General features: G+C 46.5%; 1 protein-coding gene and 1 pseudogene across 1 annotated transcript; one reads left to right on the top strand and one right to left on the bottom strand.

Annotated features, from left to right (window-relative positions):
• Positions 1 to 13,123: 13,123 nt before the first annotated feature.
• On the bottom strand, positions 13,124 to 44,810 carry NOX5 (NADPH oxidase 5). The gene is given in 14 exon segments (XM_027123774.1): positions 13,124 to 13,506; positions 14,538 to 14,704; positions 21,455 to 21,551; positions 22,187 to 22,219; positions 22,221 to 22,275; positions 22,553 to 22,677; positions 23,072 to 23,116; positions 24,453 to 24,487; positions 26,849 to 26,956; positions 30,245 to 30,377; positions 32,063 to 32,079; positions 32,082 to 32,229; positions 33,558 to 33,627; positions 44,800 to 44,810. Coding segments are annotated over 14 exon segments (1,176 nt in total). The 3' UTR covers positions 13,124 to 13,374.
• A 15,549-nt stretch (positions 44,811 to 60,359) lies between these two features.
• LOC113629327 (60S acidic ribosomal protein P1 pseudogene) lies at positions 60,360 to 60,766 on the top strand (annotated as a pseudogene).
• Positions 60,767 to 65,104: the final 4,338 nt, after the last annotated feature.

Here is a 65,104-nt window from a genome sequence, read left to right as displayed (position 1 = left end):
AGAGAGAGAGAGAGAGAGAGAGAGAGAGAGAGAGAGAGAGAGAGAGAGGGGCCCAGCGGTCCCAACTGAGGCCAGCCTTCCAGCCACCCCTCTGTCGACTTAAAACATAGGCACAACCTAAAAGTTGAGAGTTATGTTTTACTTGGAGGAAATCCTTAGGCCTTCGAGCCACGTAGGCAGCATCTGCAGTAACCCTGAGAGAACTGAGGTGAGGGGGGAACAAAGTTATATAGGAGTTTTGCAACAAAAGGCAGGTAGTCTGAATATCAAAAGATTATTGTTAATTAAAGAAAACCAGATATCTCAAGTTAAGAAATTCAGCACTTTTCTATGCATGGGAAAATGCAAGAGTCTGGGCTCACTGAAATCATTCCTTTGATATGCACCTCAGCTCTCTGGGGCCAGTGTCCTGTGTTTTCATATCCTGAGTTTCCTCAAGGCTCCCCATGGGGAGTGACTGCAGTTTGATGGCTGCGAGAGGGCAGGTATCCTTTGTTTTCTTCCTGAGTTCCCTCAGGGCTCACAAGCTCACGCAATCTCTGATGACTGTGACATCCTTTTTTTACTGATGCGGCAGGCAATATTCCATTTCTGACCTCCAAGGCACCAGCCACGTGAGTGACCCATCTTGGATGCCCCAGCCCAGTCCAGCCCCGAGATGGCTGCAGTCCCAGCCGATATCATATGCAACAGAACTACCCTGCCATCCCAATCAGCCTACAAACTCATGAGACAATAAAATGGTTGTCTAAGCCATTAACTTCTGGAGCGGCGAATTACACAGCAATAGATAATTGAAGCAATCAGCGATATTTTTGAACTTTCACTATGTACTACGCCATGGTGTCTCACTATGAGAGATACAGAGAAATCACCCTCAGGAACTTCGTTTGGGCAAGAAGATGGTGCATAGGCGAGTATAAAGATTTGAAGCATTTACTAATCCACACTCAAATGTGTGCTTAGAAACATGATGCAGACTATTTGGTGATAGGGTTGGGAGGCCGAGGAAGGTAATATTTCTGAGAGAAAAATATTTGAGCTGGATTTTGCAAGAAAGGGCAGATGACATTAGATGACATTACAGAGAATGGGGGGAGAGCGGGGCATTGATAGCAACGTGGCAAGAAAATAAATTGGGAGCCCCAGGAGGAGAAGTAGAGAAGCTTAAAGTTTGATATTAGCTGTGAAACTGCATGACTCAGATTGCGACTTGAACCCACCGTCTTTTAATTGAGATCACACACCTGGTCTCAGGACTTAATGAAGCTCAGCTTCCTGATGTCTCATCTCAGAAAGAATTCAGTGAGAGACAAAGCAAAAGGTAAGAAGTGGATTTATTTAGAGAGAAACACACTCCACCGACAGAGTGTGGCAAGATGCCCTGAAATAAGGGGTGGTTAGTATTTATGGGCAGGGTAATTTCTTAGGCTAACGAGTGGGAGGATTATTCCAACTATTTTTTTGGGGGGGGTGGATTTCCAAGAATTGGGCCACTGCCCACCTTTTGACCTTTTATGGTTGGCCTCAGAACTGTCACGGCGCTGGTGGGTGTGTTGTTTAGCATATGCTGATGTATTACAATGAGGGTATAATGAGGCTCAAGGTCTACTGGAAGTCGAATATTCTGCCATCTTCGACCTAGTTGGCTCGAACCAGTTTTTGTTGTGTCCTATGCCTGTGTCAGTCCTTTAAAGGTTGTGCCCTGCCCCCTTCCCTCCTGTTTCAGCTGGGTATAAAAATAATGGGGCTATTACAAAGTCAGGTTTTAGGTCTGCAGTGAGGACCTCAGAAAAGCTGGTCATCTCATGATCTTTACTTTTTCCTACCCATTTGGTAGAAATACAACTCGCTTACCTGCTGACTTATAAATGCTCGTGATTGTGGAGTCTCCTGGGGGAAGTTCTCTTCAGCACCCATTGGAGTGGGTGCAGGAGGATGTTCAGAACCTGTCCGCCGAGGGCACTTTTAGGTGCCCCCCAAGGACAGCTTATGGGGGGTGGGAATTGAGGTTGTCAGGGCCCTTTGTGTACTGAGGAGGAGCAAGGCTTAAAAGACTGTGGAAGCAGCAACCTCACCAGAGCTAATTGGTTGGTAATTAGCAGGTTAATGGCTCACGTGGGGGATAATGCAAGGCTAGAGCCATGGGGCAGGAAATGACTTTAAAGTCTCCCCCCAGCCCCGGCTTTGCTCCCCTCCCCTCTAATGTTTGGTGGGGCTTTGGGGTCTCCTACCTGGGAAGGGCTGGGTCCTGTTTGCCTCCTCGGCTCTGGGGGTCAGGACAAGGCCAGAAGGTGATGTGTAGCACCAAAACACTGACCCACAAAAAAATGAGTGACTGCCCTTCCCTTGAAGAAAAGGAGGGGTGCAAGTGCAGGTTGGAGGGGGGAGAGGGGTAAGTGGTCCCCACTCTAGGCAGAGAAAGGTTGAGGGCCAGGGAGCCAGCTGGCTCATCACAGCATCTTTTTTCAAATTTTAGGGTGCCACCTGAGATTGTGGGTCCACCCAGCCTACTCCATTAATCTTAGCATACACAGATTTTTATAGATACTGAATCAGTTAGGAATATGTTTAGTTGTAAGTAACACAACCCCTAACAGTGGCCTTAAAAATAAAGGCATTCCCTCAATCCACAGAGAACTATTGAGAGGTGACCTCATGCCCAGCACTGTTCTAGGAGTTGGGGACACAGCAGAGAAAAGCAAACTTCCTGTCCTAGAGCAAGAAGGTACCGGGTGAGGGCAGAGGCTTGACACTGCCTGGAGTGCCCAGGGCTCTCTACCTTTGCCCTCCATTCACCCTGTGTATTGGTTTCTGCCTCCTGGTCATAGGATCCCTCGGATGTCCAGGAATCTCGGCCAAGACAGGAAGCAGGAGATAGAGGGGGCACCAGCCTCTCCTGTTCCTTTTGTCAGGAAAATGAAAACTCTCCCAAAACCCCCAGCAGATTCTCACCATCACTGGGGAGAACAGGCACATGGCTACATGAATTCTCAGGACTAATTAATCTGGTCATTATTTTCACCTGGGGTTGCCCAGAACACCATCAGGGGTCAGTTTGCAGAGACGAGGGAAGGATGTCGCGGTCAGGTTGTTCACTGGCCTCGCTGTTCACAGGGCGAGGCCCTGACAAAGGGACAAATATCCTATTGCAAATCTTAAGTAAATAGTAAAAGAATTAAAAATGACATTGGATGCAATCCAAGATCAGGCAAAAAGTCTTTACTTACTGCTGTTTACTAAGCTCTTTTCCAAGTGCTCTGTAGGAAATGTGAGCGGTGGGAGAGAAAGGATCCAGCCTCAGGGAGCTTTCAGGCTAGCTGAAGATGACAGCCACACAGACGAAACAACCTGGGACCGAGAGAGAGTGAAAAGGCTTTGGTTGGGTCTGAATGCACAGTATCGAATAGAGGCACAAGTAAATGCCGTCATGGTAGGAAGCAGGATCACTGCCTGCCCTGCCCACACCCCTTCTGGGGAACCTGTCACAGCTCCTAACCGTGAAGTCCTATGACGTCCAGGCCCCTCCCCAATCCCAGCCATGGCTGATGGGACCAGACGTGGACCCTGAGCCCAAGGCAGCCAATCCACTGCCTGGAAGCAGGGACACGTGAGCTGAGTCACTCAGATGTTCCCTCTTGAGAATCTGAAGTAAGAGATGCAGAGACTACTGCCCAGGGTGAGAAGTCCTGACACCCTGCAGGACATGTCAAGAGAACACAAAGGACCTCAAGAAGGGAAGGGCAGGGACTTCCCTGGCGGTCCAGTGGTTAAGACTTCACCTTCCAATGCAGTGGGTGTGGGTTTGATCCCTGGTCGGGGGGCTAAGATCCCACATGCCTCGTGACCAAAACATAAAACAGAAGCAATATTGTAACAAATTCAATAAAGACTTTTAAAAAATGCTTCACGTCAAAAAAAGTTAAAAAAAAAACAGGAAAGGGCAGCCTCACTCCTGACTTGGGTCCATCCTGAACTGGAGTTGGTGTTGCCCATTCCATCCTGACCATCAACATTCCTTTTACCAGGGCTGCTTTGAACAGGTTTTGTGTCTCGGCTTGAATGGTACGGTGTGGGAAGGCTTTGTCCTCACCCCTCATCCCTGCATCCCCCTCCTACCCATTCCCCAATCCATCCCCCGCCTCTGCCTTAATCCAGGTGCTCTTCCACCAGCTGCTCCCCCTGCATTTGCTCTCCCCTTCATTTCATTGTCCACACTGTGGACAGTGGTCTTTCCAACATGACCCTGCCACGCCCTTGCTTTACGTCTGTGGCTCCTCATAGCTCAGCCTCCAGGCCTGTCTCCACCGTGCACTCCCTCCCTGGCTGGGTTCCTGACCTGCCCTCCAGCCACCCTGAGAGTAGACAGTCACACCTCTGTGCCTTTGCACATGTCCAGACTTGTGCGTACAAATACACCCTCCACCCCTGCTCCCCAAGTCTCCTCCAAGATCAAGGTCAGGGGACATCTCACCCCCACCCTGACCTTGGTTCCCCTCTCCTTTGGCCATGACAGCAGTTCATGAGGCCCTGTGCTGGCATCTACTTCATTGTGTTAGCACCACGCTTTGTGTCCTTGTCACCTGGCACTGTGCTTGTGGGGTGGATGAATGAATGAATGAATGAGTGATTCTCTAATAATAAACCTCAGCTGACTTGATAGGATTTTGTTGGGAGATTTGGGTGTGAGGAGGGGGCTTTCCTTCCTGGGAGATTAGCCTCGGTCTAGCTTGGACGGGGGAGTCAGGTTGTTTTTTGAGGCCCTCCTGCCTCCTGCCCTTAAAGACCATCCCACCTGCCTGCTCCCCTGGTGACGTGGGGACAGCCTCACTGAAACTGGCCTTCTTGTCCTCAACACTGAACAGAAATTCCCCAGGAGCACTTCTCTGTTTTCCTCTTCTGGACAAGAGGCACACAGACAGAGCCAGAGCGGAGGGCAACGAAGCACTCAGATTTGAGAAACAGGCAGGAGATTCCAGAAGCAATCAGGGGAGAAAAGAACCTACATTATCCCCCGAATTCACAATGCAGCCCTCACAAGCTGGAGCGCCTGTGATTGGATCTTCCCATCTTCCCGTGTCTCCTGCAGCCCAGGATTAGCCAGTTTGGGAAAGGACTCAGTGATGCCCACACAGCTAGCCAGGGCTTCCCCGGGGACGTGTGAGGGCGATGTCTGGGGACTCCTGGGAGCCAGGTGGTCCTTCCTGGGAGGGGAGGGCATTTATCAGGCCCCCAAATATGTCTGGTCACAAAGGACCTGAAGACAGAAGGCTGCAGACCCCTTCTGATGGCAGAGGGGCAACTTGGAAGAGATTCCTCACCAGAACCCGACCACACTGGCCCCCTGATCTCAGACTGCAGCCTCCTGAACTGTGAGAAATGAATCCTGTTGATTATGAGCCCCCCGTTCTATGGTATCATGCTATAGTAGTCCCAACGGACCAAGACAGAAATAACCAGCACCTGTTAAAACTTACTACCTGCCGAGCACTGTCTTAAGCACCTCATGCACATTTATTTATTTAATCATTTTACCATTTCTCTAATAGGTACCATTATTCTTGTTGTCCCCATTTTACAGATGAGGAAACTGAGAGCAGGGACTTTGACTCTTTTGTCCACTGTTCAACTCCAGCACCCAAAATGGCAGGAATTCAACAAACTCATCCACTGAACAGCACCAAAATTGCTCTAATGTGGAGCCTGGGGGCCAACAATCTCCCAGATGATGATGTAGTGGGACCTTGGAGATGCACAGAGGCTCTGATGCCATTCAAGAGGCTCTGCCCCTCCCTCCTGCCCTCTTTCCTTCCATACTTATTTTTCAAGGGCTTCCTATATGTAGAACTTGTGCACAGAGAGGAATCAGATTTCCCTTCTGCCCCCGAGTGGGTTATAATTACAGTGTAATAAGCAGCAGTAACCTATGCAGAAAAATTCCAGTAAAGTAATAAAAAACACAAAGAGAAGCAAACCATGTGCTGTAACAAGTTCGCCATCCATCCATCCATTCACTCATCCAAGGAGCATGCATTGAGCTAAGCCCTGGGATGCAGGGATGAATGGGATGTAGGTCCCCCTTCTGGTGGGTGAGGCCGTGGCTGCCTCCCTCAGGGAAGCAAAGGCTTGGGGAGAGCAGGCTCCAGGCTTGAGGTCTGCCCCCTCCATCTACCTCTGCTCTGCTCCAAGGGGCGCTTTCCCCAGAGCTGGCCCAGCCCAGAGTGCAGGCTCCAGGGCTATGGCCTGTTGAGAAAAGCAGGTCAGTAAGGCTTGTCCCCAGGCTTTGGGCTGACTGTCCTCTTTCAGTGTCCCTCTGGCCTCCCTCCCTCCCTCCCTCCCTGTGGTGCCTGGCAGAGGGCCTCGGGCTCCCGGCTGAGCCGCTCACCCACGCACTGAGCCATCCGCACAGAGAGCGGCCATCTCCCCCCGCCGGCCCCCAGAGCTCTGCGGGGTGATTGATGGGGCTACTCTGTTCCTGGTCCCAGAGAGCTCCTTTGAACAATAACTTGGCAAAATTACTCTCTCTTTTTTTTTTCTTTCCCTATTTTCTGATTCATTGGCTCTAAGTCATTCATCTCTTTTGAGTTAGAGGAAGAAAGAAGAATGAGGAAGAGGAGAAGGACGTGTCCCAGAGGTACAAGGGACCCTGAGCCCCACCTCCTTATTCTACAGGTGGAGCTGGAGGTGGAGCCCACCTCTGCCGTTAGGATTTCTATATTAATCCTGACCTCCGCTTGTAGAAGAGAAGCAAGTGTGGGAGGGATGGGAGGTGGGGGAGGCAGGGATCTTTCTAGGGCCCCTGAAGTTGCACCTTGAAGGCAGCTGCCCACTCAATCCACATGTAAGGCTGGTCCAGTCTGCCTGCAGGGATATTGCAGTTTGCTCATCCTTGAGGGGTCACAGGCAGAGCAGGTAGGGAAAGGAAGGAGACACGGGGGTTCGTTCAAGTGAGTTATGTCAGCTCATCAACACCAACACTTGATCACCTACTATGTGCTAGGCACGGGGGAGACAAAGATGCATAAACCCTGTTTCTGCTCTCAAGGAGTTCACAGACATGCATAGGTAAAGCCAGTGCCTGTGACAGATGCTCTCGTGGAAGTAGGTCCCACGCAATCACACCGAGGAGGCTGTTCTTCTGCGCTGAGAGGGACCAGCAAGGAAGTCTTCATAAATGAGCTGATAAGGTGTTCTGAGATCTCAATCTGAAGGCGGGGAAGCGTGCTGCAAATGTTAGGCACCGCAGAAGCAAAGGCTGGAAGGTGTGAAATTTCATGGTGGTCGGGGAAACTCTGAGTTATATGGTGTTTTTAGAGTATGAAGGTGAGATTGATGTTGGCAAGACACAGGAGGAAGGGCCAGTAATGATACCGGCTGCAGATCTTAATCGAGTGCTCATGTGGGGAGGCCTGTGTGCCGGTCTCAGGAGTTCGATGACTGCGATAGGACAGTTATCCAACAGGAAGGGGTGTAATCAGATCTACAACAGTGTGGAGGATGGATCAGACCCGGAGAGACTAGAGAAAGGAAGACAGCCAGGAGGTGGATGTAATTAGTCCAGGCAAGAGGCGATTGAAGGACTGAACCAAGGCCGGGCCGATGCAGGAGGGAACGGATTTGACAAACGTGTTGACATGCTTGGTGGTTGGCTGAAGGCTGAGGATGGGGAGATAGAAGAGTCAAGGGTACCTCATGGGCCACCAGCTGAAACAGGGATCATAGCACAGAAACATTCACGAACAACTGCCAGGCACCTATTAGATGGTAGCGCTATTCCCAGCACAGAGACAAATAATTCATGTCCCTTGGACGTACTTCACGGTTTCTTTAAGACAAGCTTAATCTGTATACACAGACATCCAACCAAGTTTGGGGGAATCTCAGAACTTTTTCCTTTTACCAGAAAAATAATGCACCCTTTCCCCTCCACCACACTGAAACTCCCTTCCTATTTTATTTTGTTTCCTCCAGGAGGTGACACTCACACAGCTGGGACGATTCCAGGTGGCCCCACTTGTCCCGGGGTAGGATCAGGGCAGCTCATTGGGGGCCACTGCCACGTGGCTGAGGTTGGGAGCGGGAAGCTTCCTTGAGAGTCGAGTCTTTCTCTAGCCATCTCTGCCTTTCAGCTGGAGTCTCCTTCCCCCTGGGATGGATTTCCCCATAAAATAAATGTCTTGTCTGAATTAATCTGATTTTTAAAAGGAGAAAGTCATCATATTGTAAAGACAGATCATAAAAAGACGCGTCAGTCTGTCAGGAAGACTGGTTAATATGAATATTTCTTTAGCAGAGACAGTGCACCCGAGGCAGCCTTTCTGGACCAGCCCTGGGCCTGGAAGGGGCCTTTCATTTGCATACTTAGAGCATCTAGGGCTGGCAGCTTTGCATTCTGAATACGGGCACTGTAGCAGCGACACTCTGCAGAAGAGGCCGGGAGAGGCCCCCCAGCTGGAGGGATGGCTCCCTCAGTCCCAGCCATGCCCCAAACCCTTCCATTCGAGAACTAATCAATATGAGGGATCTTTAGAAGACACCTCAGACAACCTCTCCATTTTGTTTCATTCTTTAAAAAATGACATAGGCCATCACATAAGTATGTAGATAAAAAACGAGTAGTATATGAAGTACATGGTATAAAAATTCTATGCTGTGAAACATTACACGGGTAACACATAAACACACGAAACAGAACAGAGAAAACCACAAAAGTGCGTTTGCCTTTTGCACAGTTGACCACTGTGGACTGTTTGGTGTGCATCTTTCTCAACGTCTTCCGATACATTTCTATCTGTCTCCTGCATGATACACATACACTGTTTGGTTTTTGTTAGATGGAATAGAAACATCAAAACTTGGTACTGGAATTTTTTTTTAATTAACATTCTACTTTGGGTTTCTTTTTAAAAATAAAGCTATAAAACAAATACATGTTTATCACAGAAACTTCAAAATCGATAGAGGGGTAGAAAATGCAAAGTAAGAAAGAACGCTAAAACCCCAAAAAGAAAATCTTTTCCTTCCTTTCTCTTCATTCCCACTCCCCAGAGCAGATAAAATATATTTTTGTGTATCTTTTTGGAAACGACTATGCACGTACAGGCATTTAAACACTCACATCCTCCATCTGTTCATTGAGGAAGTGAGAGCTCGGAGAGGTCACAGGGCAGATCCAAGGTCACACAGCTGACTGGGGCAGAAGCAAATGCAGAGCCGGGCGCCCCAACTTCAGAGGGCAAAGGCCTTTCCGCGGCACATTTCCAGGGAGTTTGCCCAGAGCCAGTCTCAGCTGGTGTGGCTAATCCTAACCTCCACCTCGTCTGCCAGGCGGTGACACTTCTCCATACCGCCCACGTCCCCCCGCCCCGTTCCCCCAACACTGCTGCCTCGCAGTGTGTTAACGGAATGCACTTGTGCGGCTTGCTCGGGGCGGGGGCCTGACGGTTTGTTTCACTAACACTGCTGTCTCTGCCAGAGCTGTCGTCACGGCAGAACAGCGTCGTGGAGCCTCCTGGCAAAGCAATTCGTTCAGTGAGCTTGTGCCTGCGCTTTTGTTCCCCAGATTACAAGTGACAGTTACAGGCAGAAGACCCTTCCCGAGGATGATTCCATTTAAGTAATCCCTTGCCCTGGTGGGAGCTGGTATCCAGTTAGGGCTCTTGCCCCTCCCTCTACAGGAGGCTATGGGGCCACAGGCCTGCCCCCCAGGAGCTCACAGCTTGATGGAGGAGGGCAGCACACACCCTGATACACCCACTGCTGATCTGCAGGTCGCCTGTGTTCCCTCTCTGTTCTGTGTGTGTGTGTGTCGACCTTGGCCATCTTGGCCCCAGATGTGCCTACAGCATTGCCAACATCTGGGTGGAAGGAGAAAAGTCAGCCAGCCATCGGGATGTATTTGTTTCTGGTTGACGGCAGGATGGCCCCCATCTGGGCATCTAGGAAACATCTAGACGGACAGCCCGAGTAATCTGTATACCCACATATTTGATCCTGCCACCTATGACAATGTGAGGTGGCAGAGCCTGGACCAACGAACCCCATCCCTCCAGCCAAGCCAGGCCTGTTCTGACCTTGCAGACAGAAAAGAGGGAAGCCCAGAACCCGCACACTGGTACAGGGATGGGAGGGGTGTGTGTGTGTGTGTGTGTGTGTGTGTGTGTGTGTGTGTGTGTGTGTGTGTGTGTGTGTGTGGGCGGGGGGTTGGGAGGGGAGGGTTGTGCATGCATTTATGTGTTGCGGTAAGGGGCTGGCAGCTAGAGAAACTCTGATCTAGAAAATGAAGTCTCTGGACTTCACGGTTCTGCTCGAGTCTGGGGCTGCAGGTGTGGGCCAGGGCCGGGAGCTTTGGGGTGGGGCACGGTCTTCCCTGGCTCTTCCTGATTCACTACCATTCAGCAACCAGTGTCCCTCCCAGCAAAACAAAACCTCCCGAGATCGCTGGTTCCGCAGTGCCCTCCAGTGGGCAAGCAGAATATGTCTGGAGAGAACGCCTTCGCCACACGTGGTCACAAGTCACACGTGTGGACCCTTCAGGCATTTTAGAATCGAGGTTCAAGTTCCTCCACCTGCTTCCATGCCCTTTGGAAGATAAGGTTCTAAATGAACAGTTGGCTGTTTGTATAGAGGAGTGGGAGACCGGTAGAAGTCTGTAAAGAGAGAGCAAGGGACTGAGGACTGGGGCACCAGTGTTTTAGGGCATTGTGGACAGAGACTGGATGAAATGTAAAACAATGGTGACGTGTATGTGTGTGTGTGTGTGTGTGTGTGTGTGAAGTCCTGTGCTAAACAGACTCTGCCCTGCCAACTCCCCCCGTGACTTTGCTATATCCTCTTTAGATACCCCAGCGCATCAGGACCTCCTAGCTTACCTCTCTCTACCCTCCGTAGAGTGACAGTTGTTTCTTGTTTTTGTTTTTTTTTGCGGTACGCGGGCCTCTCACTGCTGTGGCCTCTCCCGTTGCGGAGCACAGGCTCCGGACGCGCAGGCTCAGCGGCCATGGCTCACGGGCCCAGCCGCTCCGCGGCATGTGGAATCTTCCCGGACTGGGGCACGAACCCGTGTCCGCTGCATCGGCAGGCGGACTCTCAACCACTGCGCCACCAGGGAAGCCCGACAGTTGTTTTTTGTTCTTGTTCTTGTTCTTGTTTTTGTTTTTGCTTTTCCAAGCCTTCCCAAGTCTGATTACGAGGGGAAAACACAGACTCAGCAGGAGGAAATGGGTTCCAAGAGTGTTGCCAGTTAAGCTGGTAACAACTTCTCTTGGTCTGAGTTTCTCCACGTGAGTTGGGCGCCTATCCCAGGCTTGTTGGAAATTAAAGACGATCATGCACAAGTGCCCCAACACGAGGCCTCCCAGATATGCTGGCTCCCAGCCCCAGGAGAGGCTCCTTGAGCCCAGTCCCCCGTCTTCCTGCCCTCCATACGGCACGTGGTTGCCTCCTTCACCACAGAGCTGACGGCTGGGTCCCGCTCTTCCTCTTGTATTCTTCCTCCAGCTCCTCCCACATCTTGAATATGATGTCCTGTGTCCCGTCTTTCCTCTGTCTCAGTCCTCACTCTGCGTTGCACCCTCTGCCCCAAGATGCACATCAACGTCCTCATCCACCATCCCCTTTTCTTGCTGCTTCTTTTTGAAAAGAAATTCCCACCGACTTTGTTTTCATTGTCATCCGCAAGATGACTCCAAGGGTCCTCTCTGCTCGTCCTCTGCACTCCCCTCACTGGCTGCATCCAGCCACCCTCCCCCTTTGATGCCCAGCCCTTTATAACGGGTGTCACCATCATGGTTGTCACCAGCTTCTTTACCTGTTCTACGCCAAGTACTTCCTACCCACAGAAAAGAAAGGTACAATCGACAATCCCATTGAAAAGTGCCTGATTCCAACCCGCTGAAGGCAGCTTTGGGGAGGAGAGTTTAGGCTGCAAGGCCTAAACCAGCTGCAAGGCAGAGGATGCCCGGGAACAGTGGCGTCACCAGGGGCTTGCAGTGTGGGGCAGAGAGAAGATGCCCAGCTCGGATCCGACAGGTGAGGCTAGCCCTCCTGCGCCTGCCTGCCACCTAGGACCCCTCCTCCCCCAAGAGTCTCCTAGGGGGGCTTTTGTATTTTCTGTCCTTGCCATCCACTCCTACCCGGACAGTGACAGATGCAGACAGAGGCTGGAACACAGACCAGAGGGAGCTAGGGTGCAGAGAGAAGATGCAGAGACTCAGATGCCTGGAGCAATAAAGAGCCACCCAGGGACGGAGGATGAACGTCCTGGGCACGAATGGTGGTATATCATCTCACCCTCAGCAACTGTGATCAGGGAGGACGGGGCACCGGGCCCATACTCCAGATGAAGAAACAGGCTCAGAGGGGTTGCCAGGGCCACGTCACTGGGGCATGGCTGAACTGAGCGTCAAGTCACAACCTGCTAGATTCCTGGGCACAAGGCCTTTCTGTGACCACCATGGAGAGACACACACAGAGACGCTGTCTCCATTACTGCTTCTCTAATGACTCAGTGTGTGCAGAGAAGGGAAAACCGTCATGCAGAGCAAGGGAGGGACACACACAGTGGGGAGACACAGGGAGAAAGGCAGACAGAGATAAATAGGGAGAAAAGGGACACAGATGAATAGGGAGACGGGAAGACAACGACATAAGGAGAAGGGAAAAGTAGCTGCTTCTCTCTCCCTATGGGAATGGATTTGGGATAAAATACACATTCTGCGTCTCACCCCCTGATCTTCAGAATCGGAATTTCTGGGAGTGGGACCCAGGAATCTACATTTAAAGAAAGCTCCTCGGAGTAGCAAAGTGTGCTTTGAAATGCATCAGATAAATGGGATAGATTTGTGGATGGCTAGAGGGAGGGATAGATGGAAAATTCCCAGTAAAGCAAATACAGCAAAATGTTAACCGAGGAATCTAGAAAGTGGGTAACACTGTCCACTGCACAATTGTTTTAACTTTCTGTATGTTTGAAAACTTTCATAATAACATGCTGAGTGTGTGGAAGTTCCTGAATGATCCTGATGATTAGGCAGGTCTGGGACCACTGTAGTAGGAGGGAAGGCATCCTCAGAGGACTTCTAGAGAAGCTGTTGCCCTGAGAAGGCCCCCTGCACTCCCCAGCCATGTCATCTCCATCCCCCGTCCCCAGTCTGACCAGTCCCACAGCAATCCCAGAACTCACAGCAGCACCGCACAAGGCCCTGCCCTTCTCCCTGGGCTCTGAAGGAAGTCCATCGGTCCCCTAGGGCCTCCTGTTCTGCACGGTGAGCAGGATTTTCTGGGTCGTCTGAGGCTGGTCTCTGCAGGGCCCTGGTAGCAATCCGATCCGGCTGGCGGGCAGTGCGGGTTTGGGCAGAGCTTGGAGAGGCAGGGCTAGAAGTTCCCTTGGAAAAACTTGAAGCCGAACTGCTTACAATGGTCCTTGAGCACCTTGGCCAGAGCTGGGAAGCCACAGAAGAAGACCTGCACCTTGCCCTTCTTCTCAGTGGCTAACTTCTGGAACACCTGGACTGCACAGGGCTTGGGGAGAGCAGAGGGAGAAGAGGGGGGACCGTGGACCCGCCCAGTGACACACCCAGTGGAGCCGAAGACGTAAGGGGCCAGGATGGCTGTCCTCCCCATGAGGAGCCCCAGGGCACAGCTGCTTGGCTTCAGCCATTAGTTTAGGAGCCGTTTGCTCAGTGAGTAACCTGACTCCGACCCCAGGGAGGGGCTGGACCAGAAAGAAATAAGATCCAGGCCCTCGGTTCAAGGAGCTGCATCCATGGGGGAGATGTGCACTAAACCAGCTGCAGTGCTGTAGCCGATGGCAGAGCCCAGAGGGTACACTGACCTCCAAAGCCCCAACCTAGCCCACGGGCCTCCATCAAAATGCCGCTTTCCTGAAGTCAGGCTTTCTCCCCCGGCGAGGACCCTTTTCCACCCCAAGTTCTGCTTAAGAAGTGCCTTTGCCTAAAGTTCTCTTGGTGCTGAAGCCCCGCCGGCATCCCGTTCCCCCCAGGCTCTCACTATCTAAACATGGATCATCTATAGCAGTTTGAAAAGCAATACCTTCTAGTCACTTCAGGCAAACTCTGCACCCCAACTGGTAAGTGCTCAGGGAGGAAAAATAATAATAAAACCAATCTGAGGAACAAAGTAGAAAGACTGCAAACTATTCTGTGGCTCTGGGCCTCAGTTTCTCTGTTTGTACCAGGAAGGGATAAGCCGATGCCTCCCCGGGACTCTGTCCACTGGGGTCTTCAGACTCTGGTTTGCAGGGGGTCAGGGCTGGGAGAGGCCTTGGAGGTTATATGGTTATAACCTCCTCTGTGATCAGATGGGGAAACGGAGGCTAGGGGTAGAACAAACGGTGCTAGTGATGGAGCCAGGATGTAGGTCCCCTGCCTCCCGTTCCAGCCCTGAGATCCTGGCTGGACTCGGATGCTGGCCTCAACCTTTGCCCCTGCTTGCTTGGCCCTAATCTCCCCAGTCACTGCCTCAGACTCTCAGACCCACTAGTCCCTGCAGGCTTCAGGGCTCCAGGTGGCCTTTACCTCGTTCCAATCTGGCCGCCCAGGCTGGCTGCGAGTCTGGAGGCCCGTGATGGAATCCTTCTTCTCCTTCTTGGCCTGGAGATCGAGGGCCATCTGCAAACCAATGGCCTTCATGTCATTCTTGCCCAGCACGGAGGTCATATACATGCGCAGCTCCAGGAAACGGCCTACGTGGGGGAGGAGAGGGCAGGATTGAGGGGCCAGCACCCATGATGGGGACAGGGCAGGATGCCAGCCACCTTGTCCTGGGGCTTGAAGGAGGACTCACACTGTCGGCCAACCATATTCACCCAGTACCTCCATTTGACCAGTGCTGTAGAGAGGAAAGATGGCTCTCTTGAGCTGCTCGAGCACAGATGAGTTATCATATAGCCATTGTCTAATGTAAGTCTCACAACCACCCCAGGAGCTGGACCTTATATTTACAGAAGGTAAATGAATCCCAGGGCAGCGTGGCTGTCCTTGGTCTCTGAACTCATGCCCTTCTGTGCCTCATGGTGTCTGCTCAGCCTAGCTGGGGACACAAGCTATGCACACATGGAAAGACCGCTGAGACCAGAGAGTCAAGGGTTGAGTGAGTGGATCAGATGGCAAATGCTACTGATATACAGGGCAGGCTGAAGCACACGCAGCCGCTTCCTGGGACGGTGGGGACTGGGCGAGGTCTTGGAAGAGGGCTGAGACTCAAAGGGGAGGTGAAGGAAGCACCCTAAGAAGGGAGTAGCATGAGACAAAGGTGGGAGGCTGGAGTTTGTGGGGCATGATGTGACTGCCCGGCTGGAGCAGAGCATCCTTGAATGGGTGCAACAGCGGGTAGGACTGGATACACAGTGAGGCCAGAATGTGAAGAATCTGGAATGCCCAGCTAGGGAATGGGGGCAGGGAGAGGGTACTGGAGCAGGGCATGATGAGATGAAAAGAGCATTTCAGGGAGGGGAGTCAGAGGACTGAAGGGACAGGGCAGAGACTGGCATCTAGGAGACCCATTAGGCCTGAGCGTCCACAGCTCTGTGTCTGCAATGGGACAGGTTTGTGAGATACTGATCCCACCAGCTCTAGGGCAATCGGTACATCCAGGTGGGCACCTCTGTGCTCAGGCAGTTTCCTCCATTCTCCCAGAGGTGGCAAACAAATGTTGTCATTTTCCCAGTGTGCCATGATGGGGAGAAGACTGGCCAGGGCTGCCCCACACCCCCGCCACAATGCAGGCCAGAAACGGCGGGGCCTGATCTACCACGTTGGATTCATGAGCTGACAATCCTTTATCCTTAAAGGATTCTCTCTCCCTAAAGGATTCAGGCCAGCCCAGCTTGTTCTCTATTGTTTCATACTCCACGATTAGCCCACTTTTCCTTTGGCTCAAGATCTCAGCCATTGTTAAAATGCAAATGGCCCTAGGAGGGACACCACATTTCATTTCACACATCACTGAACTTGAGTAGTGTGGTGGTGCAGGAGGGAAGAAGACGTACCGTAAGGGATGCCCACCTGAGACAGCCCTGGCCCTTCTTCCTCAGAGTCACTGCCCCCCCATTCCCCCACACAGGGGTAAGAAAGGAGAGAATGAGACATCAGAGCGGGAGGGAGAAGGAGGCGCTGTGGAGGTTTTCGCTCTCTCCAAGACAGCGTGTTCCAGACAGTCCTCCCATTTCTGGGACACTCTCTTAAGGAAATCATCCAAAGGAAGGGGAAAACAAAACTATGTGCTCATGCATATTAATTGCAGCTTTATTTATGATAGCGGAGAATTAGGAATAAACAAAATGTCCAGTAGTAGGGGCATGGTTAAATAATTTACGGCAAACCACCGTATCCTTCATTACATAGCCATTAAATACTACTAGTACTGGTACTACTCTTACTACTAAATTTATGGAGCAATTCCTACTACTACTATTACTACTTCTGCTACTACTATTAAATTTATTGAGCAGTTACTACTACTACCATTACTACCACCTCTACTACTATTAGTACGACTTCTACTACTGGTGAATTGACTGAGCAGTTATTAAACTCCAGCCCTTATTCTAAGTGCTGTACAGATGATCTCTCACCCAATCCTCACAACAATCCCATGAGGTAGGTACTTAGTAGTATCCATATTTTTCAGATGAGGAGATAGAGGCAAAGCAATGTGCCCAAGGTTCTATAGCTATTATGGGATAGAGTAAAAGACTCAACTCAAACAGCACAATTGAAGCTTAAGCTATAGAAATTAAAAATTATAAACCACAAATTCTTTGACTCAGCCCTCGGTATATGATTAAAGTTGAAATCAGAGGCCGTGTGCTTCAGCTGCAATGAGAAACCTTGGAAGAAATTTGAGGTAACAAAGTTGTTGACTCAAGTGGCTTTGAGAATGCAAAGCAGTGGGTTAGCTGTTACCCTTTGCTTACACAGATTAGGAAGAAGCAAACAGCAAATATTTATATACCAGTAACTAGAAAACTTTAATTAAATCTAAACTTCTCCCTTAGGCTGTCATCATAAAAGCAAGTTTCTTATGAATTAATATACTTAAAAGCATTTAGAACAAAGTCAATGCTATATAAATATTTGCTTTAATTGTTATTTACAAGAAAGGGCAAGAAGCTTTACTACAATATTCTAGGGTTTATTTGTTCTCTTCCAAAGACTGTTGACTGGTGCCTTAAGGCTTTGGATGTTTCTTACAGTAAACTATATGTGTTTGAATGTTTTTTGTAGAAAACTGTGTCTGATTACTTGAACTTATAAACTATGTTTAGCATAGGAATTTGAATTTATTCATGGCAACCTTGTGATAATTAACCAGCCAAATAAGATCTAGTTCCAGTGGACTCAACACTGTAAAAAAACTCACCAATTCTCTTGAAGTTAGAAACATATCTAGAGATATTCCTCCTTATCTAAGATCTTCTGTAAGTAAAACATAACAAAACAAAATAATGACTAACAGATTAACTTTAAACATAGTACAAAACCTCAGTATTCCACAAAGATGTCCCATGAGGACTATTAAATAACCCAGAGAAACATGTTATCATGCAATGCTTAGTAAAAAATGTAGGATACAACACTTGCTGGGCGGGGAGGGGAGACTGCAGGGACTGGGGAGAGGACATTTAAACATTCCAATTTAATGAACGCATAAAAGAAGGGACCAAAAGAATTCGTACAAATTCGTACAAATCAGCAAAAGAATTCGTACATGCCAAGCTGTATAATTTTTATCTTAGACCATTTTCTAAACTTTTTGATTGCTACCTCATCAGGAAACATATTGAGCACACACCCCCATAACACCCCCAAACATAAATATATGTTTGTTCACATGTTCATTTCTACTTACAGTTTACGTCTATTAAAAATTTTATGCTTGAGTAAAAGGAATCATATTACTCTCTCACCTTGAACAACTAGAAAAATAAGCAAGATATATAAAACAATGGTTTCCAGACATTGGTCAACAGGTCATGTAGGACTGTCATTACTGAGGGAGGAAACACTGAAGTGAGCCTTACAATTACCTGGTGTTGGCCTCACTGAATTGAGGAGACAGAAATTGGAGATCAGGGAGCCAGGACAGCTAGAATGTGCCAGGCACAAAACTAGAATAAGGGCAACTGCAGAGAGGAAGAGAGACCGAAGGAAGAAGAGAAAGAGGAAGGGAGGATGAGGGCTCACTAGCTCTGGAAATCTGCATAAAGTTCCCCCTCAGTCTTTGGCTCAGTGTTAATCTGTACACTTGTGAAAGAAAATTACCAGAAAACATGAGGCTTCACAGTACCTGGAGCTCAAACAGAGCTGGCAATAGTTTGTCTTCCACCATCAAGAGTGCAGAGACCTTCTAATATATAAGGCAGTAGGATGAGTCCTCAGAGGTGCAGCACCTTAGCCCTGAGGCTGAATTAGCCCCACAATAAAGCCTGCTCTGGACTCTCCCTAACAAAAGTTAAAAGCAAGTCTTGAAAGTATCCAAACCATCCTAAACAATGTCACTGTGCACCAGAGCAAAGTACAGTGCTATTTAAAGAAGTACCACAAAATCCAGAACACAACATGCAATTCACAGTACCTGCCATCCAGTAAACAATTACCAAGCATGTAAAGAAACAGGAACATATGATTCATAACTAGGAGAAAATTCGTCATTAGAAACAGACCCAGAAATGACAGAGATGATGGACTTAGACAAAGATGTTAGAGCAAATATTATAAATGTCCTTGAGAATGTAAAAACAAAACAAAGCAGCTACGATGAGAAGAGGAATGGAAGACATAAAAGATACCAAAATGGAACTTCTAGAGAAGAACAACACAATAAGAGAAATGAAAAATACAATGGATAGGATTAATAGCTATTCTAGGTGCTTTGGTTTTTCCCTATAAATTTTAGAATAAGCTCCTTGATATCTATTTTTCAAAACCTGCTGGGACATTTATTAGGATGGGAAGGATAGATAAGTTGCTGCAGAAGAAAAGATGAGTGAACTTGAAGACATAGCAATAGAAACTATCTGATATGAGGCACAGATTGAGAGGAAAAAACAACAACAACCATACTCACAATAACCTGTGAGATATCAAACAGTCTAAGATCTGTGTAATTGAAGTGACAGGAAGGAGAAGGGGAGACAGGAAAAAAACATGTAAAGAAAGAATGGCTGAAATTTATCCAAATTTGATGGAAAATATAAGCCCAGATGCCCAAGAAGTTCAATGAACTTCAAGTACAAGAAATATAAAAAAACTGTTTCTCAGAAATGTTTTGTAGTTTTTAGTATACAGATCTTGCCCATATTTTGCTAAATTTATCCTTAAGTATTTCATGGTTCTTAAAATTCTATTTAAAGATTTTCAAATACTAATTATTTGTTGTTTGTAAATAGAAATAGAATTGACTTTTGCATATTCACCTTATAACCTGGACCTTGTTGAACTCACTATGAGACTGATCTAAATAAAGAGCTAAAACTATAAAACTTCTGGGAGAAAACCTAAGAGTAAATACTCATGACTTTGAGTGAGGTAAAGGTTTTAGTTAGGACACAAAAAGCATGAAGAATAAGGGAAAGAAATCTGATAAATGGGACATCATTAAAATTTCAAAATTTTGTTCTTCAGAAGACAGTTTAAGTAAATGAAAAGACAAACCACAGACTGGGAGAATATATTTATAAAATGTACACCTGGTAATGGACCTGTTTCCATAATATATGAAGAACTCTTACAATTTAATAAAAAGAAGACAAATATCTGGATTTAAAGAGCAGACAAAATATTTGAACAGACACTTTACAAAGAAGGCATACAAACAGCAAATAAGACCATAAAAATATCTTCAGCATCATAATTAATTAGGGAACTGCAATTTAAGAGCATATTGAGATATCCCTATACACCACTAGAATGGTTAAAATTAAAAAGACTGCCAACATCAAGTGTTGATGACTTGGTGCTTTGTGACCACCTAGAGGGGTGGGATAGGGAGGATGGGAGGGAGGCTCAAGAGGGAGGGAATATGGGGATATATGTATATGTATAGCTGATTCACTTTGTTGTATAGCAGAAACTAATACAACATTGTAAAGCAATTATACTCCAATAAAGATGTAAAGAAAAAAATGTTGATGAGGTTGTGGAGCAACTGGAACTCCACTGCTGATGGAAATACAAAGTGGTACAGTCATTCGGGAAAAATAATTTGACAGTTTATAAAACTTAGCACATACCATACTACCCAGCAATCCCAATTCTAAGTATTTACCCAAGAGAAGAGGAAACATATGCCCACACAGAGACTTTCATAGTCAAAAATGGCTAAAAAGTGGAAATAACTCTAACATCCATCAGCAACTGAGTGGAAAAATATTGTGGTATATCCAGAAAATGGAACACTTCTCAGCTACAAAAAGGAATTAACTACTTACTTTAATTTAACCTGCAACAGCATGGATAAATCTCAAAGGTATTATGTTTAGTGAAAGATGTTAGAAAAGACTACATACATATTATATGATTCCATTTTTATGAAATTCTAGAAAAGGAAAAACTATAGTGATCGAAAGCAGATCAGAGGTTGCCAGGAGCTGCAAGTGGAGAGAGGGTACTGATGCAAAGTGAGATGAGGGAGCTTTCGGGGTAATAGAAATGTCCCATGTTTTGATTATGGTGATGGTTATACAACTGGACACACTTGTCAAAATGCCGTTGTCTTTACTGGACACTTAAAGTGATGAATTTTATTGTATGCAAATTATCCCTCAAGGAAACTTTAAAAAAAAAAGTGTGAATACAAATCGTCGGAGAATCGTGTTAAAATGTACCTTCCCGGGCCCTATTCCCAGACAATCCGACTTGGAAGGTCTGGAATGAGGCCTGGTTATCTAACTTTTTAATAAGTGCTCATTTTGAATAAAAAGAAATGCCATAAAAAAGAGAAATGGGGTGGGGGAGGCTATACATTTTTATAAAATGTGAATAAGAAAAAATATCAGAAGGAAATCCTTTAAAATGCCTGGATACCTAGATGGGATTATGAATTTTTTTTCTCTTCTCTCTTTTAAGTTTCACAAAATATTACATTTTATTGGGGGGAAAAAGCAGGCCCCTCTCCCACACATTTTTTTTTTTTTTTTGCGGTACGTGGGTCTCTCACTGTTGTGGTCTCTCTCGTTGTGGAGCACAGGCTCCAGACGCGCAGGCTCAGCGGCCAATGGCTCACGGGCCTAGCCGCTCTGCGGCATGTGGGATCTTCCCAGACCGGGGCACGAACCCGTGTCCCCTGCATTGGCAGGCGGACTCTCAACCACTGCGCCACCAGGGAATCCCCTCCCCCACATTTTTGATAGAATAATCTAAACACTTTCTTAAAAAGACCCCGAAACCCACTGCCCCACCTCCATCATCCTCAGGTCCCGCCCCTCTCCTACCCTCCTGAGTCTCCTCGGCCTGGTCCATCTCCACTCTGGTCAGACTCACAAACCACTCGAAAGACCGCTAGTCTCGGTTGATCCAGATGGAGTCCACCTACGGAGAAGGGTCCAGTTCAGAGGGGGCCTACCTCATTCACTCATATCTGTGATCCCCAGGGCCCTGGTGTAACCACCCTGCTGTGAGCAGGGCATACATTATCGCCCCCATTTAAGGGAGGGGGAGACCGAGGCTCGCAGAGGTGAGGAACACTGCCCAGGCCACAGAGCAGCATGGGATCAGAACTCGGGGTCCTGACAACCAGGTCAGGATTTTCTCTAATAATCTATTGTTTACAGCAAGCAGTATTCTGAGATCTTAAGTTTAGAACAGCCAGAAAAACATTACTTCATTGTTTTTTTTTTAGAAACTCTTTGAAGTGGCCTACACAGAATAATAAATTTTCAAACGGCAAACGTTTTCATTTTTAAAACCACCGTCAGGTCACGGCTAGCAAGCATCATGGCTGTAACTGAATCCCGGCTGCCTGACTTTCAGGCTCCGTGTTCTTTAACAAGATGCCCGCCTTTAGGGCCCAGAATGTCTCTCTGGGGGAGCCCTGAACACAGAGACCAATGGATCCAAGCCGGGGAGAGGTCATCTCTCCCTCCCTTGCCTCTGCACAGGGGGCACGTAGCTCTGGTGTCTGGGGAGCTCCCCAGTCCTTCCTGCAGGAGGCGGTGCTCGCTCACCTTGTGGAGCTTCACGTCAGCATCCTGCACACACACCCTCCCTCCCGGAGTGCTGGCAGTGGGGGCAGATGTGCGTTCTGTTCCGGTGCCTGAGGGGAGAAGAGAGGAGGGGCTCTTGAGTTTGGGGTGAGTATGAGATTTCTCAGGACCCCAATGAACAGTGCAGGGCACAGGGAGGGAGGTGGGGTGGCAGGGCCCACCCCATGAGGAGGGGGAGGGGTGAGACCCGAAAAAGAGCAGGAGAGGAAAGAGAGAAAAGGGGAGAGGGAGCCAGGTGAAAGGAGGGAGAAGGCAGGGCGGGGAGGGGAGGCCGTCTCTCAGGACTCTGCCCTGGGATGCAGGCAGGGCCACAGCCTGTCCACCCACCTGTACAAGATGCTCTGCAGGATGGAAGCAAAGGGGGTGATGCCGACGCCTGCCCCGATGAGCATAGCATGCTCGGAGGCGAAGATCCTGCGGTTGGGGGTCCTGTAAGGGCCATCGATGTAGCACTGCATGCAGGAGGGGTTAGAGGAAAGACAGGATGGGTGGGTGAGGCAGAAGCGGACCCCGACGCTTCAGGACCTCCCTTTATATACAGGCAGTCATCTCCTGGGCTGGAACCCAGGAGTAAATGGCTCCCACTCAGAGCACATTCTACACGCTGTGGTCTGAGCCAGAGTCTGGGAGAGCCCTAGAATGTTCACGTGCAGAGCTGGTGAGAGCAGGGCCCAGCCAGCACGCCCCGTGTGCCCTGGGAGGGCAGGGGTTTGGTTCCGTTATCTGGAGACCTGGGAGTCAGACCATGGGGACTGTGGACCCCGGGTACCAAGAGCCACAGCAAGCCCTCCCCGTGGACAGAGGCTTCGATTCCTCTGCTTGGGGCCACCCCCTTGAGCCTCTCACCTTGATGTTACAGAACTGGTGGTTCTCAGAGGACACCTCGGAGACCTGCAGGGAGTAGAGCAGAGAAGGTGGGTCTCTGGGAGTGGGCGGGCCAGGCATTTCTCAGAGGCTTCCTCACCCTTGCCAGTCTGAGCAACCTTACAGAAAGGGAATTGCCTTTTCTGCCCCAACCATTCCAGGGAGCATGGGGCACTTTTGAGGGAGAACATCAGTGGTGTGCTGGTACACGGACTCCTCAGAAAAAGAAAGCACCACCACCAGCAACAACAAACTCCTGATTTTTAGTGTCTAGATTTCCGGTGTAAACACTGCCATCATGGCTCCCACCAATGACTGTGCTTAATAACTGGCTCTCAAAATTCCTGAAAATGTAACAATCGCTCTAGAGGTCCAACACAAGTCAGCTTCAGGGTGTGATGGGAGAAGACTCACCCCAGCCACCTCTTGGGCTCAGCCACTCCCCGATAGCTTTCATGTTTCTAGACACAGCCCCGGCCTTGAACGTTCTTTCCCTGTGCCTAGAGCACGCTCTCCTCTTGCCCAGCTGGCAAATTCCTGTGCATCCTTCAGTGTGCAGCTCCCTTGGAGTGGCTGCTCCTCCTGGAAGCTTTGCCCAGCTGCTCCAGGCAGAAAAGCCATGAATGGGCCTGGTTCAGAGTTCGCCCCTGCCCTTGGGACCCTGCTCTGGGCTTGCTGACAGGGAGCTGCCTGAGGGCAGGGAAAAGGCCTCCTCTGCTCTGCCTAACTCCTCCAGCCCCGAGGACAGGCAGACCAGATTCCCTGAGGTCAAAGTGCTTCCTTCCTGAAGATGAAGGAAACAGAACCTCCCCCCACTCAAAGGGCTGCAGGGGCCTGTGACAGTTTCTCTCTGGTGAGGAGTGACCTTCACAATCATCCAAGCAAATCCCTTATTTCACAGAGAGAAGCCGAACCCGAGAGTGTGGAAATGACTCGCCCAAGTTCCCATAGAGCTCGGGGTGGAGCCTGGGTCTCCAGCTGCCCATCCTGCACTCACCACGTCACACCACGTTGCTTCTTTGGCGGCAACTGAATTCTGTGTCCTCCACAGTGCTGGATGTGAACTACTTGTGAGGATTATTTTAGGAAGTACACTGTGAGAGGGATACTTCTCTTACAATTTTTTAAAATTCTTCTGATTGCAAGGAGAAAGCCTTACACCATGGTTATTATATCTTTAACATCTCTCTAACACTTACTAATCCCTCCTCCTTTTTTTTTCTTTTAACAATCTGAGAAAGAAAGAGATGGAGAGCATGACAGAGAGAGAGAGAGAGGGAACAAGCAGTGGATGCAGCTCAGGCTCAGAGCCGCACTTAGCAGGCAGCAACATCTGGCAAGAATTTAATTACATCGTTTTTGCTTTCAGAGTTATCTTCTGTTTACGGCACGTGATAACTGGTTCTTCATTAAACATGGCAATCTAAAGAGTCCTTTTAAAATACGATTAGGTTGAAAGTAATGTTGGGATGTAAGGAGAAAGATTCAGTAGGAAATATCACCTGTGGGAAGTAAATATGGCAAAAGTTATGAAGGTGCCATGCAGGTGACTGGCTACAGAAACACCACATGGTGTGTGGTCCTTCCTGAATGTGGCCTGCCCTTGAGGCCTTCTCTTCCAAGTTCCAAGGACCCACCCACCGTTCCTGGGAAGAAACATCATTGGCTCTCCAGGCTCCAGCCCCAGCTTCCTCAGCCTTACCTGGCCCAGGTCTTCGGTTGCAGCTTCCCACTGTGCCTGAACCCCGTCCTTTGTCCCCACGTACACCAGGCCTTCATCCCCCTGCTGTGGAGTTCCCTTGGGCCTGTAGGGCATCATCTCCACAGAGACATCCTTTTTGGAGGTCATTGCACCTTGTGCCGAGGCTCCAGAGTGGATGGGCTGGAGCTGTAAACCCTGTTTGGTTTCAAAAAAACCAGTGCTTTATGATTTAAACCTCAAGATCAGTACGTGTTAGTTTTTTTTTAAAGATTCAGAAACTACAGAACTTTAAAGAATAATGTAAAAAAGTACCCTGAATTGGAAGACACAACTTCTCTAAACATTTTCTCTGTCCTTCCAGATCTTTTTCACACACACACACACACACACACACACACAGTTTCACATAAATGGAACGTACTGCTTTGTAATTTGCCTTTTCCACTTACTACATCTTGACCAGCTTACGTGCTAATGCATATACATTCACATAGTCTTTTTTAGGCAACTTACTGTTCTATTAGACGGGTGATCAGTAATTTATTTAACTGCTTCCCTACCGTTGGGCATTTTGGTTAATCTCATTTTCTCATTCTTGTTAGCAACCACTGTATATTATATAAACTAGCTCTTTCCCTTTACCCTGATTTTCTTCATAGCATTTATTACCACGTGACACATTTTGTATCTATTTGTGCATTTACTGTCTATCTCCCCCTCCGGAAGGGAAGCAGTGCCAATGGCTATTTTGCTTATTGACATATCTCCAGCATCTAGAACAGTACCTGGAAAACAGTAGATCCTGTGCTCAATAAATATTTGCTAAATGAATGAATGAACAAGGTGGTTAATGTACTTCTTGTGTACGTGTCCAATCAGCTTTTTAGGCTAAATCCCTAAAAATGGCATTGCTGGGCTATTGGGTATAGATATTAAAACGCTGACACATATAGCCAGACTGCCCACCAGAAAGATTGTGCCAGTTTATTCTTTGGCAGTGGTGCTTAAGACCCCAAGGAAACACTGCTTTTAGTGTATCTAGCCACCAATCTCAGTGTGCCAAGACTCGCCCGGGTTTGAAAATCAGCTTTCTCCTTCGGGAGGTTTCCCCTGATTAACAGGAGAGAACATTCTGCTTGTTTCTACCTACCTCTCCCTTTCCCGGAGCTTTGCTCTTGGCACTGTCCTAGAAGGTCCCTCTGGTCTGACCAGGCAGGATTCCACATGGTTTTCTCCCCTGGATTTTAAATTCTACAGGGGCAAGGCAGGGCTGGGCCAGGCCTGCAGGCTTTCTTCCTTTGACCTTCAACAGGGTTTCCACATATTAACCTGTCTCCCGGCTCAGTGGTACAGCCTACTAATTGTTCAGGCACCCTCAGCCTCCTACATCTATCCCTGCTTCCTCAGGTGCTGCTCTGATCTCTGTATTCCTCGCAAACCTCCCAGAACCTGTGTTCACTCCAGGCACTGGCAGACTGTCAATCTTGTGCAGTTCATCAGGGCTCAAAAGATAACAATGCTGATGGTGATGGTGATAATGAATGATCCCTCTGGACCATGTTGCTCAGTTCACTCAATACTTGACATGCATTCATTCCATTGGTCCTTAAAAGAATCATGTTTAAAAGGAAAGCCAACGGTGGGAAGCACCTCCAGTTTGTAGATGAACAACTTGAGGCTCAGCAAGGCTAAAAGATGTGCCCAAGGCCATACAGTTAGAAAGCATTAGAGCAGAGAGGTGGGGGTGGGTTTTTCTCAACTCAATTTTCCCCTCTCTGCATTGTCCCCTTCCTTCTAATGGAGCACACTGGAGCGGGGAGGATCTGGCGTGGTCAGGCTTCGAGGAGGCTCTTGGACCACACAGTCTGTAGTTGCCTTGCCCTGTGTGCCACCGTCCAGCCGGGGTACACGACAGCTGCTCAGTGGTGCCAACTAAGTGCCAACTAAGAAGGCAACTTGGTCCCCATGGGTTTGTCACCATGGTGGAGGCTTACTTCCCTGCAGTCACTTCCCTGCGGCTTCCTCTGACTCCTTCTCATCTTCAAACTCCTTCAAACTCCTTGAGAGCCTCTCGGAACCATAGCCCACTGGGTCTGATTTCTTGAAGGACTCATACAGCCTGTTTATCCACTGGCCCTGGGACCGGGTGTGTAGCCAGATGGTGTCTGAGCAAGAGACAGGGAGGGAGGAAAGGGTTCAGCACTGTTCTCCAGCAGGGACAGGCCCGTCTCACTTGGAGAGATTGGGACTGGGTGTCGGCCCCTTAAGTCCTCCTTTGAATGTCCTTCCTCAGGCCCAAACTAGCAGCCACAGTCATGGGACTTGGAGAGCCGAGCTCTCTGTGCAGACCTGGCAATCTTGCTCGGTGAGGTCAACCTAAGGGTTCAGTCTCCTTTGCCAAGGCAGGGGTCAGAGTGCCCCTGAGCACACTGGGAGCTCCCTAGGGGTGGGGGCCAGGCCTCCTCCATCAAGCCAGGGTCTCACCAAGGTGGGGACCCTCTCCCTCCCACATTCAACCGGGTGCCTGACAACGGCTCTGCACACAGTAGGTGCTCAGTCAATGGTGGGAACCACAGCTTGCACTGCCCCCAGTGTCTGGGATGCAGGGGTTACTTACTAAGGTTCCCTGTTGAGTGGATGACTGATGGAAAAGCCTGGGGGGGCTATCCCTCTGTTGAGGGGTACCAGAAAGAACCCACATGAGAGTAAGGAGACCCCTAAGAGATCTGGTCTGGGGTTCTCATCCTTTTTCTTTTATTTTAAATCACGGACTCTTTTTGGCAGTCGTATGAAGGAAATGGATAGACTCCTTCTCAGAATAAGGTTTTTAAATACATTGAATAACATATGTAGAAATTACAAATGAAACCAATTATAATGAGACAGTTATCAAAATATATTTTTTAAAATTTTGATTTAAGAATACATGTGCGTTTTTGTTAATACATGAAATACTGAGATGCAGCAGGAGTCACATGGCCACTGGAAACGTGAATTAGCAATAAGCATGAATGATATCCGAAAGTATGGATAGCAACCGTAATGTGATATGAAGAAGAATCCATGGTTTTCATTTCGAAAAAGGCACACGGGTTGGTAATGCTACTATGCATTGTTACCTGCATTCATACCTGAAGAAAATGCTAAATTTTAGTTAGCTGTTAGTGAAACCAAGATGTCACTTTTTTTTGTCCACCTAAGTTCCTGAATGGACTGGTTGGACCCTGTGTTTACAGAGAGGTGAGGCATGCTCTCACAGCTTTGTGAGGAGGGGACTGAAAAGTCACGTGCTTGGATCCCTACTCCCACGCGCCTTCCTGGCGCTTCCTCACCCTGCAGGGTGCAAAGAGGCAGGAGGGCTGGGCTATGCCCTGTCGCACAGATGCACCCCGAACTGCCTCACACAGTGACTCATACGGAGAAGGTCTCTTAAATGTCAGCTGAATTCAATCAGCCGCACCTGCCAGCCTGAGTTCCACTCCTGATTCTGTAAGCCAGCTCTGCAAACAAAGTTGGAGGATTTACCAGCCCCCATATAGACTCACTCAGCTCACTGCAGGGGACTCGGGCCAAGATATGGGCAGATTCCAAGTTGAGACCCTGAAGAAACCCCTTCAAGAATTGGTCAAATAAATAATACATCCATAAAATAAACATGGTCATTATAATCATATTAGTATTGATACACTGGAATAGTATGCAGCCATAAAAAGGAAAAGTTCTTCTTTTAAGAGAACTGACATGCAAAGATTTTCATGACATACTATTCATGGAGAAAAAGTGGGCTTCGAGACAGTGTGAACAGTGATCCCTTGCATGCAGAATTATCTCTGCTTCTGATTATCCATGGAGATGTATCGAGATCTGGAAGGCAATGGTTTTATTTTTTTTTTCTTTTTAAAATTTTATTGAAGTATAGTTGCTTTACAATGCTGTGTTAGCTTCTACCATATAGCAAAGTGAATCACTATACGTATACATATATCCCCTCTTTTTTGGATTTCCTTCCCATTTAGGTCACCACAGAGCATTGAGTTCCCTGTGCTATACAGTAGGTTCTCATTATGGAATCTATTTTATACATAGTATCAAGAGTGTATATATGTCAATCCCAATATCCCAATTCATCCCATCGGCCCTTTCCCGCTTCGGACAATGGATTTCTTTGGGTGGAATTACTTGAGGGATTTTAATTTTCTTCAGGACATGTTTCTATACTGTCTGAATTTTCCAGAAGCATATCTGTTCTTTACAAAACAGCAAAGGAAAGAAAAATAGGAAGAAGGTAACCCACCCTCTCTAACCCACACCCTCACCCCATTGTACCTCCAGGCCACCACTCACATGATTCCAGGGTGGGTGTTGTGCAGCTCCGGGTGGGGAACCCTGGACTTGGGTCTGCGCCCTGAGCTGAGGGAGCTGGGCCAGGGGGTGGGAGGCATCCTGAGTGAAGCTACAGCTTTTGATGGGGGTGGGTCAGAGAACCCTGGCAACCAGAAGCCTTTACCCCTCATGAAGCCGAGCAAGGGTCTCGCTGTAACAGGCCATGCAAGGCCTCCTCTGTCAGAAGCACCGCTTGAGGTGGGAGGGCCAACGCCTGGCCAGGAGGTCAGAGGTCCAGCTTGTGGCCCGACCAACAGCTCAGGACCAGAAGGCAGGGCCACGCATGGTTGTGAGTCAGAGGACAGCTGGGCAAAGGGAGGGTCCGCTGAGCGGTTCTACGGGCGCTGGGTATCCAGAGGGAATAGGGGTGGTCCAGGGATGGGGGAGAAGGGTGCGAGGGTTTCTGCTGCCTTGACGCCCCATAGGGCTCATGCCCACATGGAGTGCGGAAGCCTGGCTTCCTGTCACAGCCCCTTTGGAAACGACATGGTCCCCTCTCCTCTGAGCCGCTGTTCCTCCGCTTAAGACCCCTGCGGGCTCCCAACCGCCTGCGCCATCCTGCGTTCCACTCTGCGTTCGAAGTCTTTCACAGTCCCACCCTGGTTCTCATCGACTTTGCCAGCCACTCTTGTCTGCCTTTGGTCCCTTCTCTGACCCTCTCTCCCGCCCCCACTGCCCCTACTTCCTTCCTCCCTACTCCACCCAACTCTCAGCCCAAACTACAACAGACCCTCCTACGTTTCCATGTTTTCATGCTTCTCCCTCCGCCTCCACCCCCTCGTCCTTCCCTACCTAGGAAACTCCTACGAACCTTTCAAAGTTCAGCTGAAATGCCACCCTGCCCACTTCCCCCACCAGGCCAGGCCCTCGCCTGTGACAGTACAGCCCCAAACACCCCATTCGGTCAGCATCTGCACGGCTGCCTCTGTGTTCCAGAGGGAGCTTTGGGAGGTCGACTTTGTGTGTCTGGTCTTGTGCACCTCTGTGTTCCTGGTTCCCAGCCTTGCTTGGCACACGGCAAGGACTCAGTAATACCTGCTGAGTGACCAGTGGGGCTGGCGCAGGCCTACCTTTCTGCTCGGGAGCGCTGCTGATGGTGAAGGGGTGCCACTTGTGGTGCGCGACGGTGGGGATGTTCAGTTACAAGTAGTCGCCAGGCCTGTAGTGGAAAGGAGGGGGCTTCTTGATGACGAGATGAGTGACCTGGGGAGAGAAGAAAGAGACCAGGGTCATCTGTGCAGGCCCAGATCTACCAGGGGCCCCAAGGCCAGAGGATGGAGGCTGGGCCGTCTTTCTCCACCATAAGCCAGGCCGGCCCCAGACATGAGACTCTTCTGTGCCTGTGAGCACAGAAGACTCTTCTGTGCCTGTGCCAGATGTGCCCCTGCAGCACATCTGCCAACCAGGGGGTGGGCAGTGATCAGAGAAGGGAAGTCAGGCTGTGTCTGAAGTGGGGCTCATGGTGTGATCCCACTTCTTGTGGTGTAAATACTGCTTCTCAGTGGCCCTCCCACTCTGTGAAGCCCCTGACTGCTCCAGCCCCTTTCTTGGAACTTCTGTGGCACCTGGGTGGTATTCCAACCGTGAACGGGCATCTCCCCAGGATACAACTGCCTCCGGGCTAGTAGCTTCGGTTTATTGAGCACTTACTGGGTGCCAGAGCTGTGTGGAGCTCTTCTAGTGCTATCTCTAGTCCTCAGAGCGACTCTCTGAGATGAATGTCATTCTTTCTCCACTTTACGCAGGAGAGGCTGAGGCTCAGAGAGGTTAAATGACTTGCTCAAGGCCACCAGCTAAGAAACCACGGGATTTGAATCCAACCACTCTGTCTGATGCCAGGGTCTAGACAGAAACCTCAGCCTCTTAGTCAACTTCTGTGTCCTCACTCTCAAGCTGTCCAGAGTCAAACCCACCCAGAACTGCCTTCCCTTTCTCCAAAAATGGCCCCAGTTACTCAGGCACCTGCAAGACAGCCTAGACGCCTTCCCCAACTCAACCGCAAATGCAGCCAGTTACCTCTTGAGTCTTTCTGTGACATGCCCCCTCCCCACCCAGTTCAAGGTCAAGGCTCCCGTGAGCTCTCATCTACATGTATGCAACAGCCTCCCCAGTGGTCCCCTCCAAGCCATCTTCTACAGAGCGAGTAAAGAAATGCAGCTGGAGTATAAAGCACCTCAATACCACTGCCCACCCATCCCTCACCCTGCTCAAGGGTTTCCCATGGTCTGCAGGGTGAGGCCACTCACCCTTAGGTCCTGCCCACCCCTCCAGCTTCTCCCTGGCACCTTGGCTCCAGCTGTGCCAAACTACCTGTAGTCCCCCAAGCACAGTATGCCCTTTCATAACTCTGTGCCTTTGCCCATGCTGTTCCTTATCCAAGCAAACCCTTCCCTGTCTTGTCTATCCAACAAACTCCTATTCATCTTTCAAAACCCTGAAAAGGCAGCTCCCCTCTCATTCTGAAGCTTCTCTGATCTCTCAAAGACAGAGTTTTAACACCTCCTGGGATTCTTCTCTTACCAACACAGCCCTGCACTGTAACGGAAGGGCTGCTCTCCTACTAGCCTGGATGCCCATGGAGAGCGGGACAGTGGCTGAGCCTTCTCTGCATCTCTGTCACCTAGTGCAGGGCCTGCCACCTTGCAGACACTAATATATACTTACTGAAGGTATTCTGTGCACACTGGCCTTTAGTGGTACCCTGCTTACCTGTTATTCCCCTTCCAGAAGTGTCACTCCCGGAGGGCTAGATCGAGTCTTGCACTTTGCTTATCTTCTCCACTGTGATGGGGTGCCCCATTTCCTTGGGAGCGGGGGTCTAACAGAGTACTCAGCTTCTGCACCCCACCACCTGTGACTCCCCTTGGCTCGTCAGGCCCCCTTTGCACCTTGGAAGGGAGGAGATGACTTCCACGATGCACAGGGCCTCCATGAGGGATGCGGCCAGGCCAACGGCCTTCTCCAGGAAGAACAAGATGCCAGGGACCAGCAGCTACTTCCAGAAGTTGGGCCCGTGCAGACATGGGAGGTAGGACAGGTGGGTCCAATAGAACACCTGTTGGGGTGGGGAGTAAGTTGCCAGAGTCAGGCCCTGGGGGTGGAACAGAGCCAAGGTTCACGGCCATCCTTAAAGCCAGGACTGTGCCCAGAGCCTTGGCCACACACACCCTCTCCTGGGAACAGGCTTGGGTAGGAGGTTGGGGGTGGGAAGCTTCGTTGCCTCTCTGTTCTGGGGGCTTGGTCCAGAAAGTCTGTAAGGGAAGATTCTTGGTGCTAGTGGCAAACATCTGGAACATCTGCCTGGGGGTGCTCTGGGCAGAGTGAACTGCCCCCTCTGATGGGCTCATGAGCATCAGTGTCTCACTGATGCTTTCTCAGCAGGAAGGAAGGAAAGACAGCAATGGTGTTCTGGGAGTGGAGGAGAAAGAGCAAAGCCCTGAGGGTTTTTTTTGGTTGTTTTTTTTTTTGCAGTACGCGAGCCTCTCACAGTTGTGGCCTCTCCCGTTGCGGAGCACAGGCTCCGGACTCACAGGCTCAGCGGCCATGGCTCACAGGCCCAGCTGCTCTGCGGCATGTGGGATCTTCCCAGACCGGGGCACGAACCCGCGTCCCCTGCATCGGCAGGTGGACTCTCAACCACTGCGCCACCAGGGAAGCCAGCCCTGAGTTTTAATACCTGCTCTGCTACTAGCTGTGGGACCTTGGCCTGGTAAGTTACTTTTCTGAGAGTCAGATTCCTCATGGGTCAAATGAGGATGCTGATTCTGACTTCAAAGGATCATTGCTGGCCCCAAGTAGGTGCTGTGTATATGTATACATATATATGTCTACTTCTGATGTGACCAGATCAGTCCAAGGGACAGTTCCTGTCTCCCAACCAAATCCTCTGCGACCTCTTGTATCTCGAGGAGGCTAGAGAGAGGAAAGCAAAACTAGACCTAATACTTTTGGACTGACCATGTGCCAGGTGTGTGTAGTTATTGGCTTCACATGTATTATCTCATTTAATTCCTAAAATATTAATAACTCCTAAGGTAGAGAATTATAGCTCCGTTTTACAGATGACGACAATGAGTGACCCGTAAGTAGTGGGGTGGGGATTAGAATCCCGAAAGCCTGTGTTCCTTCCCCTCCCTGTGCTCAGTTTAATCCAATTAGAGCAAGGGGATAAGCCAGCAAAAAAGCCAGAAGAATCTTCTAGAGCAGAACATTTAACTCAGCAGACATAAAACTACTGCCCAATGGCAGAACCCCAAATCACACATCCATAGTACACAGACCGCCTGGAGCTTCCTGGGCTCTGGAGTAATTTAGAGGGAACGCAGCATGAAATGAAGTTGGGAGCCCAGGATGGGACAGGCAAAGGGGCAAGGGCTGGGGCGCCTCAAAGTGGCCGCTCCTGCGGACACAGGAGCTGGAGCAGGCGGACATGAGAAGCAGCAGTAGGGCTTCCCTGGTGGCGCAGTGGTTGGGAGTCCGCCTGCTGATGCAGGGGACACGGGTTCGTGCCCCGGTCCGGGAAGATCCCACATGCCGTGGAGTGGCTGGGCCCGTGAGCCATGGCCGCTGAGCCTGCGCATCTGGATGACTGTGCTCTGCAACTGGAGAGACCACAACAGTGAAAGGCCTGCATACCGCAAAAAAAATAAATAAATAAAAAATAAAGAATGTTACAAGAGACAAGGAAGGACACTACATAATGATCAAGGGATCAATCCGAGAAGAAGATATAACAATTATAAATATATATGCCCCCAACATAGGAGCACCTCAATATATAAGGCAACTGCTAACAGCTCTAAAAGAGGAAATTGACAGTAACACAGTAATAGTGGGGGACTTTAACACCTCACTTACACCAATGTATAGATCATCCAGACAGAAAATTAATAAGGAAACACAAGCTTTAAATGACACAATAGACCAGATAGATTTAATTGATATTTATAGGACATTCCATCCAAAAACAGCAGATTACACTTTCTTCTCAAGTGTGCACGGAACATTCTACAGGATAGATCACATCTTGGGTCACAAATCAAGCCTCAGTAAATTTAAGAAAATTGAAATCATACCAAGCATCTTTTCTGACCACAACGCTATGAAATTAGAAATCAATTACAGGGGAAAAAAGGAAAAAACAAACACATGGAGGCTAAACAATACGTTATTAAATAACCAAGAGATCACTAAAGAAATCAAAGAGGAAATAAAAAATACCTAGAGATAAATGACAATGAAAAACACGATGATCCAAAACCTATGGGATGCATCAAAAGCAGTTCTAAGAGGGAAGTTTATAGCTATACAAGCCTACCTCAAGAAAGAAGAAAAATCTCAAATAAACAATCTAACGTTACACCTAAAGGAGAAGAACAAACAAACCCCAAAGTTAGCAGAAGGAAAGAAATCTAAAGATCAGAGCAGAAATAAATGAAATAGAAACAAAGAAAACAATAGCAAAGATCAATAAAACTAAAAGATGCTTCTTTGAGAAGATAAACAAAATTGATAAACCATTAGCCAGACTCATCAAGAAAAAGAGGGAGAGGACTCAAATCAATAAAATTCGAAATGAAAAAGAAGTTACAACAGACACCGCAGAAATACAAAGCATCCTAAGAGACTACTACAAGCAACTCTATGCCAATAAAATGGACGACCTGGAAGAAATGGACAAATTCTAAGAAAGGTATACCTTCCAAGACTGAACCAGGAAGAAATAGAAAATATGAACAGACCAATCACAAGTAATGAAATTGAAACTGTGATTAAAAATCTTCCAACAAACAAAAGTCCAGGACTAGATGGCTTCACAGGTGAATTCTATCAAACATTTAGAGAAGAGCTAACATCCATCCTTCTCAAACTCTTCCAAAAATTGCAGAGGAAGGAACACTCCCAAACTCATACTATGAGGCCACCATCACCCTGATACAAAAACCAGATAAAGATACCACAAAAAAAGGAAATTACAGACCAATATCACTGGCGAATATAGATGCAAAAATCCTCAACAAAATACTAGCAAACAGAATCCAACAACATATTAAAAGGATCATACACCATGATCAAGTGGGATTTATCCCAGAGATGCAAGGATTCATCAATATACACAAATCAATCAATGTGATACACCATATTAACAAATTGAAGAATAAAAACCATATGATCATCTCAATAGATGCAGAAAAAGCTTTTGACAAAATTCAACACCCATTTATGATAAAAGCTCTCCAGAAAGTGGGCATAGAGGGAACCTACTTCAACATAATAAAGGCCATATGACAAACCCACAGCAAACATCATTCTCCATGGTGAAAAACTGACAGCATTTTCTCTAAGATCAGGAACAAGACAAGGATGTCCACTCTCGTCACTATTATTCAACATAGTTTTGGAAGTCCTAGCCATTGCAATCAGAGAAGGAAAAGAAATACAAATTGGAAAAGAAGAAGTAAAACTCTTACTGTTCACAGATGACATGATACTATACATAGAAAATCCTAAAGATGCCACCAGAAAACTACTAGAGCTAATCAATGAATTTGGTAAAGTTGCAGGATACAAAATTAATGCACAGAAATCTCTTGCATTCCTACACACTAATGATGAAAAATCTGAAAGAGAAATTAAGGAAACACTCCCATTTATCATTGCAACAAAAAGAAAAAAAATACCTAGGAATAAACCTACCTAGGGAGACAAAAGACCTGTATGCATTAAACTATAAGACACTGATGACAGAAATTAAAGATGATACCAACAGATGGAGACATATACCATGTTCTTGGATGGGAAGAATCAATATTGTGAAAGTGACTATACTACCCAAAGCAATCTACAGATTCAATGCAATCCCTATCAAATTACCAATGGCATTTTTTACAGAACTAGAACAAAAAATCTTAAAATTTGTATGGAGACATAAAAGACCCCGAATAGCCAAAGCAGTCTTGAGGGAAAAAAACTGAGCTGGAGGAATCAGATTCCCTGACTTCAGACTATACTACAAAGCTACAGTCATCAAGACAATATGGTACTGGCACAAAAACAGAAATATAGATCAATTGAACAGGATAGAAGGCCCAGAGATAAACCCACGCACTTATGGTCAACTAATCTATGACAAAGGAGGCAAGGATATACAATGGAGAAAAGACAGTCTCTTCAATAAGTGGTGCTGGAAAAACTGGACAGCTACATGTAAAAGAATGAAATTAGAACACTTGCTAACACCATACACAAAAATTAACTCAAAGTGGATTAGAGACCTAAATGTAAGACTGGACACTATAAAACTCTTAGAGGAAAACATAGGATGAACACTCTTTGACATAACTCACAGCAAGATCTTTTTTGATCCACCTCCTAGAGTAATGGAAATAAAAATAAACAAATGGGACCTAATGAAACTTCAAAGCTTTTGCACAGCAAAGGAAACCCTAAACGAGAGGAAAAGACAACCCTCAGAATGGGAGAATATATTTGCAAATGAATAATCGGACAAAGGATTAATCTCCAAAATATATAAACAGCTCATGCAGCTCAATATTTAAAAAACAAACCACCCAATCCAAAAATGGGCAGAAGACCTAAATAGACATTTCTCCATAGAAGACATACAGATGGCCAAGAAGCACATGAAAAGCTGCGCAACATCACTAATTATTAGAGAAGTGCAAATCAAAACTACAATGAGATATCACCTCACACAGGTCAGAGTGGCCATCATCAAAAAATCTACAAACAATACTTGCTGGAGAGGGTGTGGAGAAGAGGGAACCCTCCTGCACTGTTGGTGGGAATGTAAATTGATACAGCCACTATGGAGAACAATATGGAGATTCCTTAAAAATCTAAAAATAGAACTACCATATGACCCAGCAATCCCACTATCGGGCATATACCCTGAGAAAACCATAATTCAAAAAGATACACATACCACAATATTCATTGCAGCACTATTTACAATCGCCAGGACATGGAAGAAACCGAAATGTCCCCAATAATATTGTTGCATGATTACAAAATTATAAACATTAACTGTAGAGAATTAGAAAAATACCTAAAAGCACACACACACTTTAAAAAAGATTTTTTTAAAAATCACTATAATCTACCTACCCAAATAAAATCACTGCTAATGTTGAGCATCTATTTCTAGTCACATGCAGAAGGTAGCCCAGCCTGGGATTCAGAGGGGGGTTGTGTGTGATGGACTCATTCACATGAACTGGTTTTGAGGTAGGAGATAAATGGGCCCCTGGGCTGGACAGCTGGTACGTGTCAAGTGGAGGAAAACTGAAGCTTTGCTCTCACCCAGATGCTCCAAGGACAAAGCTAGTGGCAGAAGATGAGCTCTGCTGAAGTAAAGAGATAAGATGACCGCTCCGGAGGTCAAGGAAAACTTCCCTGTCTGCACATGGGCGGGAAGGCTCCTTGGGGGTCAAAAAGGGAGAGGGCGCCATCCCATAATAGGTGTGGGACATACCGCCACAGGCCTCTGCAGTGGGAACCATCTTAGCAAAAAGTTGGCAGGCATGTTGGGGAGGGTCCTAGGGCAGGTCAGGTGTGGAAAAAGAAACCAGATATTTGGCCAAAGGTAAACAAAGACCAGGAAGAAGTGTCATATGTAAGTGATTTAAATCACCTCTTTCCTGCACTCCTCCTCATTAGGAAGGATGGCTATACCCTTTCTCCCTGGGTGTGTATTTCTGCCTTGCTTCTGACTTAAATAAATACACTCTTTCTCTGTGTGCTCTCCCATACATTGGGCTGTGTCTCTAGTAATAAACTTTGTACCTATTTTGCAGTTTTTGCCTCCTTGAAACATTCTTGCTTTCAATGGGGGAAAGAGCTAGAGGCACTTTGCTTCTAGCCTCTAGCCCCTGGTGGACTAACGGCTTGGATTCCTGGTTTTCATCCAGGCTACCCAGGTTCAATTCCTATACAGGGGAACTAAGATCTGTCTCAGGACTGCTCACTGCTGTCTCCTAGAAATCAGTGTCACCTGTGTGAAAGGGGCCACTGAGGAGAACACTGTAAGTGGAGGGCTTGGGGGTGAAACCTGGGAAGAAGGAGAGGGAAGCACGGGTCTGTTCTTCAGCTCTGCCCTTGAACTCTGGTCTGAGTTCTCTGAAGAGACAGGGAAGGCAGGGAGTTCTTTGCAGGGACTGCAGGAGACTCCGGTACTGTTTGGACTCGGGGGTCTTGAATGTTTGGAAGTCCAGGAGATCACCCCTCTACTGGGAGGTGCTAGGACAGTACAGCCAGTAGGAGGGCTGCCAGGTAGTAGACAGCTCCAGGAGCACGAGATTGGTGGGATTTGAGCAGGCTGGCTCGTGAGCACATGTGAGACACCCAAGTACCTGGGGAAAATTGGGAGTGGAGTAAGCAAAGCAGTTAGCAAAAGGTGGGCATAAATGCTAATGACACTTCTTCATAGCCACAAGCCAGAGTCAGAAAAGTAAGAAGCTGAGACTTGGGACTTCTGGTTAAGATGGTATTACATTCACTCTTTGAGGCCCCCTCATCTGTACCACATACAAAGCAATGATAGATAAAAAAATTTTTTTTTAGTTTAAAAGACCAACTGATCTCAAATAAGATAAACATCTCTGTTGACCAGAGATGAAGCAGAAACATGCCATGCCCCTGCTTATGGGAGAGGGCTGGAAAAAGCTGTGTCTGACCATTGCCTGGGACTGTGATTTATATTTTGTACTTAGCCTCCTAGCCAAGAGCTGGACCACAACAACTGCTGCTTGGTGACTGGACCCATGGTATCCTCAGCTCTCCCTGGATGGGAGCCCGAGGCCACCAAGGTAAGGCTAATGTTGAACTGAGGGGACCAGGAAGCTGGGTGGAAGCAATGCAGAACTTCTAGAGAAGGGCTGAACACAAACACCACACACACACACACACACACACACACACACACACACACACACACACACCATTCAAGATGAGTCAAAAAGCTGGTATTCCAAAAGACCTCAAAAGAATGACTGCAAAGAAGACAGCCAATCAAACCAATAATAGGGGGAATTCATTTTGTAAGAAGTGAAAATAATAGACATTAAGCATATTTAGAATTCTCAAAGAAGGAAAGGAAAGAAAAACATTCATAAAAAAAAGAATAAGAACTTAAATAAAAATGGGCAGAAATGAAACCAGCCCAGCTGGTATGAAGAAAATGCAACTAGAAATATGGAGACACATATGGTTATTAAAATTTTAAATAATTCAATACATAATTTTTAGTCTAGACCTAATTGAAGAGTGGATGTACAATCCCTAAGATGGAATTGAATAATTCACTTGGAATAATTTTGTAACTTTTTTTCACTTACCAACATATGTTAAACATTTCTCCATATTATTAAACATGAATGTGTCAAAAATGTTGTAAACTAGTCTTCTATGTTTGGACAGTTAACTTTCTTATATTTATTCCATTACCATAAACAAGTTTTTGAGAAATCTTGTTATTAAATCTTTGTCCAAGTTTCCAATGGTTTCTCTAGGCTGGATTCCCAAAAGAGGAATTACTGCGCCCAAGAAGTATGAAATTTCCTAAGTCTTTTGGTTACAGCCAATAGCCAAACTGCTTCTCAAAGATCTTGAACCAATTTTTCACTCCCACCCATGTTTTAAGAAATGCCTGTTTAACAGAACATTTTTGAATACTAAGAATTATCCCTTAAAATATTTGTCCACTTGCATTTCCCTCCCTCCCACCCTCCCTATCCCACCCCTCTAGGTGGTCACAAAGCACCGAGATGCAAGAGGGAAGAGATATGGGAACATATGTATATGTATAACTGATTCACTTTGTTATAAAGCAGAAACTAACATAGCATTGTAAAGCAATTATACTCCAATAAAGATGTTAAAAAAAATGAGATAACAAGACAAAAAAAATATTTGTCCATTTGGCAAAAAATGATATTTTGCGATTTTTTTTTTTTGTGGTACACGGGCGTCTCATTGTTGTGGCCTCTCACTGTTGTGGTCTCTCCCGTTGCAGAGCACAGGCTCCGGACGCGCAGGCTCAGTGACCATGGCTCACGGGCCCAGCCACTCCGCTCCACATGGGATCTTCCCGGACCGGGGCATGAACCCGTGTCCCCTGCATCGGCAGGCGGACTCTCAACCACTGTGCCACCAGGGAAGCCCAGTATTTTCAATTTTTATTTGCCTTAGTCTGATTAGTAACAAAGTGAAACATCATCATGGAAGGAAAAATAGTGAAAACCTCTTTTCCTCATTTCTTGGGTAAAGTAGGACATATTTTACTGTAGAGGGGACACAGAGCTTCGTTACATGACATACTCCCAACTGGTTTTTTTTTGGCTTAGAACACTTTTCTTCTACATTTTTTTTTGTCAAAAGCATGGTATCTTCACTCCAGCCCTACAACATATTATTTGTTGATTCTTTGGGCTGATTTTAAGACCTGAGTCTGTAGCCCATGGATTTGCTCTGCTTGCTGTAGGGTGGGAACACTGCTACGGCCGCTTTCCTCTGCCAGGATGAGTCCAGAAAGGCAGCTGAGATGTGGACAAGCCATAGGGAAAATGATGGCTCACCTGCATGTGCTCCTCTCTGCAGCTGCCTCGCCCCCTGTGCCCTGAAGTCCTCATCCTCTCACCCACTTGAGGATTGTGACCTGCAATTATCTCCTTGCTTTCTGCATCATTTTCCTCTAGCTATTGCCCAGTTTCTCCTTAATAGCAAAACCTCCTGAAAGAGTTGCTTATATTCAGTCTCCACTTCGTCATTTCCCTTTTATTTTTGGAACCCACTCCAATCAGATTTCTATTGCCCAAGGAAACCTTTCTTAATAAGATGAACAACAATGTCCTCATGGCCAAGCCAAGGGGTCATTCTCAGCCCTTAGCAGTTTGACAAAGGTGAATTCTTTTTCCTTCTTGAACCTCTGTCTTCTCTTGACTTCGAGAATCCCACCCTTTCCTGGTTTCCTTCTAACTCACTGTCTCCTTCTCAGTGTCCTGACTTATGGATAGATCCTGTTCTTTTATCTGGCCTTTATAAGTTGGGCTCAGCCTATCTTTTCTATCTAAACTAAATTCCTTGTCAACTAGCTCATCAACAAGTGCATGTCTCCATTCCCAACCTTGGCCCTGAACTGTGGTCCAGTAATTCCAATGGCCAGTTAACATCTCCACTTGGATGTCAATATGCATCTCAAACTTAACACGTCCAAAACTGGACTCACGGTATCCCTAACTCTGAGCCACCCACTGTTCCCATCTCAGTAAACGACCCCTTCCCCATTCACCTCAGAACTATGGAGTACTCATCTATTCCTTTCTTTCCCACATGTCTGACATCCAACCCACAAGCAAATCTTGCTGCTTCTACTTCTACATTACAAATAGATATAGAATCTGACTGCCCCTCCTTAGGTCCCACCCTAGCCAGAGGGACCATCGCTGCTCACCTGGACAGCCTCCTAACTCACCCTCTGTTCCACCCTCATCCCTTTATAGTCTGTTCTCTATTCAGGGCCCTGGAGATCCTTTTCAAATGTAAATTAATGAGCCACTCCCCAGCTTAAAACCTTTAGATGGTTTCTCATCCCACTTAGAATAACCACAAAGCCCTCCGTATTCCCCCCATGACATGGCCCCATGACCTCTGTGCCCTCATCTTGGGCTCTCCCCTTGCTCACTCAGCTCCAGCCACACTGGCCTCCTCAGTACTTCTTGAACATACCAGGCACACTTCTGCCCCAGGGCCTTTGCACTGACCATTCCCTCTGCCTGGAACATTCTTCTTCCAGAGATCTACCTGGCTAACTCCCTCCCCTCCTTCAAGCTTTTGCTCATCTCACACCTTCTTAATGAAGTCTACCCTGAGCACCCTGTCTTAAAGGTGGTTCTCACCCACCCCAAACTACTGATCCCCATTATCCTGCTCTACTCCCTTCTTTCCACAGCACGTTCCATCTTCTAATGTGCTATATAATGTGCTTCCTTATTGTTTTTTGTCTGCCTCCTCCCCCACTAGAAAGTAAGCTCCATAAGGGCGGGGACTTGAGTCTGTTTTATTCTCAAATGAATCTCAACACTAGAGCAGTGCCTGGATTATAATAGTTACTCAATTGATATTTAGTGAATGACTGTAGTAGACCAGCCACATCAGCATCCCGCAGAGGAATCTCCCCACTCCAGTCAACCGTTCCCGATGCCCAACTCCAGTTCTAAGCAGGGTCAGCAGGAACCGAAACAGCTCCAGGCATTAATCAGGAGAGGGGGCTTCTATGCCCAGGCTAACTCACTGTCTGGCCTGGGAAAGTCACCTCCCCTGTTCAGGATCCAGTCCCTCCTCTGCTCAATGGAGATTTTCTCCTGTTCTCCCTGCCTTGGCACACAGTGTAAGAGCAGACACAGGGGTATACATTTTTAGAACCATCAAAGTTGACCTCACCCACATTATGCACCTTGTGTCTGGGAGAGAGGCTCACAAGAAGCTGTTCCCTGGGGCCAAGAACAGTAAGCAGAGGCTCTATTTTCCTGCTGATGTCACTAGGGTTCATGCTAATGAGATGGAATATGGCCTATCACCCCACCCCAGTCTCACACCTTTGGGGTTGAAATGACCTTCTCATGGAAAACAGGGCAGTTAAGTTGACCTAATATCATTCCAGCAAGTTCTATTATCATTTTCAGCTGATATACAAAATCTCAGGGGATATTAAGTTTTCACCCGCTTTTCTTATCTCCTTTTTAAGCCCTGGATGGCTGGGACCCGTCTTACTCCTCTTGTATCCCCTGTGGGGCTCCACCCACAGTAGCAGCTCCATAAACGGTTACTGATTTGGTCAGTGTTTGTTTCCTGGGCCTTGAGTCGCCATCCCTCAGCTTGAGGAAAACACAGAGAGAACAAACACTGTGCCTGCCTTGAGCAACAGGTTTCATCTTGGGATTACAGTGAATATTTGCAAAACATTTCGCAGACCGCAAAATGCTTGTGCAAACACATCCCAGGAAATCCCAACAAGATCCCAGTGGGGTAGACATTCTGACCTCCATCTGTCAGGCAGACAAACTGAGGGGCAGAGCCTGGGCCAGAACACTCTGAGCCCCGCCAGTCATGTCCAGTCTCCCTTCTCTCCAGAGCAGAGACACATCCTCTGTTGGAGAGCTTGAGCGTGTTTTGCTTGTTTCCAACACGGAAACTTTGCAGGAACTGCCTCTTCAGAGCAAGCATCTGGGGGCTCCACACCCCTCAAACCGGACTCACCCCTCAAGGTCCAGCCCAAAGTCCAACTTCTTCTAGAGGCTCTTCCTGCTCTCCTCAGCCCAGAATTAGTTGCACTGTGTTCCTGCACCACAAATGCTGTCTTGCAACATGTCATACCGTTGCTTTGCACGGTAACTTGGTCCTTGGATCATTATTTAACTTTTTGTGTATATATCTCTTCCCTCCGCAATGAGCCTATCAGCTCTAGGTAGGAATCACCTCTGCTCATTCCCTATTTCATTCAAACATTCCTTCAAGAAATATTCTATGCCATCCAAGAGATAAATAGATGACCAACGGTTCCTGCCCTCACAGAACTTATATGCCTTATTTCTTCCTTATAGCAAGTCCCCACAGGACTTGCTATAATCCACCTGTAACCAGCGGGCAAGAGTTAACAGTGACAGCCTCTGGCCAGCAAGTTCCAGCAGTGTGTCCCTTTGATCTAGTCAAAGCTGAGTGAGGACTATTTTTAAGTAGAAAAGCAGCAAGGACCACAGAGATGGGGTCTCTGTGTGGCTGCCTCTGGATGGCAAACCTAGAAAGGGATTCCTTTTGGGCCCTGCTCCTGGGAGAGATTGGAAGCTCCACCCATAAAGGGTCAGGGGCCATGGGCCCTGACGAGGGCTTAAGGCTCACCAAAGGCACCCTCATGGCATAGATGGGGAAACTGAAGCTTGCAGTGGGCTTGTGCTTGCTCCAGTACTAGACTCCCAGCACAGCGCTCCTTTCCTAGGAGCCCACTGAGGTATAGTTTTCTGCTAAAGGGAAAGACTTGTTTTCCCTTTAGCTGTTGGAAGGCTTTCTGGCACACAGGAGCACACAGGTGGAAAGAGGGGTGGGGGAGAGCAGTTCACAACAGTGGCTTCAAATACTTTAAAATAGGCTGGAAGACACTCATGCTCTGGTTCTGAGCATCTCCTCCGTACCCAGCACTGGGTCAGGGACAGGAGGGAGGGGCTGACTGTACTCATGGAACTCACGTGGGACAATCAGCTGTTTGGCAAGTGTGGCCAGCGGGCCCCCTGATGGGAACAAGACCTGTGAGTGAGAGGGGCTGGCCTTGGCTGGAGCTCTGCCCTCCCTGGCAGCCCCCTCTCCCTCTCTGAGTTCTCTGTGGGGGGTGAGGGGGGTCTTCCCCGAATACCAAAGCACATGGTTGTGAGGATTCAATGAAACACCACAAGGAAGCACCTGACCCAGAAGAGACACTCAGTTCATTTTCACTCATTCAGAAGGCCGTTTTGATTATTCTCAACCACCTGCTTTGTTTCCCAAGTCCCAGAAAAAGAATCCTGACTAGTCTTCTTGAAGCAGAAATAGGTGAGTTCATGTGGCCCCAACTGCCTACCCAGGGGTCATGGTCCCGATACTCCCGCTCACCCCACCGCCCCCAGAATCAGCACTTGGGCTCACCACTTGTTGCCTGAGGCCAGTGTGCTTCCTCTCCCTGTTCCCCACCTTTCTTACCTGTAGAAAGGGACTGCTCCTGAAACAGGGAAGAACAAATCTGACTCCATGTTGGGATGGTGCTTCACTTTAACTTTTGTATTGTATTCCTTCTGCTACAAGTTAATCACTCAAGGGATATTGCCTAGAGCTTAAAGTATACATAATGGCCCATTCTCCAGGAACCCTGCCTCCCATGCCTGACTGTTAAGTTAAAATACCTTTGTTTAGCTCACAGGAACCCCCCAACACACACACACCAGGCCCACCTGTGAATGGCTGCAGGAAGGAAGAAATTATCACATCCCCTCTGGAGTCTGGCCGGAATCAGGAAATATTTCCAACAACCGATCGCCTTCTTTTTACTTTACCTCCTCACCTCCCCCTCTTTGTTCTATAAAAGGAACTAGCGTCCAAACCTGGGCAGATGGTTCTTTGGGACACGAGTCCACCATCTTCTCGTCTGCTGGCTTTCTGAATAAAATCGCTGTTCCTTGCCCCAACACCTCGCCTCTCAATTGACTGGCCTGTCGTGCAGCGAGCAGTATGAGCTCGGACTCAGTAACACTCAGACTTAGCCCCATGAGGCTGTGTGACTCCACTGAGACACCGCAAGTACACACTCCAGTGGGTCGCACTGGATACGTGATCTTGTGCCCCTTGCCTTCTCCTTCCTGGAGTGGTCTGTTCTCCAGAAAGTGTGGGGCAGGGCTTGGAGCCTGGGCAAGAACCTCTCCTCCTCAGCCACCCCACTTCCCTCCCACCCGCTTCTGCATCCTTAGCACAGGAGACCCCCTCACTGCTCCAGCCATCAGAAACATGTGCAGCAAGAGCCAGCTGCCAGTGCCACCACCATTCAGCCCAGGAGACAGGTGACATGTGTGAGACACACTCCTTTATTAAAAGAGGGCAACGGTGGGAGGGTTGCTGCGGGCACCTGGCTGAAGCCAAACCACCTCCCTCCTCCCCACTCTGCCTCCACTTTTGAGCATGGAGAAGTCTAGAGACTTACAGAAATTAGGTCTGGGTACAGCCTTGAAGATGATTTATTCCAGTGGCTTCCAAACACTTTAAATTAATTTTCAGTTATGTGGGTAAAATTTTAACTGACTCCCCTCCCTAAAAAATGGGTATGTTTCTATGAAACATCTAGTGCAACCTTCCTTTCTAGATGGGGAAACTGAGGCCCATGGAGTGGATGTGATCTCCTGGTGGTATCTCAGGAGTTGGTGGTGTTGGGACTAGAGCCCTGGTCCCCTAATGCGGCTCTTTCCACCAGCCTCCATCCTGAGGTGGTGACTGCAAAACCCGAGGCTGGGCTCTGCATCTCAGACGCAAAGAAGAAGGCAGGGTGGAGCACATGTGGCGTAAGTGGAAAAAGAATCCTGGGCCGATCCAGGAACTCTGTAAATTTATGTCCTAATCCAATTTCCTAAGAATTGGTTCTTGGAATAAGGCTAGTAGCTATAACGCAGACTTTCTGTTGGAGAAAATTAAAATATTATTTTTGCCTTTAGCTTTTGAGAAGTGCCAAGAACCATCAGGCTTTGGGAATCCCAGAGGAAGGAAACGTGAGCCTCGAATAATCAGGCCTCGGAAGATGTCTGTGAATCATGTTCCCACTGTGAGTCGTGGCCTGAGACCTTCCCCAAAGCAAACTTGCCTGGCCTTTCCTGCTTTCTCCACCGTGCCTTGCCTTTCTTTTCTCCCCAGTCTTTTAACCCTGTCTAGTTTGCACCCACAGAAATCACAGCATGAATGGTAAGGCCTTACTTTAGGGCAGCAGTCCCGGCCTGTTCCCAGGACACTGGTTCCACAAGAGAAGTGGAGTATCTGGCAATTCGGTCCACATCGGTGTATTACAGGCTCCATCTGGACTGAACATGTCCTGGCCAGCTGACAAGACAGCATCGCCTCTCTCCAGGCTCTAAGTTCACCTGAACATATGCCTTCAGTCCTGGAGACAGAGAGGGGTCGGGGCCATGGCAGCATGTAATAGTTCGGAAAATCTCTGGTCAGAGTCAGGTCCCTGGTTTTAGCACCAAGCATAGGATAGCTCGCCTTCTCATTTCTTCACCTGGTGAACTCCTACCCAACCTTCAAGGACCACCACAAAAATTCCCTTCCCCAGCCCACTCCTCCCCAAGAGAGCTAATTTAGTTCTCTCCTCTAGTTCTCACTGCATTTTACTTTTATTCTATCAACACACACTTGAGTTGAAGCAGAAGAACCTATTGGGAATTTAATGTATCACAATAGTTTATTAAGAAATTAATTTATATCATTTATTGCCCTTGTTGACTCACCAGAAAAGAACAAAAGCTGTCTTGACATGAGCCCCACACACTGGACGGTAGCTCCATTTTCCTCTTGTGGTCAATAAGGGTTCTCCAGCCCCTTAAGAAGCACTAAACAATTCTCCCTGTTTCTGGGTCTGAGAGAGGAAGATGAATGGGCTGGGAGGGGACCCTGGTGTGAGAATGGGCTGCCCCCAAGACAACCGCTAAACCAGACTCTGTGTTTAGAAACCAGTAGAGGCAGTTAAACCAGATTATCCCAGCGGGGAGGAGAATGGGGCTTGGTGCTCCGAGGTAGAGGTTAAGATGTTTTTAGGTAAAGAACATTTGTCTTTAGAAAGCGTACACCATGCAGTGCAGACCACTGAACGCAGTGTCTTCCTGAAATCACACAGCTGACTCATCCCATGCTAGCACTGATAGAGACGTCTTTTTTAACATCTGGTACCCAGGGTGGTGTGCGGGTTCCAAGCCCCCTGCTCACAGGGCTGGGAGGGCCAGGCCTGCATCTTGTGTCACCAGGAGCAACAGCTTCCATGGCAACTAGAGGCTGCACAACCCCCTTTTTAGACTGCTAAGTCCCTAGAGGGCCTTTTGCAAACCCAAGGGAGAGGAGAAAGCAAGGATATGGCGATATGAGGATACAAATATACAGGATACGTTCCTTCTTGCTTAAGGAGCGTCCAAAATGATTCCATTTCCTTTTAATAAAAGCAAGTCACGCACGCAGTGAAAACTGAAATAGCACAAGAGAGTAGACAAGGAGACGAGTATCCCTCCCTCCTCAGCTGCTGGTCTCACTTTCCACAGGTGATACCATTAGTGGTGTTTGTTTGTGTATGTACACATGACATCTGATTACAGAGCTGCCACACACACACACACACACACACACACACATACACACACACAAGCCAGAATGTACCGTTCCGTCCTTTGCCTTCCGTCATCTGCTTTGAAGGTTGTTCTACGTCAGCTACCTCAGTGCGACCTCATTCTTTTTAATGGCTGAAACCACCCCATTTCTGGTCCCCTTTCAATGGATTCAATCTGACTTAGACACCCTCAGGAGTGTGACGTTAACTGCACCCAAATGTCATGGTATTATTTCATTCCTATACTTACATAGGTATTTACTATTCCTCATATTGCCAAGATTTGTATCTGCATCTCTCTCCCTCCGAAGAGGTGAGCCCCCTGAAAGCAAGGTCTGAGATGGAAAGTAGTTTAGCAGTGGCTGAGGAATGGGGGGGTGGGGTGTGGACAACTATGAAGGGGACACAGAGGGAGGTCCTTTGCAGTGACAGAAAAGCTCCATGTCTCGATTGTATGATGGGCACACAAATCTATACTTGTGATAGCAGTACATAGAACTACACACACACACACACACACACACACACACACATATACACATACCCCTGTACACACATTAATTAGTACATGTAAACACTGTGTGCTTGTACCAGTGTCAGTTTCCTGGTTTTACTATTACACTGTAATTTTATTCCAGATGTTGCCACTGGGGAAAACTGTGTGAAGGGCACTTGGGACCTTTCTGTACCATATTTACAACTTCTTGTGAATCTATAATTATTTCAAGGTGAAAAGCTAAGAGGTCGGAGTCTGTGGCATCCTGGTATTCTGTTCCCAGGCTCTGGTGCAAGCCCTGGCACAGAGAGGTGCTGGGTAAATATAAGCTAAAGGAGTGGAGAGTCTCTCCTTTCTGGGCCTCAGTCTCCCCATCTGTACAATGAGGCCTGTGGACTAAACAGTCTTCACATTTCCAGTCCCCACGTTCTGTTCTGTGCAGCGGCATGTGGTCCTGCCTGTGAAACCAGTCAGCTGACTCTCTGAGCACTGACCCCTCACACTCTCCCTGCTCTCCCTCCCAACCCACAGGCCCCATAGGCGGATACCCCACGTCTCCAGCAGAATATAATAGCAGTGTGACAAAATGAGTAGTCAAACTAAAATCGAAGGTGCAGCACTTTTTGAAAACTGATCTTTCTGCATACCTCTGACGTGAGCAGTGGAAGAATGTGTCAGATGTGTGTAACTAAGCCTGGTTTGTCCTACAGGCTGAAAGCACACAGCCAAGTAAAAGAATCATGTGATAATTAAGTCTGGGGTCTCTGGACGCCAAGGCTCACCTTCCTCCAAACAAGGCTGCCTTTCCATTACCTCTGTCGGCCAAGCCCTGGACTTGCTGGGACTTGAAGGAGACACTGGCTTGTCATGGACAGTGTTGGTGCTGCATCCAGAGCACCTTTCATCATTTCTGGGCCCCTGTCCACCTCCCACAGCAGCACTCCCACCTCTTCTGGGGGAGCTGCCCTCGGCTGCTGGAGTGAAGAATGCAGGGCGTGCCTGGAAGTAGGCATCCTTCTCCTCTCCCAGCGGGTGGTGGGCCACAGCATGCAAGCCCAGCTCAGCTTGGGACATCTGAGGTGTTCTTCCCACTCCAGACTTCCCTGCGGGATGGGCAGAAGCTGCCCTCATAGGCCTTTGTCTGAGGGGCCCCAGGCTTTGTCCTGCTTCCCCATCCCCTTACCTATGTCCCCTAAGAGCTTAATAAATGGCTTGCTACAAATTCATGCCTCACTATCTGCTTCAGGGCAACCCATTTGAGCAATGCTATCCCTCAACAGTTCTAGCCATTGAGACTTTTCTCAATGCCACTCCTAAAGGAAGGGAGTTTGCCCCTCCCAGACTGAGGCTCAGTGAGCAAGATGGTTAGAGGAGCAGAGAGCTAGGCCTAAAGAGGAAGAAGAAGTAGTTTCTCCATCAAAGCTAACATCAGCTACAAGTTTAACTTGCTATTGACAAGCCACGACCCAGCAAGAGGTCTAGGACCCTCCAGAAGAGCTGGGGAGAGGAGCCTCGGTTCGCCTCTCATGGCCAGTCTGGCCTCTACATGAAGCTGGCCTGTTGACCTTTGCCCCCCACTCTCTGTTTCATCTTCCACTCCCCTCCCTGCCGCCCCCCAGCTTTAGGCACAGGGATCTCTCCAGACTATATTATTTAAATAGTGCTATTAAGGTAAGAATACATATAATGAACTACAAATATTTCAAATGTACAATTTGATATGCTTTGACATATGTAGAGATCCATGAAACTGTCACCACAATGAAGACAGTGAACATATCCATCACCCCCAAAAGTCCCCACTGGCTTTGACACTGAGTCAGTGTCAGAAAGACACAGCAACGTGAGAGTATCAACAGTGAGAGTCCAGGGACGGGGTGCCAGGTTGCATCCTGATCACACTGTTCCTGAAGGTGAATTTGCTGTGTTCCTAGCCACTAGTTTCCTCTTGGTGTGTAATGATTCTTACGCTGGCTTTCTAAATTCTCTATCAGTTCTGTTAATGTACCAGTAGTCTTCTAATCAGTGTTGCTTAAGTTACCCAGAGCTGGTATCTGTTGCTCATAACCTAAAACCTTGACTGACAGATGGTGGGGGTAGAGGGTGATTGTAAACAGATCACTGGACAGAGAGTTCTAAACAGGGGTTGCCCCAGGGCCCTTCAAATCCATCAAGACAGGTTGCTCCAGAAGGTTGCCTCCCACCTAGGATCCAGCTCTTCCGTGAGCCCTTTATAGCTCTCAAGTGGGGCTGCTTAGGACCAGGACCAGAGACACGGCTCAGCTCTCCCACCTGACCTCTGCCCTCACATGGGAGCTTATGGGGACACCAGACTGCCCTGCCCCTGCCTGCTAATGTAATAAAAATAATAAGGCAACTACTCAATAATAATTGAGGCAGATCAGAGTGGAGGTTGGGAGTGCAGCCTTTCAGATTGGCATGCCTGAATTCTTAATCCTGCCTCTGTTATTTTAATTGCGTGTACTCAGGTCTCCGTTTCCTCATCTGCAAAATATAATAGCACCCGCCTCACAGACTGTGCTGAGATTTAATGAGATGATCCATGTACAGTGAGTGCTTAGGTGTGTGCCTGACCATGATAAAGCTACCTGATATTTGTTTTGTCAGGTAAGGTAAGACATGCAGACATAGAGACAACTGTCACAAAGGAAGAAGAGTGTTATACTCACAGATCCCTAGAAACAGGAGGCACCCCACACCTCGCAGGGCCACACTGGGTAACACCAGGGCCAGTCAGGACAGAGAGAGCAGAGGAAACTGGGCAAGAGCCTTTATTGCAGTTTCCATGGGAAGGATGGGTGAGGCAGGGTAAGCAGGCTTAGGACTGGCCTGTTTGAATAATTCTAGCAGGCTCTGGGGCACAGGGGCTGTCCCTAGCTATCTGGTACTTGCTCCTGGAATGATTAGGGCAGGGGGACAGATACAGCAATCCCTCAGCCACCAAAGGGCTACATGAGGACATCTGTGAGGCCAGCGATGCTGTTAGGGCTGAAAGTCACCGCCCAAGAGACTCAGCTCCCTTTGTGGATCTGGAAGCCCAGCGGGGGCCATGGTCTGGACACAGGAGCAGCAAGGGTCAAGGACCTGCGGGGATGTGTAGGAGTGGGGGAGAGGCTGGCTGCGTGTGCGTGTATAAGCGTGTACGCATTGAGTGGTGGCAGGGGAGCAAGGGGCCTCGGAAGCAGATGCATTAAATCGAGGACTCATTTCCAAATCCTTCCCCCACCGTGTTCACCTGAAGAAAAGGTCTGATTTGTACATTCTGCAGGACCCCATAGATGGGCATCGTTGGTCAACAGCTAACTTACCCGATAATGGGCTGTATCATTATTTCCTGGGGTTTCTCTTGTCTTGATGGAGCCTTGCCACCTTAGCTTAAACAGACATGCTCTTTCTCTGTTCTCCCCGTGTATGAGTCTCACTTCCCCACATCATCAGGCAGGTTGCTGAGGGCCAGCAAGGGCTTGCCTGGGCCTGCCTCTTGTCATCATTCACCTGGACAGGGACAGAGCTTTCAGGCTCAGGCAAAACCACTGTTCATACTCTCATCAGCTGAGAAAAATCAAGGGAGCCTTGAAAAATCAAGGGGCCTCAAATCCAAATCGAAGTGAAAGGACCCCCTTTTGTCCTCTTGAGGCTGAACTGTCCCAGACACAGGAAGACCAGGACTTTCTCTGTTTAGCACTGAACGGCCTGTGCCCCGCAAAACTCCTGGATCCCGGCTAGCTGGGACAGTTGGTCCCCCTACTTGGACACTAGTGATCCTTGCCCTTCAAGCCTTTGCCCAGGACTTCTGAGGGCAACTGGCAGGGAACAGATCCTCCTGTGGGACCTGCTGTGTCTATACCGAGGTGTCCCAGGCACAAGTCCCACTCACAGCTCCCTGCCTGTTAGCTCTTGGCACCAGCAGCAGGTTCAGTTCCTCAGAAGTCTGGGTTATATCCCATCAGCTGGAGTGACTCAGAGGGCCACCAAGGGACCAGAAGATCATGCTGATGGAATGACATGAGGTCAGTAAGGAAACAGACTGAATGAGGTTCTGTTGAAAGGCGAGATCTTGGCTTGGGACAAGCAATGTGACAGGATGCTCCGGGAGACAGGAGGCTTGCATGTGTGTGATGAAGACAGGAACAGACGACCTCCCCCACATGGCTAAGAGCTTATCAGACAGCTGCATGCTCAGGCAGTGGTCCATGAGCCAGGACTGCCAAATAAGACTTACCAGCAGACACAGTGCACTGCTAAAGTAAGATGGAAATGCTGTAAAGACTCTGGTTTCTGTAGAAAAATTAAAATGTCAGCTAAGAATTTGAAAGCAAGGGGGCAAAGATAAGGAAGGTGGGTCTGAAAGAATTCAGAAGCAAGTCAGGAAAGCCCAGCCTGGCTTGAGCTGAATGAACAGAGGCGTAGGAGAAGAGAACAATGAGAAGGTAAGGCCCTGGGTCCTGGGAGAGGGACGTCTCCACCAAGGGGAGGGGCAACTCACTGAGAACCAAACGCCCACCTGACCAAGGCCTAGCCCCAGTACAGAGCTTTACAGTTAGCAAAAGCCTCCACAAGCATGTGGTCATTTGATTTGATCTTCACAGTGACCCTGTGATGTAGGAAGGCAGTGGTCACCCCACTTTATGGGTGACATCAAGAGAAACACTCCCACAGCCGCAGTGATGAGCCTCATGAGACTTCAGACGCAGACGGAAAAGTTTGGAGAGATCACCTCCCACCTTGGCCACCAGTGTGTCAGCTCACATCTTCCGTTACACTGTGACAGTGGCTGGTCCAAGCTGCCTGGGTTTTCCATCCTCGTCTGCAAAATCTTCAAAAATCCACCCTATGCTGTCCCTGATCCCTAAAGCAAAAACACAATCACTGAAGCATGTATAGCTCAGGTTCATGGAAGAACTGGGAACAGTTGGAACAAAATGAAAAGCAAGAGGCTCATTTCAGCCAAAAAATCATTAAGGGCTTGGAAGCAAGCAGAGGACATGCTCTCGGCCTTTGTGTCAACAGATTTCTACAGATTGACTGGACACCGGCTACGAGCCAGACCCTGGTCAGACACAGAAATGAGTAAGACACACATCATAACTGTGAGAATCTTCCTATCCAGAAGGGGCAGACACAAAATGGACGGAGAGCTATCATCGTGGCTAAGATTATAGCTATTATCTGCTGAGCCTGAGTCCATGCCGGGCCAACACTTGGTGTTATCTCATTTAACTGCCACCACAGCCTGGTGGGACAGCACTGCGATCAGTTGAAACTGCATGTGAGGCACTGGGCCTGGGCAACAGCGAGCAGGTGATAAATACTAGCTATGGTTTAAAATAACTAATATTCCTTTTTAGAGAAGAGAGAAATGAAGCTTAAAGGGGTTAAAGTGATAGGCCCAGGATTCCACGCTCTGTACTGTTTGATTCCAAAGTCCCTTAATCTTGATACCATTGATACCAGTGGTTCTTTTTTTTTTTTAACTTTTTATTTTATATTGGAGTATAGTTGATTAACACTGTTGTGATAGTTTCACGTATACAGCAAAGTGATTCAGTTACACATATACATGTATCTATTCTTTTTCAAATTCTTTTCCCATTTAGGTTATTACAGAATAGTGAGCAGAGTTCCCGGTGCTATACAGTAGGTCCTTGTTGGTTATCCATATTAAATACAGCAGTGTGTACATGTCAATCCCAAACTCCTGACACCAGTTGTTCTTAAATTTGTTTGTTAAAAATACTGCTTCTTGGCCTTCCTGTTGGAGGCTTAGATTTTGTCAGTTTGATGGGGGCAGGGTGGTCATGATGACAAGAAGAGGTATAACTGGTGTTTAAGAGCCACGGCTTTGGCCTGAGAACCAGCTCTGCTCCTTACTAGCCTTGTGCCCTTGCTTAATCTCACCAAGACAGTTTCTTGGTCTGTAAAATGGGGTAGTAATTGTTACCCATTATGCTAATATCCCCTAAAGGCAGTTTAATCAAATGGTTGAGAGCATGAACTCCAGAGTCAAACTGCCCAAATTCAAATCTGGCTCCACCACTTACCAGCTCTATGACCTTGTGCTTTTCTGTGCCGCAGTTTCTTCATCTGTAAGATGACAGTGATACTAGTATCTCCCTCAAAGGGCTGTTAGATTTTAAAGTGTTCATACTCGTAAAGTTTAGAACAGGGTCTGGTGAGCAGTAAGGGCTCAATCAGTGTCAGCTGCTGCTATCATTAATATTATTATTACCATCATCACCATCCTGGCAAGAGGACAAGAGGCCTTAACTAAGGCAGTGGTAGTGGGACTAGATAAGAAGGAACAAGGGCACAGAATTCAAAAGATGAGCTCTGGGCTTCCCTGGTGGCGCAGTGGTTGAGAGTCCGCCTGCCGATGCAAGGGACGCGGGTTCGTGCCCCGGTTCGGGAAGATCTCACATGCCGCGGAGCGACTGGGCCCGTGAGCCGTGGCCACTGAGCCTGCGCATCCGGAGCCTGTGCTCCGCAACGGGAGAGGCCACAGCAGTGAGAGGCCCGCGTCCCGCAAAAAAAAACAAAAAAACAAAAAACAAAAAAACAAAAGATGAGCTCTGAGGAGAAGCAAGAATAAGAAAAGGAGAATGTGCGGACCTTCGTCCCCAAACTGGTGGTGAGGGCAGTGGGTGGACTTGGGGCAGTCCTGGTTGTGCCACTGGCTTTCAGGGTGACCCTGAGCAAGGCCTCCCCTCTTGTGACCTCTGTCTCATCATCTGTAAAGTGAGGGGCTGGGTTCAGCCTAGCTCGTAGATCTCCTCCAATTTTAACACACTGAGAGTCTAAGAAATTTCGCAGTTGAAAACATTTTAATGTTTTTTAAAAATGCTCTTGTGTGCTGGTGGGTTAGGGCATCCTCCTGTGTTCACAAGTTGTAATATTTTAGGCTTTCTGAAGGTCACGTTGATTTTCACCACCACACGGGAACAGATCTATGAAACCTGGGCAGGGGAGGCTGTTTTGTGACTGAAAGTGAAGCCCAAAGGCTACTGGTTGACACATCCTCCAGACCCCGTCTTGGTGACCCAGACCAGAAAACTCATCTGACAACCCCTGCCTCCTTCAAGAAATGTCAGTGACCGCTGGGAAGTTTGTAAGAAGTTTGGCCCTATCCCCATCTCCTGCCACCTACATAGGGACAAAGTACCCAGGACTGAGGAAGCCCAGTCAATGGAACTGGCCACCGGGGTTAGTTGCCTGCTCAGCTCACTCCTGCAGAGCTGAATAAGGATGTAAGGAACCCCAACCCACTCTAGTAGAGACAAATCCAGAAGCCTGCCTCCAGACTCCTAGTCATTCCTTCAAAGCAAGAACACAGAGATGTCCAGAGCAGCCGAGGTATTTGGCAGTAAACCCTGCCTTTGCTCCTGAGTGGGCTAATTTAGTATTAGTTTTCTAGCCGATGTTGAAATGGTAAAGTTGCTCACCCCTGCTACAGTTAGAGATGCAAATGGGAGACCAGGCCCTTCCCATGACTCATGGAACACGCTCCACAGAGAAGGAAAATTCTCTTTCCATAGTGGGAGAGGTACTCTGCCTAAAATAATTATATTAAAAACCAAAAACCCCCCAAAATCTACAGAGCCAAAGCTACTGCCAGTTCTTTGTGCTGCTAAACACAGACCCTGAGGAGACTGACAAATATTTATCAGGGTCTCTTGATGCATTTTGACCTGTGAAGGACTCAGAGCTTGATGTAGAATTGGGTTGGAGAGCTGGAAGGTGCTGGAATTTTGGGTTGAAGTAGGCAGCTAAAAACAAAAGAGTTGTGGAGTAGATGTGGAGGATCCAAGATGATGGTGGCAAGCTGGCCAAAGAAGGGAAGTTTCTAAGTATGTTGGGGAATTTAGAAAATCACACACATACTTAGAAAAGACCTGAGAAGATCCTAAACCTTCACTTCTGGCTAATTTCTAGAATTGGTACAAGCAAGAAGCGAAGGCTAAGGCTAAACAGCTTGCCCCAGCACAGAGCTAATCTGTGAAGACTAGGAGAGGTGGTTTGCTTGTTTGTTTGTTTGTTTGTTTTTAGCTCCTAATATTCAAGGAAATCTCTGTCAAAACACTAGCTAACCATAAGCTAAAGGAATGTAGACTTCAACAACAAAACATGGCAAGGAATATAATCTTTGAAAAAATAATTTGGAAAAGTCACTAAACCATAGGTGACTGAAGCTTCAAAGAGACAATCCAAAATGGCAAATCCTGGGGAAGAGGAGATTTAATTTCCAAAGTTTCCACATTGTAATATTCAAATGTTCAGTTTTCAACAAAAGTCACAAGACATACAAAGAAGCAGTAAATCCAGGCATTGGACAAAAAGACATAGACTTTATATCAATTATCTTTAATATGATCAGAGAGCTAAAGGAAACCATGGTCAAAGAACTAAAAGAAAGTAGGAAAATAAAGAACAAAATGAGAATACCAATAAAGAGATACAAATTATGAAAAGGAACCAAACAGAAATTCTGGAGCTGAAAGGTACGATACTTAAATGAGAAATTCACTAGAGAGGTTCAACAGCTCTGAACAGGCAGAAGAATTAATGAACCTGAAGAAAAGATTATCGAAATTATAAAAGTCTGAAGAACAGAAATAAAAAGTATAAAGGAAAGTGAACAAAGCCTAATGGACCCATGGGACACCATCAAATGTACCAATACACACATTTTGGGAGTCCTAGTAGGATGTGAGAAAAAGAAAGAAGTAGAAAGAATATTTGAAGAAATAATGGCTGAATACTCGCCAAATTTTATTAAAGACATGGATCTTCATATCCAAGAAGCTCAATGACCTCCAGGTATGATAAACTCAAAGAGATCCATACTAAGTGCTATAGAATGAATGTTTGTGTCCCCACCTTCTCCAAATTCATGTTGAAATCCTAACCCCCAATGTGATGGTATTAGGAGGTGGGGCCTATGGTAGGTGATTAGGTCATGAGAGCTTTTCCCTCATGAATGGGATTAATGCCTTTATAAAAGAGAACTCTGAGAACTCTCTTGCCTCTTCTGCCATGTGAGGACACAGTGAGAAGATGGCTGTCTATGAACCAGAAGCAGACTCTCACCAGAGAGTGAATCTGCCAGCACCGTGATCTTGGACTTCCCAGCCTCCAGAACTGTGAGAAATAAATTTCTGTTGTTTCTAAGCCATGTAATCTATGGCATTCTGTTATAGCAGCCCAACAGATTAAGACACTGAGACATAATCAAACTGTTGAAAGACAAAGAGAGAATCTTAAAAGCAGCAAGAGAGAAGTGACTTATTATGTACAATAGATCCTGAATAAGATTAGCAGCCTATTTCTTAGAAGAAACCATGGAGCCAAAGGCAGTGGGATGACATAATTAAGTACTGAAAGAAAAAGAGCTGTTAATCGAGAATTCTACGTGTGGCAAAATTATCCTTCAAAAATGAGGGAGAAATTAAGGTATTCACAGATAAAAGCTGAGGGAATTCCTTATCAGTACATGTGACCAACAAGAAATGCTAAAGGGAGTCTTTCAAGTTGAAATAAAAGGACAGTTGTTAGTAACACAAAGCTGTATGAAGAAATATAGGGGGCTTCCCTGGTGGCACAGTGGTTGAGAGTCCGCCTGCTGATGCAGGGGACGTGGGTTCGTGTCCCGGTCTGGGATGATCCCACATGCCGTGGAGCGGCTGGGTCCGTGAGCCATGACTGCTGAGCCTGCGCCTCCAGAGCCTGTGCTCCACAATGGGAGAGGCCACAACAGTGAGAGGCCTGCGTACCAAAAAAAAAAAAAAAAGAAACATAGGTCTCCAGTATAAGTAACTACATGGGTAATCATGAAAGCCAGCATTACTGTAGTTTTAGTTTCTAACTCCACTTTTTATTTCCTACATGATTAAAAGAAAATGCATTTTAAAAACTATAAATCTATTATTGAGCACACAGTGTATAAAGATGTGATTTGTAACAACATTAACATAAAGGGATGAAGACAGAGCTCTATAAGAGCAGAGTTTTTGTATGCTGTTGAAGTTGGTATCAATTTAAACTAGATCATTATAAATTTAATATGTTATATGTAATCCCTTTTATAACTACTAAGAAAATATCTAAAAATTATACACAAAGGGAAATTAGAAGTGAATCAAAAAAGTTCACTACAAAAATCAACTAAACACAAAAGAAAAGAGTAGTAGAGGGAATAAGAGACAAAAAGATATTAGACATACAGAAAATAGCAAAATAGCAGAAGTAAGTCCTTCCTTATCAGTAATTGCTTTAAATGTAAGTGGATTATATTCTCCAACCAAAATGCAGAGATTGGTAGAATGAGTGAAAACAAACAAACAGGATCCAATTATATGCTGTCAAAAAAGATTCACTTTAGATCTAAAGGCATACATATGTTGAAAGTAAAAGAATATAAAAAGATATTCCATGCAAACAGTAACCAAAAGAAATGTGGGCCGCTATCTGCTATCAGATAAAATAGACTTTAATTGAAAAACTGTTACAAGAGAAAAAGCAGAACATATATTCACAAAAGGGTCAATTCATCAAGAAGATATAACAATTATAAATATATACACACAAAATACCAGAGCTCCCAAATATATGGTGAAAATGTTGAAGGAATAGAATGAATAATAATAGAGACTGCAATATCCCACTTTCAATAATGTATTAAGCATCTAAATAGAAGATTAATAAGGAAATAGAACAGAAAGAAACTTGAACAACACTATAATCAAACTAGACCTAACAGACATATATAGGATATTCCACCCAACAACAGCAAAATACCTGTTCTTCTCAAGTGCACATAGAACACTCACCAAAGTAGACAATATATCAGTCCACAAAAAAAAAGTCTCAGTAAGTTTTAAAAGATTGAAATCATTCAAAATATTATCTCCAAACACAATAGAAAAGAACAAGAAATCAATAACAGAAGTAAAACTGGAAAATTCACCAATATGGGGAAATTATACTATGCACTTTCAAACAACCAATGGATCAAAGAAGAAATTACAAGGGAAAGTAAAAAATACTTAGAGACGAATGAAAATGAACATACAATATACCAAAATGTCTTGGATGCCATGAAAGCAGTGCTGAGAGGGAAATTTATAGCAGTAAATGCCTGCATTAAAAAGAAGAGGACTTCCCTGGTGGCGCAGTGGTTGAGGGTCCACCTGCCAGTGCAGGGAACGTGGGTTTGAGCCCTGGTCTGGACGGATCCCACATGCTGTGGAGCAACTGAGCCCATGCACCACGGCTACTGAGCTTGCGCTCTAAAGCCTGCGAGCTACAACTACTGAGTCTGTGTGCCACAACTACTGAAGCCCGCACACCTAGAGCCCATGCTCCGCAACAAAGAGAAGCCACCGCAATGAGAAGCCTGCACACCACAACAAAGAGTAGCCCCTGCTCGCCACAACTAGACAAAGCCCGTGCGCAGCAACAAAGACCCAACGCAGCCAAAAATAAAAATTAATTAATTAATAAAAAAAGAAAAAGAAACATCTGGAATAAATAATTTAGGGGCTTCCCTGGTGCCCGTGCTTCCAATGCAGGGAACACGGGTTCCACCCCTGATCGGGGAACTAGGATCCCACATGCCGCGTGATGCAGCCAAAAAATAAAAAATAATAATAATTATTTAACATTACACCTTAGCCCTTTCCTCAGCTGCCGCTAAGGTGCTCGGTCCTTCCAAGGAAGCTAAGGCTGCATTGGGGTGAGGCCCTCACTTCATCCGGCGACTAGCACTGCGCCTGGCAGCCCCTGCCTAGCACTGGCCCGCACCATGGCCTCCGTCTCGGAGCTCGCCTGCATCTACTCAGCCCTCATCCTGCACGACGATGAGGTGACGGTCACAGAGGATAAGATCAATGTCCTCATTAAAGCAGCTGGTGTAAATGTTGAACCTTTCTGGCCAGGCTTGTTTTCAAAGGCTTTGGCCAATGTCAACATCGGGAGCCTCATCTGCAATGTGGGGGCAGGTGGACCTGCCCCAGCAGCTGGTGCTGCACTAGCAGGAGGTCCTTCCCCCTCCACCACTGCTGCCCCAGCTGAGTAGAGTAAGTGGAATAAAAGAAAGAAGAATCTGAAGAGTCTGATGATGACATGGGCTTTGGTCTTTTTGACTAAACCTCTTCAGTAACATGTTCAATAAAAAGCTGAACTCTTAAAAATAAAATTACACCTTAAAGAACTAGAAAAAGGAGAACACGGTCAACACAAAGCTAAAAGGAGGAAGGAAATAATAAATATTAGAGTGAAGATAACAGACTTAGAGAATAGGAAAATAGAATCGATGAAAATAAAGTTAGTCCTCTGAAAAAATCAACAAAATTGACAAACCTTTAGCTAGAATGACACAGAAGGAGAATGAGAAGATTCAAATAACTAAAATCAGAAATGAAAATAAGGACATTACTACCTACTTTACAGAAATAAAAATAATTATAAGAGAATACTATGAACCATTGTATGCCAACAAATTAGACCTAGATGAAATGGACAAGTTCTTAGAAACACAGATACCAAAAACAGACTCAAGAAGAAATAGAAAATCTTGACAGACCTATAACCAATACAGATTTAATCAGTAATCAAAAACCTCCCAAGAAAGAAAAGTTCAGGACCAGATGGCTTCACGAGTGAATCTACGAAAGATTTAAAGAAAAATTAACGACAATCTTTCACAACTCTTCCAAAAAAAAAGAAAAGGAGGGAATACCTCCTAATTCATTCTATGAGGTCAGATAAACACATTACAAGAAAAGAAATCATGGCTCAATATCCTTTATGAATGTAGGTGCAAAAATCCTTAACAAAATACTAGCAAACAGAATCCAGCAGCATATTAAAAAGATCAGACACCATGTCCAAGCAGGATATATCCCAAGAATGCAAGTGTGGATCAACATAAGAAAATCAATCAGTGTTATACACCACATTAATAAAATAAATGAAAGAACCATGTTATCATCTCAACTGATGCAGAAAAAGCATTTGACAAAACTCAAACACCCTTTCATGATAAAAACACTCAAAAACTAGAACTGATTGGAACTTTCTCAACATGATAAAGGGCATTTATAAAAACCCCACAACTAGCATCATACTCAATGGTGAAACACTGAAAGCTTTCTCCTTAAGATCAGGGAGTAGATAAAGATGATCACTTCATCATCATCATCATCACCATTGCTATTCAACATTTACTGGAAGTTCTAGTCAGAGTAATTAAGCAAGAAAAAGAAATTAAATGCACCCAGAAGGAAAAGAAGTCAACCTATCTGTATTTGCAGACGACACGATCCTATATATAGAAATCTCAAATAATCCACAAAAGAGCTACTATAACTAACAAATAAATTCAGAAAAGTTGCACAGTAGAAGGTCAACACCAACAAAATCAGTCGTGTTTCTATACATCAGCAATGAACAAGTTGAAAACAAATCCATTTACAATAGCATTCAAAAGAATGAAGTACCTGGGAAAAAATTTATCCGAAGAGGTGAAAGGCTTTTACACTAAAATATACAAAACATTGTTAAAAGGCATTAAAGAAAACCTAAATAAAAAAAATCATCCTTTGTTGATGGAATATTGCTATTTTAAGACAGAAATACTACCCAAAGATATCTACAGATTCAATGCAATCCCTTTTAAAATTCAAACAGCCGTTTTTTTTCAGGAATGAAAAAGCCAGTTCTCAAATTCATATGGAATTACAAGGTGCCCTGAATAGCAAAAACAATCTTAAAAAAGAAAAACAAAGTTGGGGGACTCACATTTCCCATTTCAAAACTTACTACAAATCTACAGTAACCAAAATAGTGTCATAATAGCATAGGAATAAACATATAGATCAATGGAATAGAATTGAGAGTCCAGAAATAAACTCATTTATCTATTCCAGTTGATTTTCAACATTGGTGCAAGACCATTCATTGGGGAAAAATAGTCTCTTCAACAAATGGTGCTGGGACAACTGGATATCCACATGCAAAAGAATAAAGTTCAACTTCTACCCCACACCACATACAAAAATTAACTCAAAATGGATCAGTGACCTAAATATAAGAGCTCATACTACAAAACTCTTAATAAAATTTACACTATCATATGCACCTTGGAAAGCAAGGACTAAAGAAAGAATTTTTAAATGAACAAACAAAAAGAGCTAACACTGGGACTTCCCTGGTGGTCCATTGGTTAAGACTCCAAGCTCCAAGCTTCCACTGCAGGGGGCACAGGTTCGCTCCCTGGTCAGGGAACTAAGATCCCACATGTCATGTGGTGTGACCAAAAAAAAAAATATATATATATATATATATATTTCACCAAAATATGAACACATAAAACAGTATCTTAAAATACCTTAATCCAATGTAAACATTTTCTCAAAATAGAGTTTCAAGCACTTTGCCAGAATATAAAGGAGATATTTTGAATGTTCTCAAATCACGCTATACGGCACTGGCCCTATATAACCATAGAAAACCTCTTTAAAGCTGCAAGTAACACAAAGTTATCATTTATTAAGCACTTAGTATGTACTAGTCCCTTCACATATGCTATTGCTTTTAAACCTTCTAACTCACTCAATATCAACAGGTATTCTACATCACTAAAAAAGACAATAGAAGCTACACTAAAAAAAAATAGAAGCTACAATCTGGAATTCCCTCAGTTTTTTGCTACCGAACCTATAAGCCCACCTTTATCTCAACCCATTCTTTCTCCTTCCCTCCTATTGCAATAAAGGAGATGTTAAATCTTTTCATCTAAAGTAAAAATCCTCTACCAGTGCTCTGGATCTCATTTGTTCCATTAACTATCTTCAACCTCTCCTCTTCTACTGGCTCCTTCTCATCAGCTCCTAAACATGACTTAGTCTCACCTATCTGAAAATAACAAACAAATAGTTTCCCTGGGTTTTACTTTCCCCTCCAGATATCATCTTTTTTTCTCATTCTAGTCAGTTAAATACTTCATGAATTGTCTACATTTTCTATTTCCATTTTCTTATCTCAACTTACTCTTCCAATATGCCTTCCTCATCAACACCTCTACCACAACCATTTTTGCCCTAATTGGGTAGATGATTTTCAGACTTTATCTTGCTCAATTTCTCAGTTACAACAGTGTTAACTCCTCCTTCTTTCTTTAAATATTTTGCCTTTGGCTTCTATATAACTATACTTTTCCTAGTATACCTTCTACTTCTCTATTCTTACCCCCAGTTGCTTTAGGAGCTCCTTTTCCTTATTTGTCTCTTTAAATTAGAGTTCCTTAAGCCTTAGCTCTAGGTCTTCTTCTCTTCCCTATATACTATATAGAGAATCCCCCCACATCAATGGCTTAAATTTCCATTTATATGCAGATAGCTCCCAAATACTTATTTACAGCTATTTCTTAAGCTCTAGACCAATATATCTAACTGGAACACGTCTCATAGGCATCTTAAATTTAATGTATTCAAAAATAACATTTCCAAAATCATCTCACCCATAAACATGCTTCCTCTTAAATATAGTGTAATACGTTAATACTTACTGAACATATAATTATGGGCCAGGCATTGTGCTAAGTGCTAGGATTACAGCAATGAACAAAACTCTCATGGCCCCTGCTCTCCTAGACTTAGTCTGGTGAGGGGAGACAAACATTAAACAAATAATTATACAAATAACTATAAAATTATAATTATGATAAATGCTATTAAAAAAACAAAGTACACTACCATGTACCCAATGGCTCAAGTCAGAAACATAGAAATCATTCCTGACTCCTTGCTTTGTCTTGTACATCAATCACCAAATTCTATTGATTCCTAATTCCTAAATATCTCTCAAATTCAACTACTTATTTCTACTTCCTCTGTTACCATCCAAATCCAGAACATCATCATCTTTCACCAGATTCCTATAAGTCTCCTAACTGGCCTCTACTTCCAGTCTTGTTCCTTCCTATCCTTTATCTACACTGCAGCCAAATAGAATAATTTGTTAAAAATGCTTAAAATCTTTAAAAATATTCTTATTGTCTTTAGGATAAAGTACAAACTCTTAAACACAACTAAAATCCCTGGACATCATATATAAAACAGACATAAGTAGACTCTAAAAGGTGGACCAAAAAAAAGGTATACTGGCTAAAGACCTCTGAACCCAAGAAATGACATGGTACTGCATTCTCCAGATTTCTTTCTTTGCCTCATATATCCCAGACTTGGAGCTAAAGAAGCTGACAACCCAGAAACAGGAGAAGGCACATACATAAAAATCTCATAAAAGCCACTCTCTTTAGCCAAAGGATCTGGAAGGGGCAGGCTAGCAATTTAGAAAACTTTTAGCCAGTAACCACTCTATTCCAGCCAAATAGTACAGAAAAACTGTGACCTCCAATCCAACCACCTCCACTAGCAAAAGCCAAGTAGGGATGCTGCCCTCACCAGCGTGGTGTCAGAGAAGGCTGAGTAAGAAGCCAGAACTTTCATCCCTGTTGGGTGT

Source organism: Aethalodelphis obliquidens, unplaced genomic scaffold, assembly GCF_003676395.1.
Source record: "Aethalodelphis obliquidens isolate GAN/ISIS:26980383/991018 unplaced genomic scaffold, ASM367639v1 scaffold26, whole genome shotgun sequence".
In the NCBI taxonomy this organism is placed as follows: domain Eukaryota; kingdom Metazoa; phylum Chordata; class Mammalia; order Artiodactyla; family Delphinidae; genus Aethalodelphis; species Aethalodelphis obliquidens.
This window is presented reverse-complemented; position numbering and strand designations above follow the sequence as displayed.